The sequence below is a fragment of the Parasteatoda tepidariorum genome, chromosome 11, assembly GCF_982258835.1.
Source record: "Parasteatoda tepidariorum strain Cologne lab strain chromosome 11, Ptep-v5.0, whole genome shotgun sequence".
NCBI lineage: Eukaryota > Metazoa > Arthropoda > Arachnida > Araneae > Theridiidae > Parasteatoda > Parasteatoda tepidariorum.
In genome coordinates this window covers 5348839-5420927 of record NC_141765.1, presented here as the reverse complement: position 1 = coordinate 5420927, position 72089 = coordinate 5348839, and the positions used below count along the sequence as shown (strand labels likewise).

At 29.3% G+C, this 72089-nt stretch overlaps 1 long non-coding RNA gene across 1 annotated transcript; it reads right to left on the bottom strand.

Moving 5' to 3' along the window:
* Window positions 1–24600: 24600 nt before the first annotated feature.
* LOC147801202 (uncharacterized) lies at window positions 24601–28231 on the bottom strand. The gene is made up of 3 exons (XR_015430270.1): window positions 28118–28231; window positions 25509–25658; window positions 24601–24723 (listed from the first exon to the last, which is right to left on the bottom strand). It is a non-coding gene; the product is annotated as an uncharacterized LOC147801202 (long non-coding RNA).
* Window positions 28232–72089: the final 43858 nt, after the last annotated feature.

Below are 72089 nucleotides of genomic sequence, written 5' to 3'. Positions count from 1 at the left end.
ATTTTTTGTTGTAATTTTTGGAAAAAAAATTTTGAGTGCTCCTCGCGCTATTGTATTAACATATTTTGCTTTAGCTATATTGATACAATATCAGAAAGCACACTTACTTGCAGATATAATCGTGCGGGCTGATGAAAAAATTGTATCTTTTTTTTCCGGTTTTTTAAAATAAAATTTCCTCCTTTTTTTTCCTTTTTTTTAAACTGTTGTTTGTTATTTTTTTACTCATTATTTCCCCCCCTTTTTCATATGTCTATAATTTTTCTTTGTTTTATCTTCATTTTGAACTTGTATATATATATATATATATATATATATATATATATATATATATATATATATATATATATATAAAAATTATTAAAACTACCAGAATAGGGTAAAGTTTATCGTATTTCAGGCTCTATGGGAACACCAAAAAGCTCGGTCATTTTTACCAAAGAGCTTTTTTAATGATTTTAGTAAAATTAACAATAAAATAAGATTTTATATAAGTGATGAAAATTTGGTAAATATAGTAAAATTGTGTAATTTTATCCTAATACCTTAGAGCATAGCATGAAGGCCTTTTGTTCAGTTAAAATTACTTTTCAGTTTTGTATTTCCTTCAAAATGTACGGTAATAAGAACTATGATTTTGAAAACCAGAAATAGAAAAATTATCAAATGAATGGTTTAAATATTGTATATTTTGGTTATTATTACCAAAATTATGTTTTTTTCTCTTTACCAGAAAAGCGTGCAGAACTGTAATTTTACCACAATTTTTCCACGTTCCATACTGCAAATTGATGAATCTATATTCAGTATGAAAGTTGGAAATTGAAATTTTTGAACCATTATGTCATTCAGATGTTCTAATCTGTAGCATTATATATCGCAAATTAATTTTCTTTGAACTACACTACATCATACTGTGGTTCAAATAGAGTAAAAATTTTGTTCAATTAAATACTATTAATCTTTATTATGCACGAATATAAAAAAGTATTATTATGTAAGATTAAAATTTCTTAACATTAATCAATTTATGATTTAAGGTGCCGCTTTTACTGTTTAACGTTGAACTGATTTATTGTTCTCTTTTGAAATGCTGAATGTTTAGCTCAATACAATAATTGAAGAACCAATGATTTAAGTTGCCGTTATTATGGTTCAATGTTGAACTCATTTATTTTCCTCTTTTGAAGTGTTTAGCCTAGAGCAACCAAAAAAATTAAAAACTTTTCAGAACAATTACTAATTAGATAATAGAAAAAATCTTAGCTATGCAATTTTTCTTCACTAACAATAAAAGGCGCCAAAATGCTGTAAGAATCGATGAGTGTATGACAGCCTCTACTACTTTGAATAAGGTTTCGCAGGTGATCGTGTTTGTTTTACTTAAAACTTGAAACTTAAAGCTAATTTTTATTAAGTCATAATTTTTTAACTGCTGTAACTTTTAACTTTGGATAACTTTTTGGAATTGCATAGGTAGAAAAAACATATTAAAAAATAGAAAATTTCACAATTTTTATTTATTTATTAATTTATTCGTATTTATTTATTTATTCATATTAATAATTTATTTATTTATTAAGGATTAATATTTTTTTATGTTTTTTTTTTCATTATAGAGCTCTCATAAGAAATATTTATCTATATTTACGAAACTTAATTACAAAACTGGTTATTTAGGAGAATAACCCTAAGATAAACTTTTCTAAACTAGTGCTTATTGTTTCAAAAATAAAATTCATTTAACACTGTTCTATTGATGCACAAATGAAAAGACATTTAAATTAAAAATATCTTAAATGTAGTCCATGTTACCCATAGTTTCCTTTATTTGCTAAAAAAACATAATACTAAATCTTCATAATAGATATAAAATAACAGAACTCGTTTTTAACAAAAGAAATGCTTAATATTCGTACGTTTTTAGAGCATGTTCAAATTTTCTGCAACTTTAAGGCAAGTTGTATTTGCTGCAACCTTAAAAGTAACAAGGAAATAACACTCTGGTTCAATTTAATACGTTTATTAGATTGTGGTATATTTGAACCGTATTCTGATAATATAATTCCGTACTGATTCAGTAATGTAACGCATAATTAAGTATCGAACAATTAATTTCCAATATCTAGGAAAAGAATCGATATTTAGCTTATTTTCCCCTATGTCTTAGGAATACACTCTGTTTATAATTAAAGCATACATAAAAGAAATAGTTTTAGTGAAGATGCCAATGCGGACGGATTTATAATATATTAATAGCATAGCTCATTAATAGCAACTTAATAAAGCAATATTGTCAACAGAAAAGAAACCATAAATACAAATCTAGCAACGCATCATATTTATCTAGACTAAATATATTAAGCCTAAAGGAACTTTCCAAGTACAAAAGCTATATGCCAAATATTATTTATTGATAATGAAATGTAAACTGCTGTTTGTAGAAAATGCAACACCATGAAAGAATCATCAGAATCAAATGAAATTTAATGCAGAAACGACTTGTACTGATACAAATAAATGATGAAATTTTCAAAACAAAAGAAACAAATTAAGCGTCCGAAATCAGTATTTGGTGCAGCCACCACGCGCTGCAATAAGTGCTGCTATACGACGTGGCATGGAGTCAAACAGATGTTGAATATCTGCTTGAGGAAGAGAATTCCATATCGCTTGTATGCGCAACCAAAGTTCGTCTTTGGAAACTGCAGGACGCGGATCACGAGTGAGACGCCGACCAACCATATCCCACACGTGCTCAATAGGCGACATATCCGGCGAATAAGCAGGCCAAGGAAGAAGTTGCATGCGTTGTGCTGAACAGAAGTCTCTAACAGTCCGCGCAACATGTGGGCGTGCATTATCCTGCTGAAAGATAGCTCCAGGGATGCCTTGAAGGAAAGGAACGACTTCGGGCTGTAGCACTTCACGGACGTATCTGTTGCTATTGAGATTACCCTCAATTCGTATCAAATTGGATCGTCCATGATACGAAATCGCACCCCAGACCATAACTCCGGGTGTTCGACCACTATGTCGTTCAATAATACACTCAGGAAGGCAGCGTTGACCGGCATAACGTCTAACACGAACACGGCCATCATGGGTCCACAAATTGAAGCGTGATTCATCTGAAAAGACAACTTGGTGCCAATCAGCTCGCCAGTCTCTGTGCTCAAGAGCCCACTGCCGACGCAGCCGTCGATGATCCGCCGTGAGGGGAATCCTGTATAATGGCACCCTTGCACGCAATCCACGGCGCAGCAGACGACGACGAATTGACGAAGCCGACAATTGTACACCTGTAGCAGTAGACCAATGTGCTGCCAGCTGCCTGAAGGAAGCTGTGCGATCATTCCCCGCCATGCGGAGCAGGTGTCGATCATCGCGCTCTGACGTCACCTTCTGTCGTCCAGTGCCTGTTTTTCGAGTTGTTCGGTGCTCGTCGGTCCACTGCTTCCAAACTCGCATCACTGTGGAACTGTTCCGCTGCATACGAGCTGCTATTGCGCGATAGGAAAATCCTCCTTCTCGAAGGCCGATTATTCTCCCTCGTTCAAACTCCGTAAGTTGCTTGAATTTCTTATTCTTCCGTCGTGGAGGCATACTCAGGTCTCACTAAACGTTTGCCACTAACAAATAATCATAGACTATTTTCAACGTCCCGCTACAGCACTTTATTTATACGCTTTCAGCATCAATTCAGAGGGCGCTGCGCGCGCCACGCACGCGCGATGGCTCTGAAACTTTATTAATTTGCATAATATCCTATAATTGACATTTGCTGCGAATTTCATTTGATTCTGATGATTCCTTCATGGTGTTGCATTTTCTACAAACAGCAGTTTAATATTTCTGTATGTACAGTCAGCAAAAAAAAGATATCACCCTGAATAACTTTCGTTCTAATGATCGGATTTTCACGAACTAAGTGTCAATCTTAATGGTTTTGGGGGTGACCTCAAACATGCTAATTAATTAGTGCTAACTATTAATTAAGTTACGAAATCAGACACAAGAACGTACTTTCTCTGAATAAGCATATATTTTTTTTACAAATTTGGATTCCTTATCTTCAAAATATAGGGGGTAGCCGCAATCTGGGAAATGTGGTCCCCATAGTTTGGTCAGGAGAGCGATTCAAAGTTTGGACCCCTTAATGTTTATTTCGCTTCTTGCATTTTCAGTCATAATTTAAAAACTAATGAAGCAATTCAAAAAAAAATTACACCCACTCATAAAACTCCTTTACCCAAAGATAATTTCATGAAAAAAATAATTTTTAATAATTATTCATTATTTTTTATTATTTAATTAAATTGAAGATGAAAAATTGTTGAATCATAACGTATGGATATTTTTATACCATATTAATCTGCATATTTTTCAATTGAAAAATCTAAAGTTTCAACAGTTTTTATTTATTAGAAGATGAGAAAAATTAAAATTAATTATTTTTAAGAAAATAATTTGGCGACAATGAAGAAATAATTAAATGGGGCGATTAATATTAAAATGTGATAAACTTACGAGGAACTTGACTTAGCGCGCGTAGCGTAAAATTTTATTCATATTTTTTTCGCTAATAATCGTTTGCTAATCTTTTTATTTTCATTTCTTTTTTGAACTATTAAATACGATGTTTCTTTTGTAGTCGTCCACAAATCTATTTGCAATTTAGTAAAGAAATTTGAATAAAACATTTTATTGAATAAAAAACATTTTATTCAACGATTGTCGAGTTTTATAAAAGCATGCTTCTGATAGAATATGATTATACAACAGATTGTGCTTATTTAATGTGATTATTTTTTGGTTTTTTTTCTCAGTAACTGATACAATTTCAATAATATACATACGTATGAATGGATTTGGAATAAAATATTTATCAATTTCTTGAATATATGTTTTTTAAATATTAATAAAAATACGCAGTCAACATTTTTAAACATCTCTCACAACATCGCAAATTTCTCAACATCTTATAGGGTAAACTAACCAGTGAAGGAACACTTAGGCTTAGCTTCCCCTTAAAAAAAATCATAAAAATTTCAAAATTTGTGATTTTAGCTAAATGATGGTGTCGACATATTTGTTATTAAATGCAAATTATGTAAAAAAAATTTAGATAACTTACATAATATTGCTTTAAGCTTTTGATGGTTTAAATAATAAGCAGTAAGATAACCAAGTGAAGAAACAGTTCTTACCAGTGAATAAACACTAAATTTTCCAGTGAATGAACGCTTAATTTTGAGAATGTTTGATGCTCGTTAGGAATCCATAGGCCACACAAATGTCTAAAAACAAGATTTTTCTTGGAATTACAACATATAACCACAGTTAACGTGGAAAATGTTACTTTTTTTCAGTCATAGAATGGAAAGAATTAGAAGAAGAAAGAATTAGAAGAATTAGAATGGAAGAAAACTAGAACTCGATTAAAGCTGTAGAAATGATTATCCCTAAAAATTTTTATATAGCTATAATAAGTTACGTTAATTTGATTTTAGTATGAAATCCTGGAATAAATATAGCAAAAACTACATAATCTAAATAATATCAGATAAAAAGTTCATGTATTTAATTCTAAAAACTTAGAAAATCATAAATAATTTATAAATCGATTCAAATTTTCTTTTCAAATGAGATTAAAATAAAAAAATTTTTGCTTTTGGACAGAAATCAGCTTAAAAATTGTCTATTGCCTAGAAACTTCAAGATATTTTCTATTAACTTTTAGTTAAACCTCTACGAGCAATCACAGAACCTTATTTCAATTTTTCACAGTCAGAGCTTGGTTGCCTAGCAACCTAGTAAAATTAAGCATTCCTCTTTTGAATTAGTCAATGGGTTATCTTAAAATATTCATTTTCGCTGACGACTTCTTTTGGCTGTTTTCTGGACTATCGCCAAATATATAAACCTTTATTGCGACCCAATTTACAAACCAATTTTTTTTTTTAAATTTTGTCTACCCCCCCCCCCCAATTCAAGTGTCTAGATTCCAAATATGTAAAAAAAAATACACGTTTATTCAGAGAAAGTACGTTTTTGTGTCTTATTTCTTAACTTAATTAATAGTTAGCACTAATTAATTAGCATATTTGAAGTCACCCCCAGGAACCATTAAGATTGACACTTAGTTCGTGAAAATCCGATCATTAGAAAGAAAGTTATTCAGGGTGATATCTTTTTTTTTTTTGCGGACAGTACAAAGACTACATAAATGATTTGGCACAATTTGTTATTTTTGAATGTTGCTTACACTGTAATGTAAATTTTTTTACTAGTTTGATTTTTGTCTAACTTTATTAAATAACAGTAAATTAACAATGTAGACCTTTTACAATGAAAAAACATAATGTAAAACTTTAAAACCGAAATTACTAGAAGAGAGAGAGAAAAACAAAACCTAACTCTATTACAAATAGATGTTTATTTAGCGGTTTTTCTTTAGTAAATAAGAAGAATACTTAGTTAAAGAAGAAAAAAAGCAGCAGTCAGTAGATCTAAGAAGTCAGTAGCCGTCAGTAGCAATCAGTAGATCTGAGTCAGCAGAAAAAAAAAGCAGCAGTCAGTAAATTAAATCTTATCACATTTGAAGAAAAAAATATCTCTTGACCTATCACACTTAAAAGAAAAAAAAAGGTCTCTTATGTATTTTTAAAATCAATGTCTAAAATTAAATCATTCGAAACTAAATTGTCTAAAAATGTTCAAACGGAGTCCAGTTCAATTTAAGACTAGGAGCAAAAACTATCGTTTTAAATATTTTAAAGAATGCTAATTAATAAAATAAAGTGATAAAGAAAACTCGACAAATAAAATGGATCTGATATTCGTATTCCCCACTTTAATAAATAATTACAATGCCTTTTTCTTTTTCATATAATAAACATTAAATAACTAGAGAACAGAGAGTTCTGTTGAAGAAAGCCTAATGTTTGCATTGCAACATTGTTTAACCCTTTCGAACTTTACGAGACATAGGTGTCCCGTCAGACATTCTAAGTAGACAGTTGGGCTAAATAGATCCCATTTTAGCTTTAGATTTGCAAATTACAGTCTTTTGAACTACTATTTGGATGGTTGGTAGCACTTGTGAAATTTTCGTGGTTTAATAGCTTTGAAAAAATCACTTGTTTGTGAAGATTTGTAAATATTTTCAATTTAAAATTTATTTTCTTTTAAGTTGTTTTGTATCGTAATTTGATTAATTTTGAAAGTTTATCTTATGAAAACAGTAAAAACAGTCTTATCTTCACGACTGTCCCAGTACACCCATATATCCCAGTAGTATTATATAGGTACAAATTCATTTACAGGTTTTCTACAAGTTCTAACTTATTAGTGTAATACAAATTATATAATTTTTCCGTGTAAGGTTTTTATTATCATCCGTTACCGTTAGATACTGGTGGGACAGCATAGGTCTCACTCAAAAGGACCAATATGGGATCAATGTCCCGGGGCCTAAATGTGTCCTGATTTTTGAAAAAATCTTGTTTGCAATGTTATCAAAGGTAAAAAAAAAATTATACATTTCCAAAAGAAAAAATTACTCCATAAAGAGAATTAGAAATCAATCTTGAAAGACCTTTGTCTGCTTTTCTCAAGACAATTATTTTGTACTGAGAGAAAGATCCATAAAAGTAAGCCATTCGACACGCAATTCAACAGATACGCTTTGTTTTAAAATCGATTATTTATCTAAGTACGTATCATCGATAGTTTATCTTTCATATCAATTTAATTCATTATTTCACACGTGACTAAGCTCTCTTTTAGCAATGTTAAACATTTTTTCTAAGTAACTCAATACATAATCGCTTTTAAAAAGCAAAAATATTTTACTTTTTGCTATGCGTCAATTTTTAAATCCTAAACCATTTAATGTCTCCTTCGAAAATGGCTATTTTTTTACATACTTGTCACTATTTTGACATTATTCCAAAAACTGAACTGTAACCTTCGAATAATAAATATACTTCCTTAAAATGACATTTGTGTAACATTTATTGTATTTGGAAGAAACTATTTATTTATTTTTTACCTTAAGTGATGGCATTACATTAATTGAAAAAAACAGCGCTGATTGTGATTCTCTAATCCATTTGGTATTGTAATGCATCAATATTATCAATTGTCTTTGGAGAACAGCCATAATTAGTCTTGGAGCAAAGTAATTTGCACTTGACTGGAAAAAAAGCTATGAAAGGTAGAGTAATTTTATCCAAAGGCATCTCAAAGATATAAAGCGAAAAGAGAACACACGAATGTGCTTTAAAATTTACTGCCCATTGATTTAATTTTATATGATTCTTTGGAAAAAAATATAGAAAATATAATTCTTACATAGTGGATGCCCACCAGGTTTAAATTAAATTTATAAAAATGCATGGCTGCCGTAAATATATTCTTGAAAAGGAGAAAAGACATGAACTATTGAATTCTTTTCATCGAGTAATTGAATCACACGAATACAAAGAACAAATGTCACAATAAATTTTTGAGATTGCTTTCCATGAATTAGTTCGTTTCCCAAACTGCCATTTCCAAACACTAACTTCCACACAGTCATATGTTCCTAAGATTAAATTGATTTTTCCGCATAACATTTTATATTTCATTTCTAGAAGTCTCCAAGGAGTTATTGGCTTAAACCAAAAGTCATAACTCACGGAATAAATGTTTTCGTTTATAGCATTTATTGCTACACAATTTATAAATTCTTATTAAATGTAATTTATCTTTAACGTTAGAGAAATATCACTAAATTGCAATTACTTGATTAGAAAAGTGCGTATTTTATGGAATTGTATAAATATGATAGTATAACGTGATACAGTGAATGGTGATTTCATTCATTGTTGGCGAATTGGCCCTCTTAAAATATAATATATTTTACCTACAAATTTTATATTTAAAATAATTTGTTTTAAAAAAATACAGATTGCAAAACTTTTGACTTATGGTTTATTTAATACAATTAAAAAATGAGGCGGAAATTGCCTTGGTTTTTCTTTATTTGTTAATAAAACTTTTGAAAATAAAAGAGACATACTTAAAATTTGTTTACTACCGATTTTAAAAAAATCCATTAAAAAAAAGATTTGCATTTGTTAGACATTATAAATTGTGTCTAGTTATGCAATATTATAAACTACTTCAAATAGTTGAAATTTTTATGAAACCCACAAATTGTGATATTTAAGTCATACTTGGTAATACTTTGATCTTAAACTCTTAATATACTTAATGTTACATGAATGTAAGTTATGAAACACTAAATTAAAAACAAAAATAAAAATAAATCAAAAGTATATAAATTCAAAAAGAAAGTAGTGAAACAAGTAAATTCAGAAAAAATTTGGAAATCAGAAAGAAAAGCATAAAAAAATTTTCTAACTCTAAACACTTTACAGATTAAGAACTAAAACAGAAATATCAATTAGTAACAAAATCCCCAAAATTGATACATTCAATATTATTGAAAAATTTATTTTGATTGTGAAAAAAAAATTCCAAACTTTAATTAATTATTTTCTATAAATTACTTAAAGTGAAATTAAGAATACTATTTAAATAAAGATTTGATACCTTTTGCATCATATAGTAAATATCAGATAACAAAAATCATCAAAAATATAAATAAATATATAAGCACTAAATAGTAGCAAAATTAAGTGCACTTGGAACTACTAAATTATACATCCACTATTAATATTAGCTACATCTTACAGCCTCAATTAGCATAAACAAAGCAAACTTGGGCTTAATCAGAGCAATGTTTGATTAGTGAAGAGATTTATCAAGCTTAACCGTGATCGTGGCAAGAAAATAAACAGAGGCGACGTTTCGAGGACAAAAACTGTAACCTCAACTATATATTATTTTAATTCTTGCTCAAACATGTCTTTTATTCCTTCTAACTTAAAAGTTATCGATCTTTCTTTCTGAAATCAACCATATGTCATACATATTGCTTTAGAAAAAGCACAATAACAACGTGTATGCTTTTTGTGTTTGTTTCAGAATTTATTTCCGAGCTTTTTATCATAATACTGCAAAGTTATTTTTAAGATCCATTTTTGTTACAAGATTTTTATTTGTTTTCTACTCTATTTATCAACCTGGCACATTATTTTAATTTTTCTGAACTATTACAAACAGCATCTTTTCTTTAATACACTTTTAAAGTAAAAAATGCACCAAAAATAAACATCACCCTGATTGATAAAATAATACTTGAATCAACAATCAATATTTTCAAGTTTTAAAAAAAATCAGAAAAAAAATTAATACAGAAAATAATTAAGATAGTCAATAATAATTAAAATTTTTAGTTTTCCCATAAGAATTGTAAAAAAGAAATTTTTGGTCCACACCAGTTCTACTACAAGGACCTAGTGTGTACTGACTTAATAACTTATTAAGTAGTCATTTATCACAACTCAGAAAGACATATCTAAAGCCAAAGTTAAATTAATTTCAATCTAAGCCATTTTTGGAGAATATATAATAACAAACTTTAAATAAAAAAAATTTAATAGAGCATTTTAGTATACTAGTGAATAATTTTGAACGCAAATCAATTCATTTGAAAATCGTCATTCAATGGAATTTATTTAAAATAATAATGCGAAATTTGTTTTTTTATTTTATCAAAAACTTTGACGAGTTAACTTTAAATGTGTAGGTCCTGGTAGTTCTATCAGTGATTGGCTATGAAAGTTTTGCAACTGTTTCTTTTTTAAAGATTTGAGAAATGTATTTTCCTTTTCCCAGAGAAAAAAGAAGATTCGGGATTCGAGAACTATGTCCATCATTTTTTCTTAATAATTGATCATTATCTCCATATCTATTAGCCTTCCACTGCTCCAAAATAATACGCAACTATTCCAAAGTAATGCACAACTATTCCAAAATAATTCACTACGATTCTAAAATACCACTATTCCAAAATAATACACAACACTATTTAAAAAAGAATTGATTGCCACAAAGTTGTCAACTGTTATTAATGCAGCATTGTAAAGAAATATCAAGTTTAATTCTCGCATTCGACAATACGCGTGGCTTTTACTGCGTGTTCTTTGGTTGAGACACGTTTTACATATCTTCTTTCTTCTGCTCCGACAAGCACGGAGTCAATTTTAAGTTCAATCAATTCTAATGACCCGTTTTAACTGGACAATGTACTGGTTCGATTGGATAACACACGGGCAAAGAATATAAATAGGAGAAGAAGGCTAGCTTCCGTAGGCGTAATGTGGACCAGTCCTCCATGGTTTGTAGGTTTAACCCTGTGTATAAAGGAAAAAACAACATATAGGGGCACGCGGTTCCTTGGGGTATTAATCCGCTTTTCCTTCGAGGAGAATTTCATTCCCCCTTCCTTACCCGTCGAATATCGAAGGCCCTGTTATTATAGTTTAGAAAGCGATTAGAAGCTGTTAGCGAAGAATTCTGAATGCTCTGCGTGTGTACTATGCACGATTCTTTATCGCCTTACGAGATCATCGCCAACAAAACCAATTTTTTTTATTTTTTGAATCCGGAATGAAAACTTTAGCAGAAAAGTTCCAATTACTGTGTGGATGCTAGTTTCTGTTTAGTTAAAGTGATTCTTCGCTTACCTGACCAAGTACCAATCTTCATTTCTATAGTTTTTTTTTTCTTTTCCCTTTATTTCAATCGCTTTATTTTGTTATTCACAGATATATTTTAAAACAAAAGAATTCACTAAAATAAAAAGTTTGTTTTTCATTAAAGCTTCATATGTAATTAAAATTAAATAAATTTATGTCTTAGATTTAATTTGTGTTATAAAATTTTTAGCAAAATAAATTCACCCCATGTTTTAAAATGATTTAAGACAGGGAAAAAATTATATATCACATTTACCCATTATAGCTTTCTGATTATGTCATTTTAATAAAGATAAGAAGGATATGAAACGAATAGTGTAATAATGTAATCTCTAGGAGAGGAGATTTTATTAAATAAAAATGAAAAAAAAATTTGGAATAACATACATTAATAAAATTTTTATTTTAAATTTATATATATGTATGTGTCTAATCATAAATACAGGAGTTTGACAAAATAATTGAGACACTTCGATACTAACACATTTTTTAATATTTGAAAAATAAATACTTAGAGAATCAGTTCATAAATTTAAAAATTATTAAATGGTACGATTTCTCCTACATATCAATGAAGTTCAACGCTTTTTGAAGTATGAGGTGCCGACAATGAACTACAAACGGAAAAAAATGTTTTTCAACAACTGTGCCAAAAAATGTGGCAGTAAATTTGTAACTCATAACTATTATTTTGGATATTATATGCAATAATTGGACAAAACTTCGTACACCTCGGTTAAATATTTATGGAGATGTATGAAAATTTTTATAAAAAAAAAGTTTTTTATTTTGCTATAGTTTAAATATTAAAAAAAATTAAACAAAGCACTTGAGTCAATTTTAAACTGATAACGAAATTATTGCTTTAAAATTAAAAAAATAATAATTAAAACTGCGCCAGATAAGAGTAATTGAAGTAGTTGCTTTATACAGCGCATGTGCGGAAAAAAATTTTAAAAAAAAATTTATCCTAATTTTACAGTGAATCGTATTTGACAACTAATAAGTTAAGTCCGATTTGAATATCTTAAAAATGAAAAAAGTTTCAAGCAATTTCCTAAGTAGTTTCTTTACTCTTTTAAGAGAAAGCTCAAAATTATGAGGGATTTTCCACAAATTTCATTTTGCACTATTAAACAAGATTTATTAACAAATGATAATACCCTACAAATGATGGTCTGGACAACAAAGTGTGATGGAATTAGGAAATAAAACATGCGAAAGAAAAGATACTTTTATCGGCATAATCTCCAACCGGTGTCATTTATAAATCTTGTTTACTAGTACAAAATGAAATTTGTGGAAAATCCTTTATTATTTTGAGGTTTCTTTTAAAAAGAAAAAAAAAACTCCTTAGGAAATTGCTTAAGATATTCAAATCGGACTTAAGTAGGTGCAAATAAGATTCACTACAAAATTTTTAAAATTATTTATTTATTTTATTTAGTTATTTTTTTGCGTATATGCGCAGTATAAAAAAACGTTAATTACACGTATTTGGAGCAGTTTTTAACAATTTTTTTTTTAAATTTTTATGTCAAAAATTTTTTAATCAATTTAAAATGGATTCAAACGTTTTTTATTTTATTTTATTGAATTTTTTTTAAGTTATTAAAAAAAACGCAAGGCAAGAAAATAGGTTTTTTTTCTTAATTTTTTTTTACAAAAATGTTCATATTTTCAAAAATATTTAAGCTTCGTTTACGAAGTTTAGTTCAATTATCGTATATAAGAACCAAAATAATAAGTTATAAATTTATTACTACATTTATTTGTCATAGAGTGTTCAAAAGCATTTTTTCCGTTTGTCATTCATTCTTGGTGCCTCAACCCTCAAAAAGCTTTAAATTTCATTGATATGTATGAGAAATCGCAGGATCTAAATTTATTATTTGATTCTCTACGTATTTTCTGAGAAATATCAAAAAATGTGTTAGTATCGAAGTCTTTCGATTATTTTGTGCAACTCCTGTAGTATTCTTTTAATCAAAATTCGAACATTTATCTTCATTTTGAATGAAAAAATCGAACATTATGATTTTAATAATTTGGAAGTATACTTTCTCAATAATCATTTTGTTTAAAATAATTAAACACTACTGCACGTGAGGGGGCTATTGTGGATAAGTTATAAAAATAATTATTTAATCTATTGTTAATACGGACGCCAAGTAAATAAAATTGAAATACCATTTAATTTTCAACTTGGTTATTCGATTTGTTAATATTCTGTACCACCGCTATATTTTTAATAAGATACAGCGACCGCTGTGTCTATAAATGATAGCAAAATGATAAATTATAGCATTTTGTCACTTAATTTGAAAATAAACAAAAGAACCAATAATAATTCAGCCAGTCTTTTGTGTTTAAAATAGTAGTTTGAAACAGCCCAGGTGTGGAAATCAAAAAATTTTCTCTACAAATTCAGCAAACGCTGCATTTGAATGGGGAAAAAAATTAAACATTGTTGGCAATTAATAACATATTTTTCCGGAATTTATATAAAAGGAAGCATTTGGATAAGGAAGGATTTTAAATAATTTAGATAAATACATAAAATGTGGTCATCATGCTCTGAAGTTTATATATGATAAAAATATCGGGCAATCGTACCTTATCTTTATTGTTGAAACTTTTGATTTTAAAATGATTTAATATATCAATTTAAATATCTCTTAACTAAAAATATAATGAAAACTAGTTAATAGTCACTTCATGCTTGACGAAAATACATTTAAGAATATTTTTATCAGCAGCTGGCGCGTCACCCCTACGGACGCCAACCCGAAGGGGTGTCCCTTTCGTACGCCAAAACGAAGGGGTGTGCAACCCTACGTGCATCACCCCTCTTTAACTACCTATATCATTATCTCCTCCATCATTCTTAGAGGGGTGGGGGCTGAAATCCAGGTGCATCTAAAAACGGATTAATACCCCAAGACACCGGGGCACGCAGTAGAAGTTCAAGAAACTGGTTTCCCCTCCTCTCCTCCCAACCACTACTGGAGAAGAAGAAAAGCTTTATCTTTTTATTTATTATTGGCTTGTTCTGCAGTTTACACTATTGTCAAACTGTACTGTATCCCTTAAAGAATACATTAATATCATTCATGTTGATTAAATTTACTAACACATTTTGACTAAGAGAGAAAGAATAAAATGGCGGGCGAGAGGCTTTCCAAACAACCGGTTCACACTTGATGTACATCCTCGACAGCCTTCTTATGCTCATTTGCTGGACCATTATGGTCTGTTAAATCTGAGTATGTTCACTGTTAAAAATTTCGATCCACGTGGCACCAAAAATTGGTATTCATTTGCGGGCTACAAGAAAAATGGATCATAATTTTACCATATTTTGGTATTTTCACTAGCTCTAAATATCAGTTGATAGTTGAACCAAAAGAAGGTGTTTTGAAAAAACAAAACACCGATTTTTATTAATTTTTTTCTTTTATGAAAGCAAAGGAAAGTTCCACCATTATTAGGCATTTTTAAAGCTCTCAAATGCAAGCCAAAGTTGCTATTTACTATAACAAAACTATTTACCGGAAGTAGGTTATTTTATGACATACCTCTAACCATTTTATCTAGCTAACCAAATTTAAAAATTCAGCATAAAGGAAATAAAGTCTAATTAATGCAAATAAAGCATTTACCTATGTAAATGAATTGATACTTGAAGCAACATGAGCTGGTACTTGAAACAATATGACGCAGAGACCGAGTTGTAAAGAAAATGTGGCGTCGTAAACAAATATCGTTCAGTTTACAGTCACCGTCAAAGCTTTATGTCTTTTACTAAATTTTGGTGCAGTCAGTTGCACCATGGAAGTATTTCTTGATCATACTTGACAATTTATGGTGTAACTAAAATAAAATGATCTTCTATTTAACTAAACTTTGGGAGAAATCAAATACTGGTTAAAGATTTACCGAGTTTTGTTACAGTGTATAGCATGCTGAACGTATTCTAAGAACTGGATTTCCTCTCCTTTTTATATTCTTTAACACTTTTCCTTGCGACATTTCCCTCACCGGAGTAATGTCTCGCAAAAGAGAAGCCATTCCATTCCGATTTAGTTTAATGGATAGCAAAAAATACTAAAAGATTTGTCTTCTTCTTTAACTAATTTATATGGAATTATATTCTTTTAACAAACTTAATAAAATATCTCTTTTAACTTTGCTTTTAAAATGTGGATTATTAACTCATGTTTGTGAAAATTGCAACATCGTCATAATTAAATGAAATTTTATACACAGCTGACTAGTAGTAGTACAAATAAATTATTACACTTTCAAAGCAAACAAACAATAACAAGAAATCAAAATCAGTATTTTGTGTAACCACCACACGCCGCAATAAGTGCTGCTACACGACGTGGCATGGAGTTAAACAAATTTTGAATGTCTGCCTGAGGAAGAGCATTCCATATTGTTTGTATGCGTACCCAAAGCTCGTCTGTAGAAGCAACAGGACGAGAATCACGAGTGAGACGCCGACCAACGAAATCCCACGCATGTTTAATCGGTGACATATCCGGGGAATACGCAGGCCAAGGAAGAAGCTGTACCTGCCTCAATGCAAGGAAGGATTGAACAGTCCTAGCAATATGAGGGCGGGCATTGTCCTGTTGAAATACAGCGCCTGCCGAGGCTTGAAGGAAGGGAACAGCTTGGGGCTGTAGAATTTCACTGATGTACCGGTTGCTGTTCAGATTACCCACAATTCGTAGCAATTGAGATCGTCCATGATATGCTATGGCACCCCAGACCATAACTCCGGGTGTTCGTCCACTGTGGCGTTCGATGACCCACTCCGGAAGGTGGCGTTCACCGGCATAGCGTCTGACATGAATGCGGCCATCATGGTACCACAAATTAAAGCGGGATTCGTCAGAAAACACGACACGCTGCCAATCAGCACGCCAGTCCCTACGCTGGTTGGCCCATTGCAGCCGGCGATGGTTTAGCGTGAGGGGGATCCTGTATAAAGCAAGCGCGCAGTCCACGCTTCAGCAAACGCCTATGAATTGATGAAGCACACAATGAAACACCTGTAGCTATTGACCACTGTGCTGCCAGTTGTCTAGAAGGAGCCGTACGGTCAGTCAGCGCCATGCGGACCAGGTGTCTATCGTCACGAGATGACGTGACATTTCGGGGTCCACTCCCGGATTTTCGAGTTGTCTGACACTCGTTCGTCCACTGCCTCCGCATCACTGTGCTGCTGTTACGCTGCACACGAGCGGCTTCTGTACGATAAGATAATCCAGCTTCCCGAAGGCCGATGATTCTCCCCCGTTCAAACTCCGTAAGTTGTTGAAAACTCGCTCTCTTTCGTCAAAGAGACATAAGTAACGACTAAGCTAACGTTTACCACAAGCAGATTACCGAGCAGATTCATACACGCCTCGCTACAGCCGTCTATTTATTCGGATCCATCAGCCGTTCAGAGGGCGCTGCTCAGCATGCGCATGCGCTACGGGTCCAAAATTCTAATCATTTGCATATCATGCTCTACTTTGCATTTCCTGAAAATTTCAGCTCACTCGCATCAGTCCTTCATGGAATTGCAATTTTCACAAACATGAGTTTATAAAGATTTCGTGCTTATTTTTTTATTTGAGATTGAAAGCATTATTTTTAATAGTGTATAAATACACAAAATCATTCTAATTTAGAGAATAAATAACATCAAGTGTGTTACATTTATTACCAATCATATTTCTTCCATTGTAAGTCCAATGGGAACAGTGTAGACATATCCACACAAAACACACCTCCTTGCATCTACACTAGCCCCACGAACGCATATTGTTTATGCTGAGTACTGGTTTATTGAAACTATACATAGCAACAGTTAAGATCAAATTAGGTAAAATAAACAATATAATTTGTAAAAAATTATCAATTTTGTTGAAATCCTGAAAGGAGGAAGAATTTTTGGTAAAATTACCCGTACTGCACGGTAAAAACATTCTGGTAATAAAAACCATAATTCTGGTAATAAAAACCAAAATTTACGGTATTTAAACCATTCATATGATAACTGTTTCTGCTCATATGGTAACGGTTTCCGTTCATATGGTAACGGTTTATGGGAACTTCTGGTTTTCAAAATTGTTGTTTTTATTACCACACAGTTTGCAAAAATACACAACTGAAACACCGAATAAATGGTTTTCATGGCATGCTCTAAGGTATCATGATGAAATTACTAAATTTTCCACATTTACCAAACATTGATACACATTACAAAACAATATTTTATTATTAATTTTACCAAAATCATTATCAGAGAGTTTCGCTAAAAATAATCATTCTTTTTGATGTTCTCATAGAACACGATAGTTTTTTCCATATTCTGGTACTCACTATACTTTTTCCTCAATGTGAAAATATGTTAGTAAAGAGAAAAATTGAAATCTACTTTAAAAACCTTCTTTCATAAATTTCTCCCAAAGGATTCACAGTATGATTAAGCAACTGCACAAGGTGTTGCCAAACAGTGTTATATCAGTGTTGCCAATCTACTATGTCTCACAGAGAAAATTTCCCGAAAATAATTAAGTTATTCAATATGTCCACATTAGCCCCACTCTTCCCTTCCCTAGTTTAAGGCATTCGATTTTTCCTGTTTAGTTTTAGACTAATAACAAGTAAAAATATTGTTTAATAATAAAAAGTCCATTTTGACATTAAAATTTTATTTGTGCAATTTTCCGAAAGAAAATATTTTCTTATATTATTTTAACATACATTTGAATAGCAAAGTTTGCAAAATGTTTTAACAGAACTGGAATTTTTGAAATAAAGAATTGGTTTGATAAACAGTTGTACCTCATACCAGTGCAAAATAGTTTTTGTAATTCTCATCACAAAGCTCAACTGCAGAAAAAGATTTCATTAACAATAAATAATTCTTAACAACTGTTAGTTAAATTTCATATAAAATAACCCACGAATTTCATTCAAATAAAAAATTAAAATCATATATGCTTATACACTCTAATCAGTAAAAAAATAATCTAATCTGGAAACATGAATTTATTACGCATTCTTCAAGCAAATTCTGACTAGCATAAATTGATTTTAAACTCTTTGTTTAATATTTGTTTAAAATGTATTGCTCCAATTAATTAAATTTAAGTATAAGATTTTCGTCAAACGATTCACTTGTCAAGAAGCATTTTAATTCCGAATCTCGACTGAAAATAAATTCCAAATTAATTTGAATACATTTATTCTATAAATTAAAACTCTAAGCTGATGTCAAAATGCATTGATGCTATACGTAGTATTTTTAAAGTTAAGCACTAAAATAAGATTACTGATTAATTGAAAATAAAATTTAATTTTGAAAATAAATTTTTACTTCATTTTGTGATCTGGTTTATGGATTGAAATAAACATGGATTATTCATTAAATATTTTTACATACATTATTCATTAGTATTCATTAAAAACTGTGATTAATTGGAGTTAATGTAAATGTTTATATGGGTTTTGGCTAGCAGGAAAAAGTGTGACTGTTTATAACATTTACTAATTTCTTAATTACCATAAACAAATATATCATTTATTATCTTTTTCATTAATATCTATTTAGTTCAGGCATGTTTATAAAGTTAGTTTCTTTGCAAAATTAAAAATTTGTTTAGTTTTGATTGTTGAAATACTAAGTGATTATGAAATTAAAAAAAAGTTTTACTGAAAATTAATGCTTATTTTCCATCACCCCTCTGACAGATTTTAAAAACCTGCATTAAAATCTTCAAAACCTGTTTCAAAAATGTATTTTCTGAAGAAAAAAAACGCTTTATAATAGTTTCTTTTGACGTATTCATGTCCTGCAAAATATCCCTGTTGTTTGAACAAGTTTTTTCGGGTATTCGCTTGAAAAAAATATTTATTTATTTCCACAATGGTCTGTTTTGAATATTTTAGATTCCATAGAAAAATTTAATAATGTCTGTATCGTTCATAAAAAAGGAATAAATTTTTATGCTCCTTTTCTGATTTTTGTAGATATCTAAAATACTTATCAATTTTTAGAATGAAAAATGAAATGAAAAAATATTTTGCTACACAGAGAAAAACGTTTTGACAAAATTACCGTACTGTATGGCAATTTAAGATTAAAAAAAATTATAAATTTTGGTAATAAAAACCCAAATATATGATATTTAAACCATTCATTTGTAAATTTTTCCATTCATATTGAAACGGTTTAACGAAATTCTAGTTTTCAAAATTATTGTTCTTATTACCACACATTTAGTAAAAAATACGAAACTAAAAAGTAAATTTAGCCAAATAAGTGGTTTTTATGCTATGCTCTAAAATATAACGATAAATTTACTACATTTTACCGTTTCAACCAAATTTATCGCACATTATAAAACTATATTTTATTATCAATTTAACCAAGTCATTGCCAAATCGCTTCGGTAAAAATTACCGAGATTTTTGGTGTTCAACTGCAGGCAGAAACATGATAATTTTACCATATTCTGGTAGTTTTAACCATACTTTTATCTTAGTGCAATTTGGCTGAAACGTTTTTTATACAAAGTGCAATAATATGCAACACTAACAGAAATTATGCAAAAAATTTAAAAGTTACCCCTACGCCATCCATGGATCAAAGTACTCAAATCCCTTGCTCGACAGTCACTTAACAAATTAATTCTTTACACCAGCGGTTCTCAACCTTTCAGTATTCAGGGCCCAGTTTTCAATTATAAGTTTCATCACCCCCCCCCCCCCACTTACAGTAAAATGTATACAACAATACTGTATATTGAGTATTATGAATTCCGTCCTTGAAATAACTAACTGCCAAAACAAAAGTAAAGTAAAAGCCAGCAGCAATTGAGATTGTACAAACAATGTTTGGAGTTAATTTTTCAAAAGAATTAATCTTTCAAATGATACTGTTGCTCGTCGAATTGGTGATACAGCTGAAAATGTAGTGTCAGCTTTTCTCGATGTTGCGTGACAAAATGTTTTCAATACAGTTTGATGAAGCATAATAAAGATGCTCATTTAATTGCCTTTGTTTGATTTTGTGATAATATGTTAGTAGTAAAACTACTTTTTTACAAATCAATAGAACTCAAAACAACAGCGCTAGCATTATTTGCTATTTCAAATGAAGTTATGAATGAGGGAAACATATAATGCAAAAATAGCCTCGGAATATGCTCCGATGGTGCTCGTTCAATATCCGGAAGGTTCTAAAGCATTGGTTCTCAACGGGGGCGATACCGCCCCCCTGGGGGCGTTGGGAGTATGCTGAGGGGCGGTGAACTTGTTTTGGGTGTTAGGGGGGCGTTGGATATATTTTGGGCGGTAGGGGGGCGATGAGCATGTTTTGTCATTTAAATTCAATTTTAAAACAAAAAAAGTTATTAAATTAAGATTTATTTAATAAATAAAATTAATCTAAAATTAATATTAAAGAAAAAAGATTAAATTAATATAATAAATAAAGATAATCCGATACACCATTTGTACCATCAATAAAACGAACTTATACAACTCCTATTCTCCGATCCGAGCCAACACAATTTAGCGCATTAGTCAGTAGTTTTTGCCTCTGGCTCATTCAAGTCATTTGGTGGAAATTGAAGTGCATGCGCTTTCAGTATGAATTTTTGAATTGACCCGTATTTCTTATGATGGTTTTCGTTAGCTTCCTTACTGTTTTCTCACCAGTTTCGATTAGATCTCATAGTTTACTTGGCCAGGTACGAGCGCGAATTAGTTTTTATCATAAATTATTTATTAATTTTGAGAAATAGTTGATTTTCCTTTATGCTTTGTATTTTGCTGCCACCAACAATGTCGGTTAACAAAAAGAAGTGTCATCAATACAGTGCCACGTTCTTGAAGTTGGGATTTGTTCAATCATTTCTGAACTCTCAACTACCCATGTGTTTACTTTGTACCCATATGTTTACTTTGTGTTAAGTTTTATCTAATGAGGTAATGAAATCTTACCGTTAGCAGGAGCATTTGAAAAAAAAAAACGTATCCTGACAAACAAAATAAAGATTTGTCATTTTTCATGAACACATTTTTCCATGTTTCTGAAGGCATCTTCGGTCTCAGGGTTACTAGCAACCTCATTACAAAAATGCGATGATGGTTTGATAGCTTCTTATAATATATCAAAATTTATTGCTAAATCTGGGAAAGCTCATACCATCGGAGCAGAGTAGATACTGCCGGTTGTCACAGTTGATACTGTCGGTTTAGAAATAGTTTTACACCATCCAGCTGCATCCACTGTGATAAAAAAATATCCCATAAGCAACGATGCAGTGCAGCGACGAAATGTTGAGATGGCAGAAGGCGTTGAAATTTCTTTATGCAAACTTTTGATATCCAACGAATTTTCCCTTCAAGTTGATGAATCAACCTTGCCAGGTAATGTAGGCTCTACTGTAGGCATAGGTCCGGTTTGTAAAGGTAGGAAAAATTATTCACGATATGCCTTTTGCAAGAAGCTTGATTGTAGATATCAAAAGTAAATGTATTTTTAATACTGTCAAAGACCCTTTTAAAGAGAAGAACATTCCTCTTGCGAATATTATGTCTATTGCCACTGATAGGCTCCTGCAATGGGGGCCGACATCGCCCTTTTGGAAAGATAGGTACCAGATATTTTTAGCTGTTCACTGCGTGATTCACATACAGCATTTAGTAGGAAAAATCTCAGCGACCGTTTGCATAAATCATTGCAATATGCCATGTCTGCTGTGAACAAAATTCACAGTAATGCTCTCTACGATTGATTATTCAGACAGCTGTGTAAGAAGAACTATGAAGAATTCAATCGCTTGCTACTATACACCGAGATTCACTGGTTTTCCAAAAGCTTCTGTATCAATAGGCATTGGAATCTTTTCGACTCTATGCTTGAGTTCTTCGGAAACAAAGATATATCTCTGAGAGACAGATTGCTGGAATTTAAGAAAGAGTTTGGCAGATTTATCTGTAACATTTAAGGGTAATAATTTACATCTTCAAGACATCGAGCTCAATTTGATACCTACAAAATCAGTTATTTCTGCCTTCTTAAAAAAGCTCATTTTGTGGAAGCAAAATTTAGGTTGGAATGAGTTCAGCCAAGCAGGAGAAATTCGCTCTGATGATGCACAAGAATATTGTCAACACCTTGACTCTTTGCACATGGACTTTTCTGACCGTTTTAAAGATGTTTTGTTCCCTAGAAGTGCCTCAATGGGTTTATGGGTTCTGAACCCTTTTGTGAATATTGAAACAGCAGAGGTTCAGATTTGGTCGAACTTTTAACTAATGAAAGTTTGAAATGGTGATCGTCTCACAGAATGTTTGCTTAAAGGTAACGTCAGTCGTCTCTATCCTGGACTGTAGACTACCATTAAAAATTTTTTAATTGCCATTCCTTCCTCCTAACTTGTCGAACGTGGATTCAGTGCTGTTACAGATCTTGTCACAAAAAGGAGAAACCCTTATGAAAAAATCGAGGTATAAATGAGGTATAAACAAGGTATATTTTAAAGGTATAAAGGAGGTTGTTATTTAAAGACGTCGTTGAGGTTGAAAAGGGTGCAAATGAATACCTCAAAACCAACCTCAAATATACCTTAATATATACCTCCAGAGGTATATATGTTTCAACTTGAGGTGTTTAATTTTACATCTTGGGAGAGGTAGATATTTACTACTTTAAAGTGTTTCATTTTCAACCTTAGGTTATTACTTATCAGCTTGAAGTATATTTATTTACACTTGTGGAAGTATTTATTCAACAACCTAAAGTGTGTCATTTTACACTTCAGGTTATTTCAAATCAACCTCAGGTGTATTTTGTTCGACCTTAGGTTATTACTTATCAGCTTGAAATATATTTTTTTACACTTGTGGAAGTATTTATTCAACAACCTAAGGTGTGTCATTTTACACTTCAGGTTATTATAAATCAACCTCAGGTGTATGTTGTTCGACCTCAGGTAATTATTTTTCAACCTCAGGTATCTAATTTTATGCTTGTAGAGGTACATATTTTTCAACCTGAGGCATGTCATTTTACTCTTCAGGTTATTTCAAATCTACCTCAGGTGTAATTTTTGATAGTTGGAAAGGTGATTTTTTACTAACGTAAGGTGTATTATTTTTCACCTCAAATATAAGTTTTTATGCTTGTAAAGGAAATTTTTTTAATCAAACTAAAATATGCCATTTTTCCCTTCAGGTTATATTTTTTTATGCTAATGCTGGTAATTAAATATAATTAAAATGTTTCTCCTTAGACTGCTAATTTTTAACCTAAAATATATATCTTTTCACTTGTAGAGGTATTTATCACTCTGATGGAGTTTTTAATGTTACACATTAGGTGGTAATTACTTATTAACTTTTTACGGTCTGTCTTAATTTTCACTGCTAATCCTGATGCTAAGAAACTATTTTCTAAACACATAGGCGGAATACGGATGAATCTTTCTTTCGAAAGAATTTTCGACTGATTTCCATGTATTGTGTGAAGAAAAGTAAAATGCAATGCAAAGAATATATCTTCCTTTAATTTTGAAATACAACCCATTGGAATGTATTCTTCCTCACACAATTCAAAATAGGAATTTTCACTTAACGCCTTTAATTTATAGTTTGTGAACCTTGTGCTAATTTGCAATTAAATAGTTCATAAAATTTATTAATCTTGAATTAACATGTAGAGTTGAATAATGTTAAGTATGCTGACTCATAAACCTTAAAAGAACATTTCAAATGTTTCTGTAATTTTAATAATTTCAATTAAACTATCGTGAAAAGAGGATACATTTGTTTCAGAAAAATGTGGGAACTCATTTATATAGAACAGATGTTAAAGGCGCTAATTTTTTGTAAAAGCGAAATAACAGCAAATTTAAATAATTTAGCCAGCTTACAAATAAAAACTTTTATTAACAAAAAAAATTAATTTTTCGTTCAAGAAATCAAAATTCTTGACAATTACTCTGCTTCTTCTGCAAGTTTGCTGTGCTTACGTTATTTGGAGCATTGGAACCTATAAATAAAAAATTTGAATTAGCGAGAGTCATATTTACATTGATAATGACAAATTTTAAAAGATTAGAATAATATTTTAAAGCTTATTTCGTTGCATAAATCACCTTTTATTATTATTTCTATTCAATTTTGAATAAATAAATGGTTTCTTTAGTAACAGCAGATGAATAATAATAATGACCTGCAAAACTCTCCTCCCAGTATATTTCAATTCTTTATTTTGACTGTTTAAACATATCACTTAAAAAAGCTAATTTTTCTATAAGATGCATATAAAAACTGCTGTAGAAATAACACGCTTATTGAAATTCTTAATTTTCCAATAATTCAACCGACCATTTTTAATTATGGATTGTTATGCTGATATTTAAATTTTTTTCTCAGCAAATTTTGAATAAATTCAATTACACTGGCCTGCTTGTTTAAATTTTTAGTCCAATTTCGCAAAAGAAATTGTACTAAAACCAATTCTCAATGCTGCCGATTCCGAAAATAATTGTCTATCACGTAAGGTTTTTAAAAACAAAAGGTCATTTTCAACCTTTTATTTAATGTGATCAAGAATCAATCATCTTTTAATAAAAGAATGTAGAACATCAATGTTTTGTGTTTTTCATGCCCCATCGAAATAAAAGCAACATTAAGTTTATATGTTTACTTGCCTGAGGGAATAATTTAAGATAATGCTATAAAATAATGTTTTCAAAAATCAAAGATCATGCAAACTTTATCAGTAATTTTTTAGGTGAAAAGATTTCATTGAATCAAAGGAGAATAATTTACTTGTCTTTTTTCTTTTTGGTGTATATTTAGAGTTACTCCCAGGGGAAGGCTCTCCAGTTACTAGTCTCCACTTCCTCCTAGCTGCAGAGCACGTATTATTGACAGCCTTATTCAAACCTTGAAATTCTGGATGCCATTTACGGAGCAGCTCTGTAAAAGTTGCATGTTCAAGTTGAGTAAAATCAAGTTATATAAAAGTTGCATAGCAAGTTTCATTTGGAAATTTTCAGATGAGATTTTTTTTTAAGAAATTGAAGGAAATTGAAATATATATTTATATAACTTTGATAAGTTACTAATGTTGACAACAAAAATCCAGAGTCAATAATACTTTTAAACTTTTTTAACTACAATATAAGCAGATTAAGTATAGGTTCACCAAAATGATTTTAATATTTAATTGAAATAATAAAATTATTTTTTTGGAATAGCTGTCTCAGTAAATTTGTTTTATACAATATTCTTTGTGGATTAAAGATAAAAACTATTTTATTAGAACACACTATTTATACGAAAAGTTTTCATGTTCTTTTAGTCTCTTTACGAGTCTTCACGAGTCTTATTAAAAATAAATTGAAAATCATTCCAAAATATTAAACTGCATCATGTTGATCTAGAATAATATTCAAGATTTTGCCTTAGCGGACTAAAAACTAAAATAAAACTAAACACAGTGGCGCGACAGCCCATAGAGGGCCAAGGTCTACTGTGCCCATTTCAGTTTTCTTGACCTTGGGCTCTGGGATGCAGGAGCAGATGTTCCGGTTAGGTGGTCAGCCTAACGCGGAACCCCCAGTGTTTAGTTCCCAAGCATGCTTGGTACTCATTTATCGACCCACTGAAGGGATGAAAGGCTGAGTCAACCTTGCCCGGCCCAAGGATCGAACCCAGGACCTGTGGCACGGAAGAGCGGGGCGTTGCCTTAGTGGACTAAACGGACAAAAAGTTTGAATTTTGCATGAGAATTTTTTAAGTGGATGCCAGTTTTCCCTTACCTATAGTTGCCTTTTTGCTAACTAACTTCAGATATTATTTAATAGGTGATACACATACAAATACTTTTAAGATACTCAACTAAACCAAGCTTATGTATAAAAGGGCAAGTAAACTTAAACTAGGCTGCATTAATTTCTTCGTAAAAATTTTAGTAACTTGTACTTGTCAGAATTCAATATGCTGTTGCTGGAATTATTATGGTGTTATTGAAGAAATGATTTCTGGTGAAAAGATGCGTTCTCTTAATCTTAATTTTAATGTTGAACTAAGCCATATTACACAAGTAACTAATTCTGGCAACTTTAACTTAATTCCTGTGACAAATATATCTTCTGTTTGTATTTCCATCCAGTGCGATGACACTGGAAAAATTTATTTTGCTAATGTGGTGAACAATCTAGAATTAGAATAACTTTTTTCTCTCTAGAGGCAATGTATATGTAAGTTCAGTAATCCCTGCTTATATATAATGTAATCGCTGCTAATATCAATCACTTATTATTACCGAAATTATTCGGTTCTGATTTTTTTTCATTGATATTATAGTTTTCTGTGATCCTTACATAATTTAATGTTATTAGAATTTAATTTTCAAAATTCTTTATTTATTAGCGTTATATTTTTATTTACTCTGCACATTTAAAAATAAAAAAAATTCTTTTCTTTCTCTGCGATAATGTTAGAATTTCCAATTTCTCATCATTTCTGGAGTTTAAAAACAAAATATTTTTCAGATTATGAAAATTTATGAAGTTTGCTTTATTAATTTGTGAGGGGGGTTAAAAAATTAGTTCACTAAAATTAGCTTGAATCTTATCTCATATTACATATATTTTTATTAAAAAAAAATTTCAGATTTTATTAGGAATTCTCATATATTTTTTAATGAAATTTGTTGATTTGATATGGTAAACTTGTTTCCTACCTTAGAATCACCTGTTAATAGTAAACATTAATTTAAAAAAATGAATATTTACTTCGAAAAACAGGATTGTTTTGTTTCTTCATGTTTGTAAATATATATTTTTATGAAAATGCAACTTTTGAAGAAATATAAAAATTTTTGTGTGATGTATTTACCCTGATTGCAATTTTTATTGTATATGTTTATTTTATTAGTTAAATATGTATGTTAGATTTTTGTTGAAGGCAACAAATATGCATTTCGTTCCTTACAATAGTATTGTTTATTTGTTTTATTACCTGCAATATATAGAAACTGTTAACTTTCAATTTTCAGTGATTTATTTATAAGAGAAATTATGAACCTTTTACTCAATCAGCTTGCATACTGCTACGTTAAAACATATACATTTAAGCAAAACAAAAAGAATAGTTATATTTGAATAAATTACAAACAATAAAATATACTGTGCGTAACCTGCTGTAACGATTCACCAGTAACGTTACCCTAAACAGCGACGAGAAATATTTAGATTGATCTGTCTTATTGCTAAGCCTACAACAATAGCCTCAAAGAATATCCTCCGACTTAAATAATGTAAGATCAGGACGCGTCTTTAAAACAAAAATAATGAAATTTAAGTTTGAAAGTTGAGGCATATTTGATTAAAAGTGACAAAGCTAAATTAATAAATGTCAAGCACACTTACCGAATTTTAAAGAAACTTTCGATTGTAAACACACACGCCATTTGCCGGCTAGCACGGAACTCTGGGAAGTGAGCTAGTTGATATGAAGTGTACTTTAAACAACCTTAAAACAACCTTAGGTATAAATAAAATGACTTCATACATCTCAATAAAGACCTCACTCTCTTTAGTTGAAAAAAATTTTATTTTTTATACCTCGTAAATACCTCTTTTGTTACAAGTGTAAAAAAAAACAACCTGGTGAACCTTAAAAACTGCCTCATGATTCTGGTTGATATGAAGTGAATTTTAAACAACCTCAAAATAAGCTTAGGTATAAATAAAAGCACTTCATATACCTCAATAAATATCTCACTCTCGTTAGTTGAAATAAGGTCAATTTTTTTATACCTCAAAAATACCTCTTTTATTACAAGTATCAGAAAATCAACTTGATATACCTTAAAAATCACCTTATCAGTCTGGTTGATTTGAAGTGAATTTAAAACAACCTCAAAATAAGCTTAGGTATAAATAAAATGACTTCATATACCTCAATAAATATCTCACTCTTTTTAGTTGAAATAAGGTAAAAAATTTTACACCTCAAAAATACCTCTTTTGTTACAAATGTAAGAAAATAAACCTGGTATACCTTAAAAATCACCTTATCAGTCTGGATGATTTAAAGTGAATTTTAAACAACCTCAAAACAAGCTGAAGTATATATAAATCAACCTCGTACACCTTAATTACAACCTTTACGAGGTATAATTTTTATTTCTGTTTTCTCTGCAACCTTAAATATACCTCAAATATACCTCGAAACAACCTTAATACCTCAAAAATACCTCAAATCAACCTTAAATATACCTTAAATTTTCATAAGGGAATCGACTCAAAATTGTGCATCGAGTATATTTGCGTCTTCATCTAAAAGTATTGAACCAACTGTTAAGAAATTTATTCTGAACCATTAGGTACAATCATCCCACCAACATAGTTACTTGAATGTTTAGTTGATACTTCTTTTTACTGTTAAAAAATTATTTTGGGTGTTTTTTTATTTATCTAATTAAGAATAAATCATTTTTTAAGCATAGGTTTCTTTGTTGCATTTTTTTTCCTTAAACGTATTTATTTTGATCATAACAAATAGACCGCGTTTACCTGCCATGAGAAAATAATCGAGTTAATGTACACATTATTTTTTAAAAAAAAAAACCAAACAAATTTAAAGCTAAAAAAGTTGCTTAAAGATGTTGATTCTTATAATCAGCACACCTCCCTCCGTCCCCATGCTCTAAATAACTAGATTTTCACGAAGGGGGGCGTTGAAATGCTTTTTGCTCCTTAAGGGGGCGGCAACGTTAAAAAGGTTGAGAATCTATGTTCTAAAGTATACAAGCACTAGTAAACTTGTAAAAAATCGCCTCAATGTGTCTGGACACATTGCATGATCCACACAGAAGCTTTGGCTTCGAAAGAAATGCGTCCTGGTTTAAATATTGTGTTAACTACGGTTGTAACGATTGCAAATTATATAAAAATGAGAACCCTGAGATAAAGTACCTTTTCCGCTCTTTGGGCCCAAGGAAGTCACTAAAAATTATTAATTTCATTTTTAAATTTAGTATGTTTTGATAAGTAAGGTGGGTAAGCCAAAGGTGGTTAGTGCTTCTAACGTATCCCCCCCCCCCAAAGTAAAACTAAATTTGTTTTGAATCATAAGACGTCCCTGCTGCATTATAAATCTTGTATCTGAGGTGCACGAGGCTGAATTGGAAGATATTTCCTTGAATGGCCTCCATTGTATGAAGTGATTTAATTTTTGCAGTTGTCGTTCTAATTTCCGGGTGAGAAGATATTGTAATTTATATGTGTTTAAATTCTTAGAACTTTGAAAGCTTATTTCTTACCACATTACTTTAATTCTAATTAATCTATCAGATTAATAGTTTTAAGTCGTGTAAATAGTGACCATATGCATGTTCCCAAGGTGGCCCGACACCGGTGCCACCTTGGGAACACAGAGCCTTCGGAAACAAACATAAAATCTATAAAAGAATTAATTATAAATCATTACGTAGCATGTTATTTCAAAAAGAGGAATAATTTAATTGAGTGAAAATTGATTTATTTCATTTTAAGCAAATGTAGAACTTTGGTATTTTTTAAACTTTTATAATATTTTGACGTTCTCTGCACTTTAGTAGAGTTTGCGATATTTTTTTACAAGTTTTTTTTTGTATTGTTTGCATTTTAAAGTAATTTTTCAGGTATTTTTTTATTTTTCTGATAGTTATGAGTGTTTTTGTGGTCGATTCTGGTATTTTCTTGTAAATTTGGGTATTTTTATACTAGTTATGGGTTAGGATAGTTAACTCTAGTATGGCTATTTAACTCTTGTTAGTTAATCCTTTTGAAAAAATTAAATCAGTAATAAAAATTAAAAGAATCGCTAGTGACTTCACACAAGAACTATCAATGTAAAATCAATAAGCAAATAATACACTCTGAAAACAAATATCTTTTTCAAAATCGGGAAACCTGTTCCCTACCACCAAGACACTTAAAGTGCCTTTTTAAAAGACGTTTGCCAGTCCAAATGTTTTTGTAAGGATAATTTGAGTAAGTGGAAAAGTGATTTCAATATATGGCTCACCTTTGGAACCTGTGGGAAACCTAAGGCGCAGAAGCTACAATTTCGAAATTGTATTACAAAATAAATGAAATTTTATTTTACAATTAAAGGTATGCGTGATATATATTACAGATAGGTGTCAGATGTTACAAAAAAAATTTCAGCCACACAGACTTAACCAGAAAATTAGGAAAAATCCTCAAAGTAAAGCCATTTTTGGCTCCCTACCTTAAGTTTTGATTCAATAAGTTGTTTCACTTTAATAAGTTATTAAATATGTCGAAATGTATTTTGTTTTCTATGTGTATGTGCGCTTTCCTTTCATACAGTTAATCAATTTTTTTAAATAATATTTTCTCTTGAATATTCTCGCGCCACCCCTCTAGTGTGCTCGCGCCCCCCTAGGGGGGCGCGCCCCACAGGTTGAGAATCACTGCTTTACACAGCACTCAAAGGCCTATAAGTAACCGCTCTTTACTACCTAAGATTATTTTAGAGAATGGGTAAAGTGACCTAGGTTAACAGTACTAGATTTGTTTTTAACAAATGACTTAATGTTTACTTTTAACAAGCATTAAAGGTTAAAATTTCATTTAATATTCATTTGATACACTTTAAAATACTGAAACTCTTTCGTTTCTTAATTTATTTGAGCATTTCAACAAAACATAGTAGAACCTATTTTTAACAAAATAAGTGCTTTCAGTGTAATAAAGTACCGCTAATTTTAAAAATTTACAGAAACCAGTATTAATTGAAAATCTTTCATTTCTTAATTTATATGTGCATTTCAACAAAACATAGTTGAACCTATTTTTTACAAAATAAGTATTTTCAGTGTAATAAAATGCCGTTAATTTGAAAAATTAACTGCAGCTACTATTAATTGAAAATCTTTCATATCTTAATTTATTTGAGCATTTCAACAGAACATAGGTGAACCAATTTTTAACAAAATAAGTGTTTTCAGGGTAGTAAAATGTCGTTAATTTGAAAAATAAAATTAAATTAGAGTCGAAGCTGGCATGTTTTGATAATTTAATTTCCTTTTAATGTCCTTTTTTCTTTAAAGTAAACTGAAAGTATAAAGTGGTAATAGTGGTAATAGAGGAGATTTGATATTGCTTAGGTATAAATTTTTAAATTTTAAATTTTTAAATAAGTACAGGTATGCTAATCATAGTTTAAATTGAATAATTGTAGCAATTTAATAAAACTGGATTTTTTACTTAGATACAACAATAAAATACACCAACTAAAGCAGAGTGATAGGTAGGCAGCACAAGGTCATGCATGTTATGTCCTTCTTACGTACATACAGAATATTTTCATTATTTTATATTGTTCTAACTAATATAGAATTCTTTTTACGTCATCATATGAAAATGAATATTTCCTAAAAGCAGTAAATTCGAGAATTTTGTATAAAGTAATTGTTTTAGTTCTTTCTAATATTAAAAGAAATTAGGTTATCTTTATATTTTATTGCGCTTTATATTTTATTACTCATTTAATTTTTTAAACAAACAACCGAAATTTGAAACTCCAGGCTATTGTATAAAAGCATTTTACTTTTCAATATTATGACAAATGCTGCGAATTCATGACTTATGTATGTATAAAAAAAAACTTCTAGTCCTTTCTTTACAGATGTTAAAAAAATGAGGCTATATTTATGTTTTATTGTGTAACTTCAAAATTTTAACCTAGCATCCAAAATTTAAAATTCTATTGAAAGAAATTTGATTAAAAATCAAATCACATTTTTAGAACAAAAGCCAAATCTAATGGCGTTTAGGTGGCCTATATCACAAAAAAGCAAATACTTTCTTTGATTGTAAGAAAAAAAGATTTCTTTATTGCAATAGGAGGAACCAACTTTTCTCATCTTTCGAAGAATTTGCTTAACTTAGTTTCCCATTCAATTCGTAAAACTTCTGGCGACATTTTATTTTCGATATCCTCAGCCCTTTTATGTGTCCTTTCGTCTGGAATCAATAAAGGTCTCCATCCCCACCATACGAATTTCCACTTTTGCGAATTTATAGCACGTAAGAGGTTTTTCTTTGTCAGGTTAGCTTCCAATTTCACAGTTTAATCAAAGGTCTTTTGATGTAACATCGGTAGGGCAAATCGATCTTTGTTCTTTCTTCCAAAATAATATTTAATTGAAAGGCGTGAAAAGATGGAATGCTTTTAAAGGGGAAAATGCAAAACTCTTCAATGTTTTTGTTTAACTAAAATAGTTTTCATATAAATTTTTGCATGATTCAAAAATATTATTCTGCTGTTGGAATAGCATTGCAAGAAAAGAAAATTTTTTGGAGCTAAGAAACTGAAGTAAGTATGCTTTTAAAAAAAGAAAATAAAAATAAGGGGAAAACATAAAACTCTTCAAAGTTTTTGTTTCACGATAATAGTTCTCACTATAATAGTTCTTCTAGTAACTTTTTGGTATGATTCAAAAAAATATGTTCTTGTTTTTTGAATAGAATTGCAAACAAAAAAAATCGGAGGGGGGGGGTGAGGAACTGAAAAACAAAAGCTTTCAAAAAAAAAAAAAAAAACGAGGGGTAAAACATAAAATTCTTCATCGTTTTGGTTTCAATATAACAGTTCTCCTATTTTCCTGTAACTTTCTTGTTTAATTCGAAAAATGTATTTTTGTTGTTAGAATAAAATTAAAAACAATTAAAGGGGAGAGAAACTAAAAAAAAATGCATTCGGAAAAAAAAATTCGGAAAACGGGGGGGGGGGGAACTAACATTCTTCAAGGGGATCAGTATTCAATTTACGAGGATAGAAACTTAATGAGTAAATAGTTTTGACAAAAATTTGTAAATTTTGAAAATTAAAAATTTACAGCATAAGGTCAAAATTAACAAAAAAGATTTTCAGATATCACAACTCTAAGCAAAAAAATATTTTTTAGTATCAGTATAAATGGTTTTGTATATTTTTAATTATAGCTATACATTTAAAATTATTCTATCTATATACAAAACCGCAACGTGATGAGAATAGACACTTTGATTATGTCTCCCTTGAGGTCACTATGCGTTGATGAATTGATTCATATGCATGACTAGTATCATACAAATAAAAAAAAATGTATTAGAATAATAAAAAATTGCAAGCATTTTATATTTATTATTGCAAGCATTGCAAGCATAAAATTGCAAGCTTTATTTATTTATTTAACGTAGTTATTTTACATAATATTTAACGCTGATGATAGATACAATAAAATTCAGATAATTTGTCACATTAAACATTCAGTTATAGAAACAATTCGTTATTACTCAGGAACTGAAATGTTGTAATGAATAAAAGAACTGAGAAAAATAATTGGTTAGAATAATAAATTAATTAAAGCAGTGAATTAATTTAATGGATAAAAACCATAACTTATTAGAAAAAATAATTAATTTAATTGATTATGATAATAACATAAAAAATAACATTCTAAAAAATGTATGAATTTTTTGGCTATTTCCTTCCGTTGACAGCAGCCCGAATTCAAAATTTGACTTGGTTGAAAGATCATAAAATTATGTATGTTTTTAGAGAGATTATTGCGAAATTCTTCAACATATTTTTTTGTTGGTGTATTTTGCAAAAATTATTTCTGCTGTTACCAACCATGAAGTTGAGTTCTTTTGTCCTTGATAAATTAAGTCGATAAAGCTTTAAAATACACCAGTTTCTCATTCACTTTGATGGAATATTTTTTTTTTAATCTCTTTATGTTTAATGAATATACATCAGAAACCAGTTAAACTAATTGAATGATGGTTGAAAAATCAATTGAATAATTTATCACCTTTCTGTCATCATATTTAGAAAATTAGTGATTTTTTAGCGTTTAAACAATTAAGACTGTTGCATCTACATAGCACAAATTTTTAATGACAAATATTTATTACTTGAAAGATTATTGCAAAGACTTTTATACAGTGATTGTCAGAATATAATTTTCTCCAAGAACAAAGATAGATAGCATAAAATTCATAACAGCATGGAGTAGCTAATTAGCTCAAAGTAATTTAAAAAAATATTTTAACTTAAAATTTGAAAACTAAAATAAATACAATGAAATTCATTAAAAGTCGAGAGTTGAAAAGACATTTTTATTTTTTAAAGTTTTTGGGTTCAAAAGCGCTATAAGAGTTATGTTGCACACTCAATTTTTTACACACTTATCTCAAAATCTGCTTTTAAAATATTATGACTCTGATTCCTCTTAAATATTTGAGCAAGTTTTTTATACAAAATTATCCTGTTCTTCATATTTTAATTGTTTGACTGATTCATTTTTAGAATTACTGATATTAATAACACAAAGCATAAAAAATGATGCATTTTCAGTTCAGGAATTAAGCTTTTTTTCCTTACACTAAAAAAACATGTCCCTCATATCATTAAAACTAATCGGAATTCTTAAAAGCTATTCATCTCTGTCAATTTCACTCTAAATGAAAAAAATTCCTATGTTTTCCTCTAAACATTTCAAACATTAATTTGCTCTGAAAATATCTCTATAAATAATAAAAGCCTCGAAGAACACCAGTATTATTTTTTAAGCTATAGTATAACTTTAAAAAAATACTGTTTAAAGCGTTTGTGGGGAAAGTAGTTATGGACCATGCCAACCTTCATCTATGAAAAGGTTATTAGAAGTTTTCAAAATAAATTGGGAAATTATTTTCGTTACCATATTTATGGCAATTTATTGATTTTCATTGTTTAATCAGAAAAGAATAAGCATACACTGTCAAAGAATACATGAAATTTAAACGTTATTTACCCTATAATTGAACTATATTATAGACAAGGTCAGTTTTTCAAGCTAAACTGAAAAGTTCCGTAAATTTATGTTATTAGATTAGTTGAGTGTTTTTATTGGGCATAATCCATTTAAGCACGCAGAATGTTCAAATCTACAACCTAGTCAATTTTTTTCCTGTCAAATACGTTCAAATGAAAGTTTATCAGTTATGTCATAAGCGTACACTTTATTTTCTATATTACAATTGTTATTATTAATGGACCCCACCCCCTGCTTCCTGACGCTCACCAAATCCCAAAGATTGCTACGTGACATTATACTTCGCGAATTAAGCTCACTAAGCTCGCTACGAAGATGGAACTATTAGAGATGTGATTTATTATAAAAACTTAATTAGCCAAATCACCTGTGAAAGCATAAATCAGAGCCAGCGCTAAGCATTCGCCACATCGACAAATGCGATAAAATCGTACATTCGGCGGAAGTATTGGTAAATGATTTTTTCCACTGGAAAGAAATTAAAATTACGTCAAAATACATTTTTCTAAACAAATCACTATTTTTTATTAGATTACAGTAATTTCCGGTACATGCTCCGCATAACCAATTAGAATTGTGTCCAAATAATGTAAGCCAGAAAAAAAACTACCATAAAATAGATTCCTATGGGGAAAAAAATTCATCATACAAAATTATTAAGATTTGTATTTGGCGAAGACTTTTGAAAATTGGTTACTGCCTTTGATAATTAGCTAATTTACGGGCTAATAATTTGAAATCCTTAGCGTGGGCCCTGTAAATGTTTTGTTCTATTTTATCACTGAAATTGAATACAGCCAAAGGGAGAAAATAACAATAAATTTAGCAGTTACAACTGAGTGTTAGTCTCATCATGATATTATTTGTATTTGTAATTGAACACAAAAAGAAAAACACAAAAGCAGTTTTTTTTTTCCTTGTTTAAACTTGTATAAAGTTATATGCGACTGAAGAAGTAAAGTATCGTATTTTCTATTAGTATCAAAACTTATTAACGACTTTTTCCTTCTTCTTAATTCTTCCAAGTAATGAATGCCACTATCATTCATTGATTATTAGCAATGATCTGTCCCTTCGAAGGACTGGGGTTCGGTCCTTAGTGGCAGCAAAAGCCTACTCAGCTTTAGATCAATGGGAAAGTAAAGAAGGTCTGCTCGTAATGCTAACCACATTGCTGCAATCATGCAGTTGATTTAAAAATTGTGGAGTACGATTTGTCTCGAGTCTTATTTTACTTTGTTGCGTTATTTTACAGACAGTGTCTATTCTTTTACTAGGGATCTTTTACGTAGCAATTTTTATTTTATGGAAAATACAGCTTATTTCACGGGCTAATCCTAAAATGTAAAATTATGGGTGATTTGTTGTTGAATGTCAAAATATTTTTACGGACTGGAATCACTGCTACTGGTCTTAACCCATAATTTCTTATGGAAGTTTTACAGTGAAATGAAATTTGAGACTTTTTAGTTATATTCTTTGGAAATAAACTTGCAGTAGTTTTGACGCATGACAAAACACTCTTGTTTTAATCACTTTATAAATGCACTCCACAATCTATTGAAATCTTTCGCAAATTTGTTTCGACAGATGTTCAAAAAGTAATATATTAATTAGAGTAATTCAAGAAACGATTAGTAATTAAATTTAATACTAAATGATGATATATACTTAAGTTATATAAAATAATAGTTTATTATTAATTTTTTAATGAGGATTCTTTGATATAAAACTCAGTTTAATAAACAATTTACTTAGATATTTTTTATATTTAAGAGCAAATCAATGTAATATAGTAGATAATTACTTTTTTTCAATTAGTCAATATATTACGCAAAAAGTTCGCGTGTAACGTGTGTAAAGAAATTTATTCAATAAATGTAATCAGCAGTAGTTTTTTTTTTCCTTAAGACGAGAACATTTATCTTTAAAAATGCAGCAAGATTTTTGTCTTACTTTTTTTCTCCTATAATTAAGGCTTTTTGTGAAATTTCGCCTTACTTGCCTATTTAGATTTGATTAACAAACAATGTTTTTAAATTCGTAGTCGTAAAGTGTATCGTTTCTAAAAAGTATTTTTTATTTAAAACTTATTTCTATTAGAAAACTTATTTCTATTTCTTTTAGTGTTTTTTTACAAGAACTGCTAAATAGTCTCTGGTTCGTTGAACTTATGTGTGATTTATGTGAACTTACTATAACTTATGGTGACAAACAGGATTCACGAAAAAAAAATTGAATAAATTTTGAAAAACAATTTTAAAGCATTGTGTTCTTTGAAACTAATAATGTTTTGCACTTATAACTTTTTTTAAATTATTATTAAATGGTATTGAATTTTTTTTTAAAAAATCATAAATTAAAGACACAAAAAAATTCCGCAAAATTAAAAAATTATTTCTAAAAAATTACTCCTTACTTATTATTTCTCGTATTCTTCAACGTTTCCCTTATTGTTTAATTTTCTAATATTCTTCATTGTTTCTCTCTTGCAACATTAGTTCTAAACTTTAAAACTAAAATAATATGAAACTTTATTATTCGATAAAATGAAAGATTTACGATTGAATAGTACAGATATTTTTTCTTTTAAACATAGTTTAAATGAGCTGCAATATAAAAACAAATTAATAATTCTCTCTTATTTTTTTCTCGTATTCCTCATTGTTTCCCTTATTCTTAAATTTTCTATTATTCTTCATTGTTTCTCTCTAGCAATATTAGTTGTAAACTTTAAAATTATAATAGTATTGAACCTAATTATTCGTAAAAAGTAAATATTTACTGTTGAACTGTACATGTAATTTTCTTTTAAACATAGTTTAAATGCGCTGCAATATAAAGTAATTCTCTCTTTATTATTCTCTCTCTATTAGTAATTCTCTCTTATTGTTTCTCGTATTTCTCATTGTTTTTCTCTTATGGCATTAGATGTATCCTTTTAAATTATACTAAAACCCAGAATTTGGTAAAATTAAATATTTATTGTTAAATAGCAAAGTGAGTTTTTCTTAAATCGGAACACGTATTAAAGGAACAGTTATCGTTCGAATAATATTTTAAGAACTACCTATATTTACTTTTATATTATATATTATAATATCCTATTATATTACATGCATACCTTCTATTGATTATTTTGGTACATGTTTAATTTTATTTTTATACAAAATATAAAACGGAAAAAGAACGTACGATATAAAGCATAAAATAATAATTTGAACTACAAACACAAAGCTGCACTTCATGCGAGCTTAGATTTTCCATTTAGTTTTTAATCTAAGTTATTGTAAAGTGGAACAGTAAAAAAAAGTAAATAAATGCATTATTGGATAGCAAAATAAAAATAATTTTCTTTTTCTTGTACGACAAAAAAGAATTTATCATGTTTCCCAAATTTTTCAGGATCTCTTGAGAAAATGTTTAAAAATTCGGAAGCAAGGAGAAACTACCTAAACTTTATCTAAAAATATAATAAAGCTTATTCGGAAGTAAAAACAAAAAATCGTAAAGCAAGTTTTCTGTTTTTTCCATGTCGAAATGCTTGTCTTCACTTTATATCTTTCTTTTCGTTCTTATTTTCTTTTCTTCTGTCTGATCAATTGAGTTTGCCTGAAAGTAATTTTTATCAAGAATTCTAATGTTAAACAGTTATGCTTCTAAAAAATAAGAGAACTTGGGTGAAATTCTACGAATAAAAAGTCCGAAAACTGATACGCTCGAACGTAGTATAAAAAAAGCATTGTTAGAAATATTTTACAATTATACGCTCATAAATTTTTATTAAATTATACTCCAACGAAAAATCTCCAGTTTTTCAGTTGAAACATTTAATATTACATTAGAGCAATAGTTTCTTTAATCATAATTTAATTCAGATATAAATTAATATTTAATAAAAGTTGCTAATAAATAACAATCTCTAACAATAATGTTTGAGATTTTATCAAAGCAAAATGAATTAATAAATTAAAAGTTATAGTTCTCAGAAGAAAAAAAACTAAATCAAAACTTAAAGCACGTACGTAAGCATTAAAGTTCTTTTAAAAAAGTTTAATTGAAATATTATTAGAAAAATAACAACTATATTAATAAATTAAAAAAAAGCCTTGGTGTGATAAAATTCAGTTTCCCATAAACATATTACAATTTCAAATCAAATATGCATAAGGATATGAATAATACTTATAGTTTAAGAAAAATGTCTTCTTAATTTATTTACATACGATTTTTCTAATGTGCGCGCTTAAATATATTGAATTTTAAAATAAATTATTTAATTTATAATTTGTTCTCATTTTAACAGATTTATTTATGAAAGGTAAGAGCTTACAATAGGCAGTACAAGTCTTATGATAAAATTTAATCATAACAAAATTTTTCAAAACTGCTTCAATTTCCATAAAATTAATACAGCAATTTTTGCATTATTTTACCACCTATGTGTATGCCAACGTACATTTTAAATCTTAAGAGTATTGTTTCAACCCAAGCTCGGTTCATTTTTTTGCTTGTTTAAGCTTCCACTCTACACAAGAGCTAACACTCCACTCTAAGCATGTTTGTTTCTAACATGAGAAATTACATATTGCGAATTTTTCACAATCTTTTACAAGGCGGAAATCATTAGAAACTTTTTTAAATTAAAAAGTGAGAGTGAATTTGTTAGAAAATATTCATATATGTCCCGAAATACTGGTAAAAAAATTTTAAATAAAATCAAGTTCAATTCAAAACAAGCTATTCTTTGAGCAAATAGATTGCAAACGTAGGAGGACACTTAACGGTATTTTTAGGATTTTATGCAATGTAAACCATATAAAACTTTTTTATCTTAAAAAAAGAAAACGAACAAAAATTTAATAAAAATACCTAATGTTATTCTATCGAAATTCTTATTTAAACAAACACTTGCTCAGTCCGGAAAATACTAAGTCTCTGGTCGCTAACATAAGGGAGAACAGTTACTGAGTTTTTTTCTTTTTTTTACAAATTTTTGAAATGCGGAAATAATTTGAAACTTACTTCATATTAAAAAAAGCTTCAATTTCCATGAAAATACCGATATATATCACTAAATGTTTTTTAAAAAAGCTTGTCTATTCCGAAACATGCTAAATGAAAGCATACATATTGCTGACAACCTTGTTTCAAGACTGAACAAACATTCAGATATAAACCAGATAGAATATTTGAAATACTTCACAAATTATAAGGTTTTCTTGACAAAAAATTTCCACAATAGCATTCCTCTCACCACTGTCATAGGAAAATTTTTCAAATTAAGGGAAAATCCTGTCTTTTTATTAAGCCCAAATTGTTTGAAACTTGCTTATTAGAAACGTCAATTTATTAGAAAATACTTACATATATTTAAAAAAAATACGGTCCACAAAAACTTACCAGAATACTAGTCAGAAAAAGAAATTGAGAAATGTTGCTTCAGTGTGAAGAATCTGCTGATTTTGTAAGAATCACTGAAGCAAATTAAAAAGTTTTTTGCTCCTTTTTACAAGGAAAATTGCATAAATGATTTAGAAACAAAATGATAAAACGATAATGAAATCTACAGATGAGCAAATTAGTAAGAAATGTAACAAAAAATTGATAAATTAAATTAAGCTGTGCATGCTTATAACATACCAATTTAACGAATTTGAATACCTTTTTTTAATTAGTATTGATTAAGTTTTATACATATACTGGTGTCATTACTATAAATAGATGTTTTCTAAATGTTGCATGCAGTGTATAATTTCACTGTCTGCACTAACTTTGGTATCTTCAACGAAAGTATTGTTATGACAAATTTTTAATTTTTTAAAACAGTCTTGTTTTATTAATGTATTGTACAGTGAGCAAAATAAAAAACGAACCACTCTCAATAACTTTTGATCTAACGATCGGATCTTTACGTTTTCGGACTCAATTTTAATGGCTCAAGGGGGTGACCTCAAACATGCTAAGTAATTCAAGCAGAAGATATTTTAAGTCACAAAACAAGCACAGACACGTACATTATCTGAAATAAATTAAAAAATTTTTTGTCGGATTCAGATTTCTTACGACCAATATATATAGAGAGGTCGCAATCTGGGAAATATGGTCTTAATAGCTTGGTCAAAAGAGCAGTTAGGACCCCTTAATGTTAATTTTACTTTTTGCGCATTTCGCCATATCTTCAGAACTTTTTAGTAAAATAAAAAATTTTGTACTGAATTATAAAATTTGTTTATCCGAGGATAATTCCATAAAAAAAAGCTTTTTGTAAATATTTATAATGTTTATTATTTTATTTAGTAACAGTAGGAAAAATTTTGTATTATAAGGTATACAATTTTTTTAACTAATTTTAAATAAGACAGTTTTACATTGCAAAATACAAAATATAAGAGAAATCGGTCAAACAGTTTCTGGGGAATCAAATTTTTAAAAAAATCGTATTTTTATATGCTGATAAGTGAATCTCAAATCTTTTGCATTGATATGTTTTCTTTGTTTCTACCTTCTTTGTAATGGCAACTTTTTGAAGGTACCTTTAATAAAGGTTAAAATAAAGCTTGATAAGATTAACCAAATTTATTTTTGATCATCAGCAGTTTTCACAATCATATATTTCTTCTGCCTGGCAACCAGGTGGCTGAGTGCTTAGCGTGCCTGCCTGCGAAGGCAATGGTCACTGGTTCGAATCCCACTCAGGTCAAGAACGTTTCTTTCTGTGTTGTCATTATGTGAGCCCCTCCCTACCTATAAACAGGTATACGTGGCAGTGTGGCTTTTTTAATGCGCCTCTGTGACTGAAGGTCACAGGTGCACGCCGGCAACGTTAAAAAGCAACACTTCTGGCTCCTTCCAGGTCAAATGAGCGAGAGTTAAGTGCAGAAGAAAAAACTCTTTTTTCCTATAAAAGTCCAAAAATTTATGTAAAAGAAATTTCATACTCAAACTCTTTTTCCTTCTTTTATTTCATATTAATTATCAATAACGATTGAATTTTTTTAAAAAACTTCCAAATTTCAAGGCACTATTATATTAAATAACAGTTTTAATAATAATGTTTTAAAATAATTGAATACTAATGAAATATTCTAAAATGAGGAAGATTTTTGATTCTCCAAAAACTTGATCTTTTCTAATCACAAAAACTGTAAGTGCTTTAAGAAATATGAAACTCATAATGAGACGCTTAACAAGCGAAAAAAAGGTTCTCACTTTAACGATGAGGAACGAAACATATTTCTTATATTATTCCTGCTAGAAAGTTCTAAAGACAAATTTAGGCTTATTTTACAAGAATCATCACATTATAGCATTTAGAATTAAAAATATGTTTTCACGCATAATAAAAATGTTGTACAGAAGAGTGACATCAGAAACTGTTGCATACCTTAGTTTAGAACTTCAAATCTTATTTTAGCACTTTATCAATTTTATTTTATAACTGTTGTTGAACAGCCGACCGAATTTTGAGTTTACGGCTACCAATATTCAACTGCGTAGCCTTGTAATTTTGAAACTAATCCAGACGACAAAAGAATTCCTGAATCAAGTATTGAGAGAAATATGCCTTCGTTTTTGATGGATTGTTGCCGGATTGTCAGGGAAGTAAGAGCTCTCATTTCACAATGCAGACCACTATGTTTGACATAATGCTGTTTATCTCGAAATTATGTACCTTCGGGATTCCATGGCTGACTAGTGCAGGACAGTAAATTCATCTACCACAGCGTAACTTTAAGATTCAATAAAAACTAGATCTATCATCGACCTTTACTGTTAAGATAAATTTGTAAATTCTTGTAGTTCGATCGACTCTTAACGTGAAAAGAGATAATCTGGCTTTTTGTATTACATAACCTACAGGGTTTAAGAAAGACATGACGCAATTTCTAACTTTTTATGCCACCAACCATTTAGAAAATAATATAAGACGGCTATTTAGAGAGCAGATACTGTACCCTTTATCTTTTTATGAGCTTCAAAAAAATTTCCATTTCGTTAAAACATTTTTTTTCCTCAGTACATAAAAATTGCTTTATATCTTCAATTCACAACCTATGAAAAATTTAAAGAGTTTGTTTTATTTTATTACCGGAGTTGAAAAGCAGACCGAATATTGAGTTTACGACTATCAATGTTCAACTCCGTACCCGAATCAAATCCAGAAGACAAGGGAACTCCTAAATCAAGCATTAGGACAAACTAGCCTTTGTGGAGGACATTTGACCGGACTAACCCGCATTTGCGTTGTATGGTGAGGAAAACACAAAACCCTCACTCGGTTAGCCCGACGATAAATAGATTCTAGCCCATGATCTGTTTACCACTAAGGATATTTTATGTCAGCGAGCCGGAACCAGAATTTGCGTCGACCAGCCAATGCTGGGATTCGAATCTGGATCATTTCTTTGGATGACGAGCTCTCTACCCTCTGTTTATTGCGTTCGTTAAAAATATTCATTCATTATTCATGCATTATTCATATATAGTCATAGATAGTTCGTTCATATGCACATCGTTCATATATAGCAGGTCCCGCTAAAAAATTTGTCTTATTTGACACGTCTTTACTTAAACCAGCCTTTATATAAATGAGCACACATAAAAAAAATGTTGTGCCTTAAAGTTATCAAAAGTAAAATAAAGTATCGTTACAAATTAATTTAGGATTGCATTAATCCAATTATTTAAAGTAATTTATACCTTGAGACAAAAGCACCACTTGTCAAGGTAAGCTTGCTTCACGTCTTGAAAATTAAAAAAAAAAAAAAAAAAAAAAAAAAAAAAAAAAAAAAAAAAAAAAAAAAATATCATTAAACTTTTTGTTGATTTGACCACATTATAGAAAAATATCGGTAAGAGAAAAAAGGTAAAATATTTGAGCCTATTTTTTAAAACGACACAAAGGAAAGATATGATAATCTAGTCACTTCGAATTACCGCATTTAACACTATTCAATAATTTTTATACCAATAAAATGACTCGCAGTTGCTGTGTATAAAAGTTTTGTAATCCGTTATTTTCAACTAATACAGATCTATTTGGATAATTCAACTCAAGGAATTCAATACAGAATTTAGTCCATTCGATGTAACCCGGATATTTCTTGGTAGGAATGGATCGATTAAGGCACTGATTGAATTGAATAAATAAATCACATACATTGCTAGGCTGTGTATGCTTCAAATTATAGATAATTCAAGCATTCACATCTCCAAAATTTAAACCAATTAACTCTATATAATTCCAAATTTTGTTGAAGTCTAGTCATAAACTTCATCCCATAGCTTTGATAAAATCATGCTATAAATTCATACAGTAATTTACATAAATTTCATATCATAACTCATGAAAAGCAATGATATAACTCGTATTATAAATAAAATTTTCGATATAGTGAGGACACTTTTTTATAAATCTTAAGAAATGGAATCAAATTGTGCAATAATATATGTAAATATATTTAATCAAAAAATTAAGTTTTTATTAACAATGCTAATAATTTTCTCTAAGGTTATTTTTACATTACTTTGTTGATTTTTTCTTCTGCCACTTATATAAAAATTTGGTGGCATATAATTTGGTCACTGTAAAAAAAAACATACTGTGCAGTAAGTGATGAAGAAAACATTACATTAAGGAAGGGGATAAATTCCGGTCAAGCTTCATACCGAATAATTCAAAGCATTTAAGTTCAAAATATTTTTAATAAGAGGCCTCGATAAATTAAAAATTGAAGGTTCACTCATTTCTCTGTAATTTTAAAGTTAACTTAAACGAAAAAGAAACTCTAATGTAACTGAAAATAAATTCAGGCTCAACATTTTCTAATTAATAAAAAAAGAAGAAAAAAAGAAAATGGAAAAATTCAGGATTGAGTTTCATTTTTATCTGTGTCATTTGATGCAAAACTTTATGTAATATTATGATAAAAACAATAAATGAATGCTTACATATATCATGAAAATTTAAAACCTTCACCAACTCCTGATATACCAGTTGTTACATTTGTCTAAAAATTAAAAACATGGTTCCTGTGGCAAACTGATTCAAAATTCAAAAAGCAAAATGTGACTTTCATTTACATGGGTATATTATACATAGTTGTGTGGAACGACTTTTCAACACCGAAAGTAAACTAAAATAAAAAATTAGCTTTAATTGGTTAGCTTAATATTTAATTTATTATATTTGCTATAGTAATGCAAAATTACTTTCCGTTTTTAACAAAAAATTCAAGATAATATATTTCTATTAAGATCGAGATAATAATAAGCGTGATAAAATTACGAGAGTAATTCTTTGTGATAAAATTAAACTTTATAAACAACATTTAAAAATCTCAAATGGTAAAAGTTTCATTAAAACCACATGGGTACACAAATGGCAGGTATGATAAAAACATAAATGATATAATTCAACAAGTATACAATTGAAAGTAACAACATTAAATTGACAAGAAGTGTTAGAAAATTAAATATATATATATATACAGTAAACCCCCGCTATAGTGAACATGAGTGCACTCCCGGATATAGTGAACGCTCCCGTGCCTTGCTTTACAAATATAATATTACTTTTTGTGGATATAGTGAATCAAAAGAAGAGAGGAAATTGAATATTATGATTTTTTTTTTGTCTTCGACTGATTTTTTTTTCTTCATTTTTGGTAATTTTGAAATTTTTACATAAAATACATATACCGAATTTTTAAAACCATCTCTTCAGTGGAATGCAGCCATAAGCATTTTTTCTTGTTTGCTTCTTCTACCTTAGTTTCCTATCCCTAAATAAAGGTCATCCCTAAATTTTTTGTACGTAAGACGAAAAGTAATAAAAAATAAACGTTAACACATTGTTTGTTACTATATATTACTTTTAAATCATTTTTGTATTTCTTTTTATTGGTCATTTAGTTAAATAATGTGTAATAAAAGGGAGCAGTTCGGAAAAATTAGTTAAAATTATTTACAGTAAAGATATAGTGAACTCCCGGTTATAGTGAACTGAAATTTTAGCCCCTTGAAAGTTCACTATAGTGGGATTTGACTATATATATATATATATATATATATATATATATATATATATATATATATATATATATATGCAATACAAAAATTATAAATACTTTTGTATTAATAAAACCATTAAAACTCTTTCGTTTTCATAAAATGTCTTTGGTAAAGAGTAGGTGTAGAAATTCTATTTTGGGACATCAAGGCTGAAAACATACCATTGAATCATAATTAGATTTATATTTCAAAGGAGGAGTTATTTTTAGAATCTTGTCCCTCTTTCACTTCCATATCAGGAAGCATTAAATGATTTTCCATAATGTGTAGAGTTACAAAGGTATGTACGACTGGAACCTGTTCACATCAAAATCTGTAAATATTTAATGCCAGACCGATGGTTTTCGCATGTCTCTTGCTGAATAACGTGTTCCAATAAGCATCTGCCGGAACCTTACGGAGATTTGTCCACACCCCCTCCCTTGTGGAGTGGGGATGTGAACTGTTATAACCACCTGCCTAACTTTAAATAAACCTTTTTGTAACATATTATGGCTTTTGACTGCAATATTAAAGATGAATGGCAGGGATGTAGTCCTGTTATTATATATATATATATATATATATATATATATATATATATATATATATATATATATATATATATATATATATATATATATATATATATATATATATATATATATATATATATATATATATATATATATATATATATATATATATATATATATATATATATATATATATATATATATATATATATATATATGTGTGTGTGTGTGTGTGTGTGTAATAACAGGGCTACATCTCTGTTATCATTGGCGTATTCATATTAAGAAATACAGTCAAAACCATAATAAGTTATCAAAAGGTTTATTAAAAGATATGCTGGTGGTTATAACAGTTCACATCCACCCTCCTCAAAGGAGGGGGTGTGGACAAGACTCCGTATGTTTCCGGCAGACGGTTATTGGAAAATGTTATTCAGCAAGAGACATGCGAAAACCTTAGGTCTTGCATTAAATGCAAGCAGATTTTGGAGTAATTAGGTTACAGTCGTACATGCCATTGTAACTCTACGCACTATGGAAAATCATTTAATGATTCCTAATATGGAAGTGAAAGAGGAACAAGATTCTAAAAATAACTCCTCCTTTCAAATATAAATCTAATTATGATTCAATGGTATGTTTTCAGCCTTGCATTCCCAAAATAGAATAGCTCTACTCTTACTCTTTAACAAAGACATTTTATGAAACCGAAAGAGTTTTAATTCTTTTAATAATACAAAAGTATTTATTATTTTTGTATTACATATATATATATGTATGTATATATATATATATATATATATATATATATATATATATATATATATATATATATATATATATATATATATATATATATATATATATATATATATATATATATATATAAAATTAATGATTTACTATCTATTTAAAAATATAGTATAGTAGCAAGATAGTAGATATAACAATAGAGCTTTTGTTCTTGATGATGTAGAATCCAGGTCAAAATATGAATTACAATTTTTGGGAAGGCGTTAATTTTTTTTAACACTTAGGTTCAATTTATCTCTTCGTTGTGATGTAATTCTTTTGGTTAACATCATCCCTACCATTTATCCTACTGAAGAACGTGCAGCAATGTGACACCGAAACAATAGGTACAAATTTTTACTGTTTGATAAAAAACTGCTTGTGATTTTTAAGCATTGTTTTGGATGAAATTTGCACATTACGAATTTGCAATTACGATTTGTAACAATAACATCAATATTTTACAATGAATCTCTTATAAGAAAAAATTTTGTTTCTAGAACCAATAAAATATAAAATGCACTTTTTTAAAAAAAATTATAAATTGTTCACAAAAACCACTCTCAAATACATTCAAACAACTAAAACTTCTTTCCAAAAAGACGGAGCTCCAATAGAGAGAAGAAGAAAAAACTTAGAGAATTCCTTGAGGATGTTTTCGAAGAAAAACTAAAAATAATGTGAAAAAAGATGTTAATCTCTTTCACTGGACATTGACTTTGCGGCATTAGTGCCGAACGAAAGAATATTGGTCCCTTACGATATCATCGATTATCGCTAATCCAGTCTAGTGGGAAAGGCCAATGGCAGCATCACTTTTTCCACTTGGAGATTTTTTTCCCTCTTTTCTACTTCATTTTTGGAATATTTAGGAATTGGAAACCACTTTCATTACCGACATCATCAAACAAGATATTAAAAATAATAGTTTCTGTTTCAACATTTTTCGTTTTAGTTTCTTCTAAAGATCACCCCTTTCCCTCTGTTGTTGTTTTGTTATATTAACCTTTTACGACAGAAAAAAAGTTGTAGTGTGTGAGAGATTTTTTTCCCTCTTTTCTACTTCATTTTTGGAATATTTAGGAATTGGAAGCCACTTTCATTACCGACATCATCAAACAAGATATTAAAAATAATAGTTTTTATTTCAACATTTTTCGTTTTAGTTTCTTCTAAAGATCACCCCTTTCCCTCTGTTGTTGTTTTGTTATATTAACCTTTTACGACAGAAAAAAAGTTGTAGTATGTGCGAGATTTTTTTCCCTCTTTTCTACTTCATTTTTGGAATATTTAGGAATTGGAAACCACTTTCATTACCGACATCATACTTTACACTTGATAAAAGAGTATTTCTTCATTTTGCTTTTGAAACTTTCATATTGTCTTTCTTTTGCTCTTGTTTGAATTTGAAATATTGCTTTGACTAGTTTTGTGTTACTTCATGTAAAATAAACTTTAAAATAAAATCAGTTGAAAATGAGCTATATTTTAGGCCAATGGTTCCCAAACTGTGTTCCCTGGAACCGTAGAATTTAGTAGAGAGGGCTCACAAGGTTCCAAAGGTTAGGACTTTTTTACGTGACTTTCAGTTTTTGAATGATTTTTAAAGCATGTAATTATATTTGTATGAAGCCTATAATATATGTTTTCATTAATATTCAGGTTATTCTTATGAAATTATTTGAATAAAATTCCAATGAGAAAAGAAATAGCAAAATTTTAATTTTGTTCAGAGCTAGATTCGGAGTTACAATGTAGTTCAAAACTCCACTGGTAGTCCATTGTAAAAAGGGTTTTCGCAAAATTGAGAAAAAATGTGTCAAAATACCTCCAAATTAAATAGTAGTCGAACTTTAAACCTCATGTATTCAAAGTTGAAGCAACCTGTACTCAATTTTGAGCAAAATTATGAGCAGGTGATATGGAGGGAGATACAGTCCTTGGTTAAATTAGACAATATATAATATAAATTCGATGATTAAATAAATTAAATAATAGTCGAACTTTAAACCCCATGTATTCAAAGTTGAAGCGGCGTGTAGGGTAAACTGACCAGTGAAGGAGCACTTAAGCTTCGCTTGCCTTTTAAAAAATCATATTAATTTCGGAATTCGTAATTTTAGTTAAATGACAGTGTCAACATATTTGTTACTAATTGTAAATTATGTAAAAAAATTGTAGAGAACTTACATAATATTGTTTTAAAGTTTTGAAGGTTCAAATAACAAGTAGTAAGAAGACCAAGTGAAGGAACAGCTCTTACCAGTGAAGGAACACAAAATTTCCCAGTAAAGGAACACTTAATTTTGGTTATTTTTTAATGCTCTTTATGAATTTATAAGCCATACAAATATTTAAAAACAAGCCTATTCTTGAAATTATAACATATAAATACTTGGAAAATGTTAACTTTTTTTTTGTAATCATGAATTGAAAATTAAAGTGTCAACATATCAACACATACTATTCATTCACTGGGAAATCTATGCCCAGCAAAGAAACATGCCTGTTCCCTCACTGGTTAGAAGTTGTTTTCCGTATTTTTAACATACTTTTGATGCGGAACATCACTAAAGGTACAAGAAAATTAAAGTTTATCTTTTATTTTCATTAACTTAGAAAAAAAAACAGTAAAGGAACACTTGTTCCTTCACTGGTTTTTCATCGTTTGGTGATCCAGTGAATAAACACCCCCTTATCTCAGTACTTTATTATGCTAGGATGCTTAAAAAAAGTAAAACGTAACTTCAATAACTATATTTTGAATTCTCTTTCTCACAGTGAGAAAAATAAAACTATTACATGCAATTAATTCCACTTCAAACATGTAAATATAAACACTCACCTTATAATTTTTTCAAGGAAACAATGTGTTACATAGACAATAACAAATTCAAAAATTTTTCCAGAGGAGTCTAACTGACCAGGTAATCCAAAACATTGCTAGATGACTTCCTATTGTTTGGCAGTAAGCTATTATTACCAATCAATCTAAAGAAAAACTTTCAAATCCTTATTTTTACTCAATATATATGAAATGTTCCTTTACTGGGTAGTGTTCCTTCACTGGTTGGTTTACCTTACTCAATTTTGAGCAAAATGATGAGCAGGTGATATGGAGGGAGTTACAGTCCTTGGTTAAATTAGACAATATATAATATAAATTCGATGATTAAATAAATTAAACGATATATTATATAAATATAGAATATTTATAATATTAGGTATTATATTAGTATATTAGCATAGTATTAGTATTATAATAATTAGACCAAATTATTCGACGCTCTGTAATAATTTAATAATTGCATGTTTTGCACGAGTTTATACGTAATATTTAAACATACTTGTAATGGGTTTATATCCAAGATATTTTTTATACACTTCCTATTTGTATTTATTTTTAACTCATTGCATTGCAATGTTAACCAATTGATAGACGGACGTAAACAAGTGCAAACTGGTTTCTGCCGCTTAAAAATAATAAAGCTGTATAGCATAACCTAATAATTTACCTAGAATATTATAATGCGTCTAATAATTTGTCCATGGACTGTATGTATGACAGAAATGCTGCACACCATCATTCAAGCCAAGTATAGTAACCACAACAGTCTAGAGAGAAAACTTTATATCGACTTCAACGTTTCGATAGAAGCAGAAACCCTCATTCAAATAAGAAATTAGTATTAGTTGTTTTAAAATTGTATTATTGTTATGGTGTGTCATTGAACCGCTCACTAAATAAAACATTCTCTTTTGCAATGAGATGCGAGAATTCTTTTCTCTCTTTTGAGATATTTAAATATTTTATTTAAATATGAATAAAATTCTCAAAACCATTCTAAATAACTTTATAATAGATATTTGATTAACAACCCTAAAAATTTATTTGAGAAATTATTGAAATTATGAATGCAAATTATGATTACTATGTATATATAGTGTGCAAAAAAATGGACTACCCTAAATAACTTTCGATCTAATGATTGGATATTCACTTTCTAGGACTCAATCTTAATGGTTCTGGGGGTAACAACAAGCATGCCAATTAATTAGTGCTGATAATATTTTAAATTATGAAATCAGACACGAAAACGTACTTTCTCTGAATAAATACATCTTTTTTTCGATGGATTTGGACTTCTGCCCCCACCCCTTTCTTTTTAAGTGAACTGAAATATTTTTACACAAAATTATAAAATTCATTTCCTTAAAGATAATCCCAAGCAAAAATATGCCTTTCAGAGAGTATTAATTATTTTTTATAATTTTATTTAATAATAACCGAAGAATGTTTGAGATATACAATCTTTTTAAAAAAAGTGGCAATAGTTCTCTGCGAAATCAAAATTTAAACATGTCACTCCTAATGTTAAATATATTCTGAAAAGAGTGATGAAAATTAATTAGTGATTTAATATTTTTGATTCCAATATCGATTACAAACTTATTCCGATATCGATTATGGACTTATTATTCCGATATCGATTATGGACGTTATTTTATGGGAAATTGGTCGAGCATCATGAAAAAGAAAAGCGATTTTTTTAAAAAAGAATCATAGTTATATTCCCTCTTTGAACAGTCATTTAATGAAACACTCTTTTGAGCATAAGAACAAAATGACAAATGAATATTTTTAGGTCCTATGCAAATTAAAGTTTATACCAACTTGTGATGCGCATTTTGGGGAAACCTGGAAAAAGATTTGAAGCATACTACTTGTAGTAAACTGTAATGTACAGTGAGCAAACAAAACAGACCACTCTGAATCACTTTTGATTTTAATGATCGGATTTTCACGTTCTCATTCTTGATGGCTCAAGGGGGTGACTTCAAATATGCTACTTAATAAGTTCAAATTTTGCACTGCATGAATACAGTTTTTGAGTCATTTTAAAGGAAGTAATTTTATATAGCCAAATGCAAAATTTGAGCAAAATCGGTCGAATAGTTCCTGAGAAATCGAATTTTAAGTATCTGCCTTTTTTGAAATTCAAATTTTCTACCAGCGTTCATTTAGTTTTCAGAGAGCTGAAATTACCACTTCATTTTAAATAATTGAAGTGTCATATTAAAAACAGAAAAATACAGTTAGCTTCCTTTGACTTCTTACAAAATAAACTCTTATAATGTATTTCCTTGCATTAAAAACAACAAAAAAATAATTTATACCCAAATGCCTTTTCCTTCTACATCTCTGATTTTAGGCTGAATTTTTGATTATTATTTTTTGCTCGTACCTAACCAATTTTTGATTCTAAGTATTATTCGACAACATTAAAAGGTGGAAAATAAGGGGTCACTTCATTAGACAATTAAGCTTGATAACTTTTAGAACTTTTTTTTTCTCAAAAATGTAAAATCATAAAAATCATGCGATTTGTGCTTTTGAGTAAATAATTTAAAACTGCACGTTTATGCGCTTTTAAATTTTATTTTAACTGCAAATTAAACCAATGAAAACAGATTTGAATAATGCTAGCAAATTTTTAAGGTAAATTACACAAAAAGAGTAGTCATCTAAATTCTAAAAATCTACAAATGGAAGAAAAATTTTTAAAAATGCTGCATTCTGAATTGCATAATTTTGTGAGAAAAAAATGAATATAAAATTTGGCTGTCTCCATGTCTCAATTTTTGATAAGTATTTTACATGTTTTGAAAGATACTGCCGATCAATTTATTTTTAAAAATTTGGCTGTCTCCATGTCTCAATTTTTGATAAGTATTTTACATGTTTTGAAAGATACTGCCGATCAATTTATTTTTAAAAATTAAAAGCGACAATTGTCGATAGAAAAAGAGGGGCCTCGTAAAGCTTATTAAAAGTGGTGACAAAATGATTTGATTTTGGCACATTAAAAACATGCGTAAGAAATTGATTTGAAAGGTCTTATATTATTATTAATTTAACACACTCGTTGAACAATAATGAACATTTCTTCTTACAACTGGGAGCATACTGCGAAACTTTTTTTCTGCCGATACGTTTAATATAGAGAGAATCACTTTATTTTAGCTATTTCACTTTTATTGGATGAACAAAAGAACTGCTATTTCAAATACAATCAATAAAGTGTATTTTCGCGTCTTATGAAGAACAAAATTTTAATTTATACCCTGCACAAAAAAATAAGGCTTTAATGAGCATCTTATATAAAGAATTCAAAAACAAAAATTTGAAAAAAACGGTGAAAAGTCCCCAACGGTAACACATTGTCACATTAAAAACAATCACTCTGGAATTTCTTCGGTATTTTCTTTAACAATAAATTATGTCTTCGACACGTTTTTTTAAACAACACATATTAATTACAAATAGTTTAATGGAAATAATAATTAAAATTTTACTCAAGATATTTTCCTTTTAACTATCACCATTTTCTTAAAAAGGAATTTTTGGAAAACGAAGAACCTTAATTATCAATAATATTAGTAGTTATTATTTTTTCGTAATTGCATCCCCGTACTCAGTTACATTTTTAATGCCATATGAAATGAATTATAAACTTCTCTCATATTTAATGCTAATAATATTCAAGGAACGTTGAAAGTAATTCTCTTTTAAAAGCATTATTGTAGTTTTCATTTTAGAATGCTTAATTTTAATAGTTTTTTACAAAGCATAAATCTTCTGTTTATTTTTAAGCAGGTTATATCCTAACATTCGATGACTAAATAAGGTTTATGTAGGTTATATAATATATTTAATGATTGGATAGTACATTTCTAACAAATAGTTCTTGTATTATTTTATGGTAAATGAATTAAATTCTAATACTGTTCTCACATTCACACATATTAGTTTTTTTGAAGGACTTTTTTCTTTCTTAATGTTAGTAATTTTGGATTTACAGATTTACACACAAAAATAAAACATTAAATTTAGGATTATATAAAAGATAATAAATAATCAGCATTAAGCCAAAAAGACAAGATATAATGAAAATGTAAGTATTTGAAGAGTTCTGACTAAATGCATTTCTTTTTGTCGAATAACAGTTCTATAAGAGTGCTGCCATCTACTAACTACTATCTGAACCATATTCTTCATAAAAATAAAAAAAAGAGACGTGGATTAAATCTCACTTTATCAGAAGTATATTCCGTTTTTTATCAAAAATTAGTTGATGCATGCACGCTATTTTTTAAAATGTATAAATATATGTCAGATATAAATATATGTTGTAGTAATTAAGAGAAAACTTAAAGAATTTTTTTTCTCTTATATTTCATAAGAAATATTATTTAAAACCTTAGCTCTTTGAATGGTATTAAATCCAAAGTGTGCAAGGGGTCTTTCTTAAAAGGGAAGTGTCCGTTATTGTGTCGTATGGATGGAAGCATGGGGGTAAAGTCCATACAAAAAGAATACAAGAAAAAACGTTAAATAATTAAGTCGTTTCGCTTTATGTTAGTATTCTTTTAATGATGTTACTAGTTCTACGTTGTAATTCATTCTATGCTATAATTCGTTCTATGTTAGTCAGAAAATCTTACTTAATTTAGCTAAGGAAACAATACAAATTCCCCTGTAGGACCCCTTCAGACATTGTTATTTTAAAATTTCTTTAATGTGGAATTTTTTAACTTTTCATTAATAGACTAACATTTATTATCAATTTTGTTGCAAAAAATTCTTTGATAGTTGTTGAGATACTTAATTTTTCAAATCATTTATAATTTTTTATCAGTGTTACCACATATCTATTCGCATTCCAGATCTTTTATTTACATTTCTCAAAAATTCAAATCCGTAAAAAATTTATGTTTAGCAAGTACGTTTCTGCATCTGATTTCATGATTCAAAATATCATCCGTCTCAATTAACTAGAATATTAAAATTTCACCTCTAAAACCATTAAAAAATTTCTTTAGTAGGAGAAAAAAAGATATCAAGAATTATTTAAGGTTAGGGGTGGATTTAGTAATAGCCTTACACGCTGCTCCCCAGGGATGCCGCCAAGAAAGACATAAAAATTATTGAGATTTTATTAGCTGATAATGCGGATTCATAAATTTTTAAATACATTTTACACAAGGAAAACTATTTTATTTTAAACTAGGGGTTTCTATTTTGCGTTGATAGACCTCAAGATTATATAGAATAACACACTAAATGATTCGAAGATTAAATTTAAACTATTTTTAAAGTATTTGTATAATTAATTTTCAAAGCACAGTATTTTAGTTGTAATGGTAAAATTCACATATGTTCAGAATCCACAGGTTCAATGTTCCACAGAATCCACAAGTTAAAAAAAAATTCTTTCACTGCAAGGAAGACATTTTTTTAAAAAAAAAAAAAAAACTAATGCATTTTAATTTAAATCAATGAATCTCAAGATGATTGGGAATAAACACACTAAACATTTCGAAGATAAAAACTCAGCAAATTTTAAAATGCTTAAATAATTTTCAAAGTACAGTATTTTAGTTCTTATCGTGGAATTCATTTCTGCGCTGGATTAAAATTAAAATAAAGTTGATCAAATGTCCTGAATGAAAATATTTATTTTAAGCAGATGAAAATCTTTATTTCAAACAGATGAAAATATTTATTTCAAACAGATAAAAATATTTATTCAAAACCGAAGAAAATATTTATTTTAAACATATAATCAAAATTATTATGGGCAAAATGATTTTTTTTCCACCCTATAATTCCGAAACATTTAGGGCCTTTTGAAAAAATAATTTAACCTATTATTACTACTTTAACTTTTGAAACTTATATCTCTTCCCCTTAAAGTTAGGAATTATAAAGATACGAAAAACGATGTATAAACAAACAAACAAATTGGTAATTATGTGTTTTAATTAAGTAACTATTTTCTTCTACCAGTTACTGCTTTATTAAATCATTTAAAAATTAATTTAAATCTTTTGAAATAAATTTTTTAAGTGTCTAAAAACCCAACTTTAAGGTTAAATAGAAACGAAAGATGCAAGTTATCAAATTTACAGTTAACAATGTTATCATTTGTCAGAGGAGAAAGAAACAAAAATCAAAAATACATATAACGAAGATAAAATTATTGACACTTTTCGTGTTAAATTTTAATTTCATGGAACTTTGGCATGACACCCTAGAAGCAGAATTTACTGATTATCAGCACTATCTTCCTAAATTCAAATTTGTCAGTTACCCTAAATCAGTGACACAAAGATTATTATAGTAAAACTTTTGATTCATTTAACATGTAAGTCGCAAAATTTACAAATATAAGGTATTTAAAAATTACACATTAAAACTTAATGTCTTTCAAATTTAATTTGAAGTTTATACAATGATACTTTAAAAAAAAGTTAAATAAATCGTCATGCAGTATAAGTGTATTATGATAGTCTAATTTAACCCAGGAACAGCATAACATATCTTTGATATCGGCATTACACCGACCTGGATCAGAGAGAGACTTAAATTTGGGACCCAATTTTACTGATTAACTCTAATTTTAACAAGCAAATAGAAGATAAAAAGGGAGAAAAAGAAACTTTGCCTATTACTTTTTTAAAACATGCGAATACTATTATCAGTAATAATATACAAGGTATCTATGGTGACATGCTATAATGTATATAAAACGATTAAATATTAAGTATAAGCATTATCATGGTAGATAGTGCTTGTCGATATGCCAGACTTACATCGTAGATAAATACTTAAAGCATTATCAAGGATATAAATATTACACTGAATAAAATTATTTCTTTACAAATTTTGAAGTTTTGATCCCATTCAAAGCACTGTTAATTTAGTAGGTCATTAGTAGGTAGGTATTTAGTAGGTAGGTCATTTTCTAATGACACGTCTCCAAATGACGATTCTTATAAAGACATAAATTAGCTAACAAATACACATATGCAAGAAATGCTACTCAAGAGAGTCTCAAAACACAATGATGACGATGTGTGTTCAAAACAAATTAAAAACAGATGTACCAGCAGTTAAGATTTAGTGTAGAAAACACCATCCATAAAATACGAAGGAAACTTTATCTGGTAATTTTCCTCTTACTTTTTCATCAAAATATTGAACAATTTATGAAATTGTAATCGATTCGCATCCTGGCTGAGAGTACTCAGTTTTTTTCGAGGATAAGTGAATTCGTAAACCTTGATATCAAACAGTCCTCTTCAGCAAACAATGGAAATAGAATTTTCTTTAACGTATGAAGAACAAACTGTATAATTTCTCAACTGTCACAAAGATAACCAAATCTGGCTTTAGCCAACAATTATTCTGTAAGTTCTTGTTCAAGTTTAATAGTTAACGTGATTGGGCATCCAACACCTTATTACATTTTCCAATTACTAGCAGATCAATACACAAAGTAAAATATCATCATGGGCTTACATATTAACAGAAATGCACTTACCTCAAATATTTTCTTCAAGGGTTGAAATCATTTTGCAATCAGATCAACATGCACCAAAACTGTTTTTCAAAAATGTGTATAGTCTTTAAGTAACTATTTAACTTTTTACTATTTAACTTTTGACTTAATAATTTTATCTAACAACTATTTAAAGATCCCTAAAATAAAATAAACATTCAAAACTTTTTTTAAACTATTACCATGGATGGTGACCAGTAAAGCTGGTCACTATCTAAAACTTCCCTGTGTGTGTGTGTGTGTGTGTGTGTGTGTGTGTGTGTGTGTGTGTGTGTGTGTGTGTGTGTGTGTGTGTGTGTGTGTGTGTGTGTGTGTGTGTGTGTGTGTGTGTGTGTGTGTGTGTGTGCGTGCGTGCGTGCGTGCGTGTGTGTGCGTGCGTGCGTGCGTGTGTGTGCGTGCGTGTAATACAAAAAATTTTGAAAGTTACAACAAAAATTTTCGTTACGAAAAAATTTTTTTGTATTACAAAAAAAAAATTATGTATTTCAAAAATTTTTTGAAAATTTTAGTAGATTAGTTATATAAATATGTTTCATTTTTCTTTCTGTTTAATTGACTAAACAGATAAATTGCATTATCATGTTTTTTATATTTTTGTCATTGTATATAATTGTTTTGTTTTTTTTTTACATATAATTGAATAAAATATTATTTGTAGTAGGGAAAAAGAACAGTCGTACCAACCTAAATTTTATAAATGCAAGGTATTCGAAAAATTTTTTATTTTGGCTTACCAAATTTTTTTTTTGGGGGGGGGGATGTAATACAAAAATTATTAATACTTTTGGTAAAGAATAGGTGTAGATATTCTATTTTGGGACTTCAAGGCTGAAAACATACCATTGAATTATAATTAGATTTATATTTCATAGGAGAAGTTATTTTTAGAATCTGGTTCCTCCTTCACTTCCATATTAGGAAGCATTAAATGATTTTCCATAATGCGTAGAGATACAAGGTATGCGCGACTGGAACCTGTTTACATCAAAATCTCTCAGTATTTAATGCGGGACCGATGGTTTTCGCATGTCTATGTCTCTTGCTGAATAACTTGTTCCATAAAATATCTGCCGGAACCATCCGGAGTCTTTTCCACACCCTCTCCCTTGTGGAGTGGGGATGTGAACTGTTATAACCACCAGCCTATCCTTAAATAAACCTTTTTATAACTTATTACGGCTTTTAACTGCATTATTAAAGCTGAATACAACAATGATAACAGGGATGTAACCCTGTTATTATATATATATATATATATATATATATATATATATATATATATATATATATATATATATATATATATATATAATATGCGGTGTATCCACACCGATATTTTTTAGTAACTTAGTAGTGAGTGCAACATGATGAACGAGTCCAGATTCGGTATAATATTTTATTTTACTAAGCGATGGTGAAATAGCAGTTTAACCCCTCTCCAAAGCGGGAGAGGGGGAACACATATCCCGCCTAAGCTGACGGATTTTATTTTAGCATGATAAACAACAAAAAACAATATAAACACAAGAAATGCAATCTAACTCTTAAAAATATTCTATTCAATTATTCATAATAAAAAGTTTTATCATTACTCATATCTAATTTCAATAAAATATGAACACCCTACTCTCCAACGTCGACCTTCATCAATTTCGTGGAAGAGAAAAAAAAATAATTTAAAAATGAAACGAATATAAATATAAGAAATGCAATCCAACATTAATAATATACTCAATTATTCAGAATTAAAAAAAAATTTTGATCACTAAAATATGTAATCATAACAATATCATAAATTTTGAGAAAGAAGAAGAAAAAAAAATTTATATATCACTTTTTCTTCTTCAATATTCGGCGAAGAGGGAAAAAAAATCATTCGCGCACTTTACTTTCTTTTTCTTATTTTTTTAATATATATATTTTTTTTTCACAACATCTTGATTAGGACTTTCGCACACTTCCGCACACTTGATTAGGACCTTCACACTATAAATCGCACACTTCCATTGTTTCTTGGGCACTAACAGGCAGTGTAGAGTAGACACAAACGTTTTCATGACTGTGACACAAAATCCTTAAGCACTTTCTTTCAACATTCAGGCAAAAGCGAACGGTCTGTCTCCAGTAGCGAAGTATGTACCGGAACTGGTACCGTAAAATCACCGATGAAGCAATTTTTCTCCCGGGTAGGTGAAGGGATGATGAGGAATCCTTCAGAAAGGCGTTAGGCGATTTCTTCCGGGTGGGAAGTCTTTTCATTTTCCCCCCACAATCGAAAATTTTTTAATCTCAGGAGTCCAATGAAGCTTTTTCTCTTCAAAACAAAGGGGGTGAAAAAGGGAGTTCCAAGGCGACGAAGTAGCAGTCAGTTTAGGCATAGTTCGCAATATTAGTATTGCACAAAAATTTTCTTTTAAGGGGTTTCCTGCACAAAGCAACAATCCTGCCGGCTTATAATATGCGGTGTATCCACACCGATATTTTTTAGTAACTTAGTAGTGAGTGCAACATGATGAACGAGTCCAGTTTCGGTATAATATTTTATTTTACTAAGCGATGGTGAAATAGCAGTTTAACCCCTCTCCAAAGCGGGAGAGGGGGAACACATATCCCGTCTAAGCTGACGGATTTTATTTTAGCATGATAAACAACAAAAAGCAATATAAACACAAGAAATGCAATCTAACTCTTAAAAATATTCTATTCAATTATTCATAATAAAAAATTTTATCATTACTCATATCTAATTTCAATAAAATATGAACACCCTACTCTCCAACGTCGACCTTCATCAATTTCGTGGAAGAGAAAAAAAAAATAATTTAAAAATGAAACGAAATATTCGGCGAAGAGGGAAAAAAAAATCATTCGCGCACTTTACTTTCTTTTTCTTATTTTTTTTATATTGCTTTTTTTTTAAATATGATATATTGTTTTTATAGTGCATTTAAAATGTTTTTGAAGGAAATAAATGCGGTTCAAACGTCAATTAAATTAATAATGGCAAACAAAATTAAGTTATTTTTTTTTAAAACTTTTGTTTCCTAATGATTTATCACGATTAAAAAGAAAAAAAAAACTTAAAGGAAATTTGTAAACATTTTTGCTTTTTCGGACTTGGTCAAAACTAAATATTCCTATGAGAAAAAAAAAATGTCAAAAATTAAATGTTACCCAAACAAAAGGACAGTTAACACTTAACAAAATTTGCGAGTTTCCCTTATTACGATAGGCGAAATTTTTAACTCAGTTAAGTTTTTATACTTGATACTGATTTACCATATGCTTTAGTAGGGTTGTAGACTTGCAAAGATTTTTGTTTGTTTATTGATTGTTTCGGGCCAGTTGTTATTCTATTTGGTAAGAGACTGATCATCTCTGCTAATTCTAAAAGTGACAACTTATCTTTGCACATTAAACAGCAGAAATCTCAAAATGTTAAAGTTAAAAATGGTGAAAAAGATGTTTCAAAAAAGTAAACATCGAAAAAAGAAAAGAATGATGTTTCAATAAAAGTAAGCATCGAAAAATAGAATGTTAAGGATGTTTCAGTAAAAATAAACATCAAAAAATAGAAAGAATGTCCAAAAAGTTCAAATGATTCGAAGATAGATCTAGGTAATGGATGCGTTCATTATCAGGTTAATATCGACGAAAAAATATGTAAAGGGTAACAATAACAAAAAATAAAAGGAAAAAGAAGGAATGACCAAGAAACTGATTACAAAAACAAAATTAATGAAAAGAAATTTAAGTAAACAAAATTTTGAAAAAGTACATGTATCAAAGCATAGGAAATATCACAAACCACAAATGTTGAAATTAAATTCTAAATAAATGACACTTGTTGTCCAGTTCATTTGCATAAAAATTTTGCGTATTTTTGTGTGAAAAAGTTTGAAAAGTTTTTTAGAATAATGATATAAAATGTTTAAATTTTTCTTTCTGTTTAGTTCTCTAAATAGATAAAGTGTATTATTATGTTTTTATTGTTGTTGCTGTAAATAATTTTTTTCACATATTGGAAAAATGTTATTTATAGTAGGAAAGAGGACAGTCATGCCAACATAAATTTTATAAATTCATAGTATTCTAAATTTTATTTTTTTTTTTTTGGCTTTCTGATATAGCTTGTTGAGATAAATAAACATAGATAAAATATAAGGGAAGCATGTGTGTTTACACATGATGTATCCAAGATACAAGAAACAAGCTGGAATTAACTCGAGAGAGTTAATAATTAAGTGATAAATAAATTACTATATTATAAATTACATATCTTACTTTCTTACCTAAATCAAGCAGGTAACTGAAAGGAAATAATTCAATCAAGAAAAATGAATTAAGCTATAAGATAATTACTGCCGGCACGTGTGCATATAAGACCGGCGCGTGATCTAAAAAAGGATATATAGCGGAAGCTAAAAAAGAATAGTGAATCCTAGTGAAAGACAATATTTTAGAAAAAATAACATGGCTCTAGAAAGAAAGACAGAATCAAAATTAAAGACAACTTACATAATTTATTGGAGGAATAGCACGTTAAAACAACACTAAATACAGTGGTGCAAACACCACATCTTGAAGAAAAGAATTTTACAATTCTATAAAATTGGTTTTAAACCTTCAATTCGATGTATATGGATATAAAACACAAGGAAAATTCATTGCACCTGAGTAGAAATTCTTTTCTTGCCTACCACATTCAGGCAGGGACAAAAACTCTCTCTGCAGGAATTAGGGGGGCAAGCCCCCTAATCCTCGTGAAAACTACAAAAGAATCTCATCCACACATTCTTTGTTCAACAATCAATCTCTCCCAGCCGCAGTTGCCACACCTGAAAAACAGTTCTAGAAAAAGTCTTTCTACTTGTCTTAGGGCTCTTTTCCACTGCTCTGCTTCTCTCACAAGGTAGTTCTCACTGATTGAGATTCAAGTTAAAGGCAGTTCTCACTGATCGAAATTCATGTCACCCTTCAGGTGTAACATTTCTCTTTCTTAGAAGAAAAAAAAGTTTAAAAAAAATTGTGTTCTTCCAATAATAGATATAAGTTGAAATCTGGAGTAATTCATAATACATTAAAGTAAACATCTAACCTCAAAATACTTGTCAACCAATGTTTCAACAAGTTATAATATTTCTGGAATAAATATACACATATACATTCATTGTAAGTTGCTTCTGTCTTTTATATAAAAAAATTATTATTTATTTCCCTCACTCTCTTTAAAAAAATATATATATGCACTTCAAAATATATTCACTTCTCTAAAAAACATATACACTTCACTACCAGAAAATAATGGAAAATCTATTGTTAGTTGTTGCTGCACAGTGTGTTAACAAAATTTTAAAGAACACTTTTACATCATTATCTATAAGTTGTTTCATTTCCCTTCATTATAACATTTTTTTTTATATATACTCTCTTTTTCTAAGATTTACATAGCAGGATATTAAATAAATGTAGTTGACACCATAATTACAAAAGAATTTGCTATCACAGGGATAGATAAAACACTAATAAATGGATATAAAATTGAATATGGCTATAAGAAAATAACCATGAAAGAATTTAAGAAATATTTTTGAACAGGATTATTCTCTATTCAGTGAAATTTGGACCAGCCACATAGCACTAAATACAATTTTATGGCCACTAAAATTTTAAAAAAATGCTATTCAAAAAAACATCACAATTTCAAGTTTAAAAAATTTATCCATTTGAGTTTTATAAATTTAAATTGCAAGTTGTAATCATCAAAATCAACTAATCATTAACATTTAATAAGTCTAAACTACTCTTCTTAATTCACTTTTACACATTAGTATTCAATGCTAATGTCATGTTCTTCTCTATTTATATCATCTTCCAAATTATTTCTTAGCACTTCCTTTTTGAAAAGCTTGCTTACATGGAATTTTTTGAACATGTCTCTTTGTCCATCCTTGATGTGAATTAAGTAATTGTTATTTCTAAACTTTTTTGTTATCCTAAATGGACCTTCATATTTGGGTTCAAGAGAGTTAACACTAGAATTTATTTTTAAATAAATTGTGTCGTCACATTCAAATTTAGGAGTAGGTCTACCCTTAATATATTTCTTATGTTGTTCGAAATACTTATTCTCATTTAGACTTACAATTTCTCTAGTTTCTGATATATGCTCTTTTAATTTTTTGATGTAGTTGGAAGGGGTGTCTTCATTTACAACATTAACATTTACATTTAATGGCAGGTTTAGGTTTCTACCAAAAAATAATTCCGCAGGAGTATATCCTGTGACCACATTCACTGAATTATTATAGTGCAGTTTGAAAAACAACAACTTTTCAGTCCATTCCCAAGTATTGTTACACATTGAAGCAATTGCTTCTTTTAAAATTCTGTGAGATCTTTCCACTAATCCATTGGATTTTGGGTAATAAAATGAAGTCTTTCTATGCTCAATATTTAAGGTTTTCAAAAAAATTTCAAACTCATTAGAAGTAAAATTGGTACCATTATCACTAATGATTCCCTGAGCTAATCCAAATTTAGAAAAATAATTATTTAAACAAGAAATTATATTAGATGATTTTACATTGGTTAAGGGTATAGCTTCTAAATATCGAGAATAATTGTCAATGATAGTCAATATGAAATTTTTGTTGTCAAGGGACCTAGGTAGTTTTCCAACAACATCAATAGACAAGATTTGTCCAACACTGAGATTACTTTTTTCAATAAATTTTGTTTTTGTATTGTTTGCTTTAGGTTTATTTGCAAGACAAGCATCACATGCCTCAATAAAATTTTGAGTATCAGCTAACATACCATACCAAGAATAATTTCTCTTCATTAAATTGTATGTTTTAAAAATACCAAAATGGGTGGCATGAGCTGCTTTAAGTATTTCACCTCTAAGAGATATGGGTACAAATATCCTATTAATAGTTTTATGAGGATGCTTAGGAGGTTTAATTCTTATCATGAGTACACCACTATCATTCAAAAAAAATTTTTTAGTTGTGAATTTTTCATTGATTTTAAGTTTTTCTAAAATTTCCTTAGTCTTTTTACAATTTTGTTGACATTTAATTATATTCTCAATTTTAAGATTATCATTTACCTCAAATATATTAAGATTATTCACTACAGTTTTAGTAATGGGCACTCGAGAAAGATAATCAGCAGGATTTTTTAAGCCCTCTATATGTTTAATTTGATAATTGAATTCCTCAAGATACATTAACCACCTGCTTACAATTTCGGGTTGTTTTTCCAACTTAATATGAAATGTTAATGCCTTAGCATCAGTTAAAATTATGAATTCTTTTCCATAAAAATGTTGATGAAAGTGTTTGACTGAATCAACAATAGCTAAAAGCTCTCGCCTAATGGATGGGTATTTTGATTCTGCATAAGTTAATTGTCTGGAGTAAAATTCAATAGGTACAAATTTATTATTGATCTTTTGCATTAAAATGCCACATAATGAACTATTAGAAGCATCAGTTACAAGATAGAATTTTTCATCTTCAATTATATTTTTGATAGTAGGTTTAAGTAATAACTGCTCTGATATGAATTCAAAAGCTGTTTGACATTCTTTACTCCAATTATACTCAACATTTTTCTTAGTTAGGTTTACAATGGGTTTAACAATCTCAGAAAAGTTATAAATTAAATGCCTAAAGTAATTAACCATGCCCAAAAATGTTTGGACCTGTTTAACATCTTTCGGTACAGGAAAGTTAACTATTTTTTTTACATTATCAGGAGCTGGTGAAAAACCATCAGCATTAAGATTAAAACCTAAATATGTAATTTCAGATTTGCATATCTGAATTTTAGCTGGATCTAACGTTAAGTTGAATTTTTTTAGTCTATCAAAAACTTTTACTAATAATTCTATCATTTCCTCTATGGAATTAGCAGCAATTACAATGTCATCTAGAAAAAATTGAACATTGGATCCTTTAATGTCATCTAAGCACTTAGATATAAGATTATGAAAATAGGATGTACTGTTTCGGGAACCAAATGGTAATCGAGTAGGTTGAAAGTTACCAATCTCACAACAAAATGCAAGTTTGGACCTATCTTGCTCTTGCAGTTGCAATTGAAAGAATGCACTTTTTAAATCCAGAACAGTATATAGAGCTTTACCAGAAATACTATGTAAGATGTCATTAATCTTAGGTAAGCAGATTTTAAATGTCTCAGTTACAAAGTTCAATAAACGATAATCAATTACCATGCGAAATTTTTGAACATTAGGGTCATTTACATAAGGTTTCTTTTTTACAAAAATTACAGGAAAGCAGTAGCTCGAAGATGATGGTTCAATTATGCCTGCATATAATAAATTTTGAATTTCCCTTTTAGCAAAACTTTTGGCAATGTTGGGAATGGGATACGGTTTAGTTTGAATGGGAAATTGATGTAACAATTTAAATTCAGGTACCGCAGCATTCGTGGAACCTAAAGTAGCATAAGATTTAGAAAACACCTCAGAATTGTTCATTAAAATTTTAAGTATCTTATTTGCATCTTCATCATTTAAATGTTTTACATCAAAATCATTAGCCTGAATTTCTTTTTTTCTTAGTTCATGAATTTCTTCCAAGTTTAAATTATTAATTTGGAGTTGTTTCCTTTCAGTAGGTCTAATTATATCCTCATCTTTAATTTTGTATACTTTTCCAATTTTAGTACCTTTGTTTACAATTATTTTTCTATCAGTATTATTCTCAATAATAGTTGCAAAGTCTTTATCATTAACTACATTAATAGATTCCTGAATAGTATATTTAAGCTTATTTACATTTGGATGAAATAAGATTTGTTTACAATTTTCAATACCCTGAGATAAACTAAGTTTTATTAATGTTTGAACATTAGGTTCAATAATGATCTTCTCAGGTGCATAAGCAAATATATCTTTAGTGATTTGTACATTGTTAATAATATTATTTATAACACAAGGAGTATCTTCAAAAAAATCAAAAGATTCGTGTCCCATGATCAACTTTTTATTGGGTATGTCCAAGATAATTTTATTATGTTGGATAAAATCATATCCCAATATAATCTTATATTTGTAACGCCAAGAATTTTGAGTCACAAAAAATGTATTATTAAACCATTTAGAGTTAATTTTAAATTTGGAAGATATAGCTGTCATGTATGGTACAGTATTATTGTCCAATGTGTGTATTCGAACAGATCTAGATAAGTAGTTGACTTTAGTTTTTTCTTTTATTGTATTTACAGTTGAGGGATCAATTAGACTGAGATTTGCACCAGTGTCTAATAAAGCAGGTATAGATAAATCATTAAATTTTAAAATTATGATAGGAAGAGAGTCCGTATTCTTTTCATCATTACAGGTCATTAAATGCTTATTAGATATATTAATTTCTTCATTATTTTCTTTATCACAATTTATCATTAATTCTTCCTTCTTTCTATTCACTTGATTACTGTTACTAATCTGTTCATTTATTATTTGATTTTGTTCTGAATTATCTTTATTTTGATTAACATTAAAATTATAATTTTCACATTGACTTTCAGCATCTCTTTTACCTTTATTTTTTTTGTTACAAAAATTTTGATTTGAATTTTGCTTATTTGTGTTTTGTTTACAAATTTTTTTTTGATCAATTAATACATTAACATTAGAATTAGAATTGGTTCTTGCAGACATTAATTTCTTCCAATTACTACAAGAACCATTGACTAGTTTAAATTACCTCGTCTGTTATTATTACTATGATTGCCCCTATTCCTAAAATTTCTACCAAATCCTCTTCGAAAATTTGTTCTATCATACGGTTTAAACTTCCTGTTATTATTTCTATTTACATTGGTTGGGTAATACCAACAGTCAGTCGTAAGGTGTCTTTTGCAACAAATGTGACAAGAAATACTCTGTGAGTTAGATGCATTTGATTGAGCAATATTATTTACAGCTTTTACATTAGATAAATTCTCAATTTTTTTGTTAATTCCTCAATTCTCTTATTACTTTCAATTTGGCTTTTGAGCATCAACTCTATTTCAGTCGATTTTGTCAGATTATTAAGATGATGATCATTTAAATTTAGAGCATTTTCAACATCCTTTGCAATTTTACCTATTTCTTGAAAATTAGTAGCACCTCTCTTCATCACCTCTACTCTAATATCGGGTCTCATGCTATCCAGAAGTTTTTGAGATTTCATTTTAAGAGCCAGATTTAAAGTCTCACTATTACTATCCTTGTTTATCTCCAAGTATTCATTCGTAGTCCTATCCACTTCCTCAATTAAATCTCTAATCGATTGATTAGGTTTTTGAATCAATGAGTTAAATTTACTCTGTGAATCAGCAAAGTTAGTTTTTTTTTTTAATTTTTCTTTCAATAGTTTAACTAATTCATTGTACTCGTCATCTGGGTTGATTTTAGCCTCGCTTATTACTTTTAACGCGTTACCTGACAGATTTAATTTTAAGATTAAAGCTTTTTTCCTGATGTCCCACTTCTCTAAATCAGCAATTTGTTCAAGATTATTCAAAAAGAAATTCAAATTTTCATCTATAGTACCGGTAAAGATTTGCAAAGAGCTGGCTAGAGAATACATATTTTTAGCCATATTAATTTTTAATTACATACAATACACACATATAAAACAAATTACTTAAATATAAGTATACACTGTTAAAAATTAAAACCAACTGATACTTATTAATTATGTATGAGACATATTATTTCCTATATTTGTATTCATTCATTTTCATTGTATCGATAAAATACATAAGATCTCATATTTAAAATAAATAATGTATACAAAATTAAAACCTTGACAATTATTTAAAAATTGTCAGCATTACATCACAAAAACAATGAAGAGAGTGAGAAAAATAAATGATGAATAAAATATTGATTATAAATATGAATTCAGCCATGAATTAAATTTAAGTTTAATGCCAAAATCCTAAGATTCACTGAGAAATTAAACCAGGTTCGAAAACCAAAACGGCACCACATGATATAGCTTGTTGAGATAAATAAACATAGATAAAATATAAGGGAAGCATGTGTGTTTACACATGATGTATCCAAGATACAAGAAACAAGCTGGAATTAACTCGAGAGAGTTAATAATTAAGTGATAAATAAATTACTATATTATAAATTACATATCTTACTTTCTTACCTAAATCAAGCAGGTAACTGAAAGGAAATAATTCAATCAAGAAAAATGAATTAAGCTATAAGATAATTACTGCCGGCACGTGTGCATATAAGACCGGCGCGTGATCTAAAAAAGGATATATAGCGGAAGCTAAAAAAGAATAGTGAATCCTAGTGAAAGACAATATTTTAGAAAAAATAACATGGCTCTAGAAAGAAAGACAGAATCAAAATTAAAGACAACTTACATAATTTATTGGAGGAATAGCACGTTAAAACAACACTAAATACAGTGGTGCAAACACCACATCTTGAAGAAAAGAATTTTACAATTCTATAAAATTGGTTTTAAACCTTCAATTCGATGTATATGGATATAAAACACAAGGAAAATTCATTGCACCTGAGTAGAAATTCTTTTCTTGCCTACCACATTCAGGCAAGGACAAAAACTCTCTCTGCAGGAATTAGGGGGGCAAGCCCCCTAATCCTCGTGAAAACTACAAAAGAATCTCATCCACACATTCTTTGTTCAACAATCAATCTCTCCCAGCCGCAGTTGCCACACCTGAAAAACAGTTCTAGAAAAAGTCTTTCTACTTGTCTTAGGGCTCTTTTCCACTGCTCTGCTTCTCTCACAAGGTAGTTCTCACTGATTGAGATTCAAGTTAAAGGCAGTTCTCACTGATCGAAATTCATGTCACCCTTCAGGTGTAACACTTACCAAAATTTTTTTTGGGGGGGATGTAATACAAAAATTAAATACTTTTGTATTAATAAAAGCATTAAAACTTCATTCCTTTTCATAAAATATCTTTAGTAAAAGATAAGGGTAGAAATTCTATTTTGGGACTTCAAGGCTAAAAACATGCCAATGAATAATAATTAGATTTATACTTCAAAAGAGAAGTTATTTTAAGATCTTTCACTTCCATATAAGGAAAGATTAAACGATTTGCTATGAGTAATAAATAAATTGATGAGGCGTAAGAATACAGAAAAAGGCATATGACTGGGCCTCTTTACAGCTAAAATCATCCTATAAAATGCAGGAGCAATGTTTTTGCGTGACTTTTTTGGTGTATAATGTTTACCAACTAAACTTCGTCAGATCTGACTTTAACTCTGTCTCTCCCTCTCCGTCTGGAGAGGGGTTAAACTGCTTTTTCACCATCGTTTAGTAAAATAAAATATTATGCCGAAACTGGACTCGTTAATCATGATGCTCTGACTCTTAAATTAACTAAAAAATAACGGCGTGGTTCCGCCGTTATTTCATATATATATATATATATATATATATATATATATATATATATATATATATATATATATATATATATATATATATATATATATATATATATATATATATATATATATATATATATGTGTGTGTGTGTTACCGTTAAAGTGTAAAACTCTCTTGTATTTCACGGTTTAACTAGTTATTTCATGGAATAACGATCTGCAGCCCGTTAAAGTGTAAAATAATCTATATCATATATCTCGCATGACAAATACATTTAACTTCCACCCTTACTGCATGTAAACTATAAATTTATTAGGAAACTATAAATTTATATTAGTTTATCAAGATCGCCTTACAAAGTTTGTGATTTTAAGAACTCTTCAAACAAAGAGAGCAGAAGAAGTTGCTTGATATATTCCTGTTTGGAGCCCCATGTATATTGCAGTCGGACAATGGAAGAGAATTTTGTAACAAACTTATTGATGACTTAAAAGTAACTTGGCCAGAGGTTAAGATCGTGCATGGCAACCAAGACATAGCCAAAGCCAGGGCAGTGTTGAAAGAGCCAATCAGGACATAGAAAATATGTTGACGACTTGGATGCAAGACAACCAGTCAACTTCGTGGAGTAACGGGTTCAAATTTGTCCAGTTTATGAAGAACAGAGCATTCCATTCTGGTATTAAAAGGTTATGTTTGGTTGCGCAGCTAGAGTTGGACTGTCAACAACTGCCATTCCGAAGGAAGCACTTAATTCGTTGGTCGACGAAGATCAATTACAAAATACTTTGAATGCAATGAATGTTTCTTCTCAACCTGATAATGAAAAAGTAGTTGAACAAACAGTATTAAATAATCCCATTAAAAAAGTATGTGCTGTCTGTTTAAAAGAATGCAGTGAAGATATAGTTTGCTTCAAATGTAAGGAGCCTGTCCATATATCATGTTCAGAAGATTATGTTTCAGAAGATGAAGTTGAGCAGAAAATCTGCAAATTGTGTTTTAATGAACTTAATGTTCAAAGAGAAAGAGAAAAGTCTAAAAAATGTTCAGAAATTCAAGCGAAAAAGATGATCGGATAAATCTTATTCTGAAGCCTCTGAGGGGTTTACCGTCAGTATCCCAGTGCCTGAAGTTGACAGAGGAAAAGGAGATGCCAAATCTGTTTTAGCTATCATCATAAAAATAACCGAAGAAGGATTTTTCTAATTGGGCTCAAGAAACGGCTGCATAAAACAATTATATTCTCGATCCCAGTTCAGTGTCTGCGAACAAAAATTATTTAAAAAAGAAAAAGGACCGGATGTAGAAAT